Below are 71144 nucleotides of genomic sequence, written 5' to 3'. Positions count from 1 at the left end.
TCTGTATGTATGTCTTCAATTGCTGTTAAGTAACTTTCTTGCACTGAGGTCTGTTTGTTGCAAATATCTTTGACTTGTTTTTATCTCTTATAATGTTTATGTCTGTATGTATGTCTTCAATTGCTGTTAAGTAACTTTCTTGCACTGAGGTCTGTTTGTTGCAAATATCTTTGACCTGTTTTTATGTCTTATAATGTTTATGTCTGTATGTATGTCTTCAATTGCTGTTAAGTAACTTTCTTGCACTGAGGTCTGTTTGTTGCAAATATCTTTGACTTGTTTTTATGTCTTATAATGTTTATGTCTGTATGTATGTCTTCAATTGCTGTTAAGTAACTTTCTTGCACTGAGGTCTGTTTGTTGCAAATATCTTTGACCTGTTTTTATGTCTTATAATGTTTATATTTGTACTTATGTGTTGCATTGCTGGTAAGTAACTTTCTTGCACTTAGGTCTGTTTATTGCAAATATCTTTGACTTGTTTTTATGTCTTATAATGTTTATATTTGTACTTATGTGTTGTATTGCTGGTAAGTAACTTTCTTGCACTGAGGTCTGTTTGTTGCAAATATCTTTGACTTGTTTTTATGTCTTTTAATGTTTATGTGTGTATTTATGTCTTCAATTGCTCTTAAGTAACTTTCTTGCACTGAGGTCTGTTTGTTGCAAATATCTTTGACCTGTTTTTATGTCTTATAATGTTTATGTCTGTATGTATGTCTTCAATTGCTGTTAAGTAACTTTCTTGCACTGAGGTCTGTTTGTTGCAAATATCTTTGACTTGTTTTTATCTCTTATAATGTTTATGTCTGTATGTATGTCTTCAATTGCTGTTAAGTAACTTTCTTGCACTGAGGTCTGTTTGTTGCAAATATCTTTGACTTGTTTTTATCTCTTATAATGTTTATGTCTGTATGTATGTCTTCAATTGCTGTTAAGTAACTTTCTTGCACTGAGGTCTGTTTGTTGCAAATATCTTTGACCTGTTTTTATGTCTTATAATGTTTATATTTGTACTTATGTGTTGCATTGCTGGTAAGTAACTCTCTTGCACTGAGGTCTGTTTGTTGAAAATATCTTTGACCTGCTTTTATGTCTTATAATGTTTATGTGTGTATTTATGTCTGGTATTGCTGTTAAATGTGTATTTATGTCTTGTATTGCTGTTAAGTAACTTTCTTGCACTGAGGTCTGTTTGTTGCAAATATCTTTGACTTGCTTTTATGTCTTATAATGTTTATGTGTGTATTTATGTCTGGTATTGCTGTTAAATGTGTATTTATGTCTTGTATTGCTGGTAAGTAACTTTCTTGCACTGAGGTCTGTTTGTTGCAAATATCTTTGACCTGTTTTTATGTCTTATAATGTTTATGTCTGTATGTATGTCTTCAATTGCTGTTAAGTAACTTTCTTGCACTGAGGTCTGTTTGTTGCAAATATCTTTGACCTGTTTTTATGTCTTATAATGTTTATATTTGTACTTATGTGTTGCATTGCTGGTAAGTAACTTTCTTGCACTTAGGTCTGTTTATTGCAAATATCTTTGACCTGTTTTTATGTCTTATAATGTTTATATTTGTACTTATGTGTTGTATTGCTGGTAAGTAACTTTCTTGCACTGAGGTCTGTTTGTTGCAAATATCTTTGACTTGTTTTTATGTCTTATATTGTTTATGTCTGTATGTATGTCTTCAATTGCTGTTAAGTAACTTTCTTGCACTGAGGTCTGTTTGTTGCAAATATCTTTGACCTGTTTTTATGTCTTATAATGTTTATATTTGTACTTATGTGTTGCATTGCTGGTACGTAACTCTCTTACACTAAGGTCTGTTTGTTGCAAATATCTTTGACTTGTTTTTATGTCTTATAATGTTTATGTCTGTATGTATGTCTTCAATTGCTGTTAAGTAACTTTCTTGCACTGAGGTCTGTTTGTTGCAAATATCTTTGACCTGTTTTTATGTCTTATAATGTTTATATTTGTACTTATGTGTTGCATTGCTGGTAAGTAACTTTCTTGCACTTAGGTCTGTTTATTGCAAATATCTTTGACCTGTTTTTATGTCTTATAATGTTTATATTTGTACTTATGTGTTGTATTGCTGGTAAGTAACTTTCTTGCACTGAGGTCTGTTTGTTGCAAATATCTTTGACTTGTTTTTATGTCTTATAATGTTTATGTCTGTATGTATGTCTTCAATTGCTGTTAAGTAACTTTCTTGCACTGAGGTCTGTTTATTGCAAATATCTTTGCCTCTTTTTTATGTCTTATATTGTTTATGTCTGTATGTATGTCTTGTATTGCTGGTAAGTAACTTTCTTGCACTGAGGTCTGTTTATTGCAAATATCTTTGACCTGTTTTTATGTCTTATAATGTTTATATTTGTACGTATGTCTTGTATTGCTTCTAAGTAACTTTCTTGCACTTAGGTCTGTTTATTGCAAATATCTTTGACTTGTTTTTATGTCTTATAATGTTTATGTCTGTATGTATGTCTTCAATTGCTGTTAAGTAACTTTCTTGCACTGAGGTCTGTTTGTTGCAAATATCTTTGACCTGTTTTTATGTCTTATAATGTTTATATTTGTACGTATGTCTTGCATTGCTGGTAAGTAACTTTCTTGCACTGAGGACTGTTTGTTGCAAATATCTTTGACTTGCTTTTATGTTTTATAATGTTTATGTCTGTATGTATGTCTTCAATTGCTGTTAAGTATCTTTCTTGCACTGAGGTCTGTTTGTTGCAAATATCTTTGACTTGCTTTTATGTTTTATAATGTTTATGTGTGTATATATCTTTGACCTGTTTTTATGTCTTATAATGTTTATATTTGTACTTATGTGTTGCATTGCTGGTAAGTAACTTTCTTGCACTGAGGTCTGTTTATTGCAAATATCTTTGACCTGTTTTTATGTCTTATAATGTTTATATTTGTACTTATGTGTTGCATTGCTGGTAAGTAACTTTCTTGCACTGAGGTCTGTTTGTTGCAAATATCTTTGACCTGTTTTTATGTCTTATAATGTTTATATTTGTACTTATGTCTTGTATTGCTGGTAAGTAACTTTCTTGCACTTAGGTCTGTTTATTGCAAATATCTTTGACCTATTTTTATGTCTTATAATGTTTATATTTGTACTTATGTCTTCAATTGCTGTTAAGTAACTTTCTTGCACTGAGGTCTGTTTATTGCAAATATCTTTGACCTGTTTTTATGTCTTATAATGTTTATATTTGTACTTATGTGTTGCATTGCTGGTAAGTAACTTTCTTGCACTGAGGTCTGTTTGTTGCAAATATCTTTGACCTGCTTTTATGTCTTATAATGTTTATGTGTGTATTTATGTCTGGTATTGCTGTTAAATGTGTATTTATGTCTTCAATTGCTCTTAAGTAACTTTCTTGCACTGAGGTCTGTTTGTTGCAAATATCTTTGACCTGTTTTTATGTCTTATAATGTTTATGTCTGTATGTATGTCTTCAATTGCTGTTAAGTAACTTTCTTGCACTGAGGTCTGTTTGTTGCAAATATCTTTGACCTGTTTTTATGTCTTATAATGTTTATATTTGTACTTATGTGTTGCATTGCTGGTAAGTAACTTTCTTGCACTTAGGTCTGTTTATTGCAAATATCTTTGACCTGTTTTTATGTCTTATAATGTTTATATTTGTACTTATGTGTTGTATTGCTGGTAAGTAACTTTCTTGCACTGAGGTCTGTTTGTTGCAAATATCTTTGACTTGTTTTTATGTCTTTTAATGTTTATGTGTGTATTTATGTCTTCAATTGCTCTTAAGTAACTTTCTTGCACTGAGGTCTGTTTGTTGCAAATATCTTTGACCTGTTTTTATGTCTTATAATGTTTATGTGTGTATTTATGTCTTGTATTGCTGGTAAGTAACTTTCTTGCACTGAGGTCTGTTTATTGCAAATATCTTTGACTTGTTTTTATCTCTTATAATGTTTATGTCTGTATGTATGTCTTCAATTGCTGTTAAGTAACTTTCTTGCACTGAGGTCTGTTTGTTGCAAATATCTTTGACCTGATTTTATGTCTTATAATGTTTATGTGTGTATTTATGTCTTGTATTGCTGGTAAGTAACTTTCTTGCACTGAGGTCTGTTTGTTGCAAATATCTTTGACCTGTTTTTATGTCTTATAATGTTTATATTTGTACTTATGTGTTGCATTGCTGGTAAGTAACTCTCTTGCACTGAGGTCTGTTTGTTGAAAATATCTTTGACTTGCTTTTATGTCTTATAATGTTTATGTGTGTATTTATGTCTGGTATTGCTGTTAAATGTGTATTTATGTCTTGTATTGCTGGTAAGTAACTTTCTTGCACTGAGGTCTGTTTGTTGCAAATATCTTTGACCTGTTTTTATGTCTTATAATGTTTATATTTGTACTTATGTGTTGTATTGCTGGTAAGTAACTTTCTTGCACTGAGGTCTGTTTGTTGCAAATATCTTTGACCTGTTTTTATGTCTTATAATGTTTATATTTGTACGTATGTCTTGCATTGCTGGTAAGTAACTTTCTTGCACTGAGGACTGTTTGTTGCAAATATCTTTGACTTGCTTTTATGTTTTATAATGTTTATGTGTGTATTTATGTCTTCAATTGCTGTTAAGTATCTTTCTTGCACTGAGGTCTGTTTGTTGCAAATATCTTTGACTTGCTTTTATGTTTTATAATGTTTATGTGTGTATATATCTTTGACCTGTTTTTATGTCTTATAATGTTTATATTTGTACTTATGTGTTGCATTGCTGGTAAGTAACTTTCTTGCACTGAGGTCTGTTTATTGCAAATATCTTTGACCTGTTTTTATGTCTTATAATGTTTATATTTGTACTTATGTGTTGCATTGCTGGTAAGTAACTTTCTTGCACTGAGGTCTGTTTGTTGCAAATATCTTTGACCTGTTTTTATGTCTTATAATGTTTATATTTGTACTTATGTCTTGTATTGCTGGTAAGTAACTTTCTTGCACTTAGGTCTGTTTATTGCAAATATCTTTGACCTATTTTTATGTCTTATAATGTTTATATTTGTACTTATGTCTTCAATTGCTGTTAAGTAACTTTCTTGCACTGAGGTCTGTTTATTGCAAATATCTTTGACCTGTTTTTATGTCTTATAATGTTTATATTTGTACTTATGTGTTGCATTGCTGGTAAGGAACTTTCTTGCACTGAGGTCTGTTTGTTGCAAATATCTTTGACCTGCTTTTATGTCTTATAATGTTTATGTGTGTATTTATGTCTGGTATTGCTGTTAAATGTGTATTTATGTCTTCAATTGCTCTTAAGTAACTTTCTTGCACTGAGGTCTGTTTGTTGCAAATATCTTTGACCTGTTTTTATGTCTTATAATGTTTATGTCTGTATGTATGTCTTCAATTGCTGTTAAGTAACTTTCTTGCACTGAGGTCTGTTTGTTGCAAATATCTTTGACCTGTTTTTATGTCTTATAATGTTTATATTTGTACTTATGTGTTGCATTGCTGGTAAGTAACTTTCTTGCACTTAGGTCTGTTTATTGCAAATATCTTTGACCTGTTTTTATGTCTTATAATGTTTATATTTGTACTTATGTGTTGTATTGCTGGTAAGTAACTTTCTTGCACTGAGGTCTGTTTGTTGCAAATATCTTTGACTTGTTTTTATGTCTTTTAATGTTTATGTGTGTATTTATGTCTTCAATTGCTCTTAAGTAACTTTCTTGCACTGAGGTCTGTTTGTTGCAAATATCTTTGACCTGTTTTTATGTCTTATAATGTTTATGTGTGTATTTATGTCTTGTATTGCTGGTAAGTAACTTTCTTGCACTGAGGTCTGTTTATTGCAAATATCTTTGACTTGTTTTTATCTCTTATAATGTTTATGTCTGTATGTATGTCTTCAATTGCTGTTAAGTAACTTTCTTGCACTGAGGTCTGTTTGTTGCAAATATCTTTGACCTGATTTTATGTCTTATAATGTTTATGTGTGTATTTATGTCTTGTATTGCTGGTAAGTAACTTTCTTGCACTGAGGTCTGTTTGTTGAAAATATCTTTGACTTGCTTTTATGTCTTATAATGTTTATGTGTGTATTTATGTCTGGTATTGCTGTTAAATGTGTATTTATGTCTTGTATTGCTGGTAAGTAACTTTCTTGCACTGAGGTCTGTTTGTTGCAAATATCTTTGACCTGTTTTTATCTCTTATAATGTTTATGTCTGTATGTATGTCTTCAATTGCTGTTAAGTAACTTTCTTGCACTGAGGTCTGTTTGTTGCAAATATCTTTGACCTGTTTTTATGTCTTATAATGTTTATGTCTGTATGTATGTCTTCAATTGCTGTTAAGTAACTTTCTTGCACTGAGGTCTGTTTGTTGCAAATATCTTTGACCTGTTTTTATGTCTTATAATGTTTATATTTGTACTTATGTGTTGCATTGCTGGTAAGTAACTTTCTTGCACTTAGGTCTGTTTATTGCAAATATCTTTGACCTGTTTTTATGTCTTATAATGTTTATATTTGTACTTATGTGTTGTATTGCTGGTAAGTAACTTTCTTGCACTGAGGTCTGTTTGTTGCAAATATCTTTGACTTGTTTTTATGTCTTATATTGTTTATGTCTGTATGTATGTCTTGTATTGCTGGTAAGTAACTCTCTTGCACTGAGGTCTGTTTGTTGCAAATATCTTTGACTTGTTTTTATGTCTTATAATGTTTATGTGTGTATGTATGTCTTCAATTGCTGTTAAGTAACTTTCTTGCACTGAGGTCTGTTTGTTGCAAATATCTTTGACCTGTTTTTATGTCTTATAATGTTTATATTTGTACTTATGTGTTGCATTGCTGGTACGTAACTCTCTTGCACTAAGGTCTGTTTGTTGCAAATATCTTTGACTTGTTTTTATGTCTTATAATGTTTATGTCTGTATGTATGTCTTCAATTGCTGTTAAGTAACTTTCTTGCACTGAGGTCTGTTTGTTGCAAATATCTTTGACCTGTTTTTATGTCTTATAATGTTTATGTCTGTATGTATGTCTTCAATTGCTGTTAAGTAACTTTCTTGCACTGAGGTCTGTTTGTTGCAAATATCTTTGACCTGTTTTTATGTCTTATAATGTTTATATTTGTACTTATGTGTTGCATTGCTGGTAAGTAACTTTCTTGCACTTAGGTCTGTTTATTGCAAATATCTTTGACCTGTTTTTATGTCTTATAATGTTTATATTTGTACTTATGTGTTGTATTGCTGGTAAGTAACTTTCTTGCACTGAGGTCTGTTTGTTGCAAATATCTTTGACTTGTTTTTATGTCTTATATTGTTTATGTCTGTATGTATGTCTTGTATTGCTGGTAAGTAACTCTCTTGCACTGAGGTCTGTTTGTTGCAAATATCTTTGACTTGTTTTTATGTCTTATAATGTTTATGTCTGTATGTATGTCTTCAATTGCTGTTAAGTAACTTTCTTGCACTGAGGTCTGTTTGTTGCAAATATCTTTGACCTGTTTTTATGTCTTATAATGTTTATATTTGTACTTATGTGTTGCATTGCTGGTACGTAACTCTCTTGCACTGAGGTCTGTTTGTTGCAAATATCTTTGACTTGTTTTTATGTCTTATAATGTTTATGTCTGTATGTATGTCTTCAATTGCTGTTAAGTAACTTTCTTGCACTGAGGTCTGTTTGTTGCAAATATCTTTGACCTGTTTTTATGTCTTATAATGTTTATATTTGTACTTATGTGTTGCATTGCTGGTAAGTAACTCTCTTGCACTGAGGTCTGTTTGTTGAAAATATCTTTGACTTGCTTTTATGTCTTATAATGTTTATGTGTGTATTTATGTCTGGTATTGCTGTTAAATGTGTATTTATGTCTTGTATTGCTGGTAAGTAACTTTCTTGCACTGAGGTCTGTTTGTTGCAAATATCTTTGACCTGTTTTTATCTCTTATAATGTTTATGTCTGTATGTATGTCTTCAATTGCTGTTAAGTAACTTTCTTGCACTGAGGTCTGTTTGTTGCAAATATCTTTGACCTGTTTTTATGTCTTATAATGTTTATGTCTGTATGTATGTCTTCAATTGCTGTTAAGTAACTTTCTTGCACTGAGGTCTGTTTGTTGCAAATATCTTTGACCTGTTTTTATGTCTTATAATGTTTATATTTGTACTTATGTGTTGCATTGCTGGTAAGTAACTTTCTTGCACTTAGGTCTGTTTATTGCAAATATCTTTGACCTGTTTTTATGTCTTATAATGTTTATATTTGTACTTATGTGTTGTATTGCTGGTAAGTAACTTTCTTGCACTGAGGTCTGTTTGTTGCAAATATCTTTGACTTGTTTTTATGTCTTATATTGTTTATGTCTGTATGTATGTCTTGTATTGCTGGTAAGTAACTCTCTTGCACTGAGGTCTGTTTGTTGCAAATATCTTTGACTTGTTTTTATGTCTTATAATGTTTATGTCTGTATGTATGTCTTCAATTGCTGTTAAGTAACTTTCTTGCACTGAGGTCTGTTTGTTGCAAATATCTTTGACCTGTTTTTATGTCTTATAATGTTTATATTTGTACTTATGTGTTGCATTGCTGGTACGTAACTCTCTTGCACTAAGGTCTGTTTGTTGCAAATATCTTTGACTTGTTTTTATGTCTTATAATGTTTATGTCTGTATGTATGTCTTCAATTGCTGTTAAGTAACTTTCTTGCACTGAGGTCTGTTTGTTGCAAATATCTTTGACCTGTTTTTATGTCTTATAATGTTTATATTTGTACTTATGTGTTGCATTGCTGGTAAGTAACTTTCTTGCACTTAGGTCTGTTTATTGCAAATATCTTTGACCTGTTTTTATGTCTTATAATGTTTATATTTGTACTTATGTGTTGCATTGCTGGTACGTAACTCTCTTGCACTAAGGTCTGTTTGTTGCAAATATCTTTGACTTGTTTTTATGTCTTATAATGTTTATGTCTGTATGTATGTCTTCAATTGCTGTTAAGTAACTTTCTTGCACTGAGGTCTGTTTGTTGCAAATATCTTTGACCTGTTTTTATGTCTTATAATGTTTATATTTGTACTTATGTGTTGCATTGCTGTTAAGTAACTTTCTTGCACTGAGGTCTGTTTGTTGCAAATATCTTTGACTTGTTTTTATGTCTTATAATGTTTATGTCTGTATGTATGTCTTCAATTGCTGTTAAGTAACTTTCTTGCACTGAGGTCTGTTTATTGCAAATATCTTTGCCTCTTTTTTATGTCTTATATTGTTTATGTCTGTATGTATGTCTTGTATTGCTGGTAAGTAACTTTCTTGCACTGAGGTCTGTTTATTGCAAATATCTTTGACTTGTTTTTATGTCTTATAATGTTTATGTCTGTATGTATGTCTTCAATTGCTGTTAAGTAACTTTCTTGCACTGAGGTCTGTTTGTTGCAAATATCTTTGACCTGTTTTTATGTCTTATAATGTTTATATTTGTACGTATGTCTTGCATTGCTGGTAAGTAACTTTCTTGCACTGAGGACTGTTTGTTGCAAATATCTTTGACTTGCTTTTATGTTTTATAATGTTTATGTGTGTATTTATGTCTTCAATTGCTGTTAAGTATCTTTCTTGCACTGAGGTCTGTTTGTTGCAAATATCTTTGACTTGCTTTTATGTTTTATAATGTTTATGTGTGTATATATCTTTGACCTGTTTTTATGTCTTATAATGTTTATATTTGTACTTATGTGTTGCATTGCTGGTAAGTAACTTTCTTGCACTGAGGTCTGTTTGTTGCAAATATCTTTGACCTGTTTTTATGTCTTATAATGTTTATATTTGTACTTATGTCTTGTATTGCTGGTAAGTAACTTTCTTGCACTTAGGTCTGTTTATTGCAAATATCTTTGACCTATTTTTATGTCTTATAATGTTTATATTTGTACTTATGTCTTCAATTGCTGTTAAGTAACTTTCTTGCACTGAGGTCTGTTTATTGCAAATATCTTTGACCTGTTTTTATGTCTTATAATGTTTATATTTGTACTTATGTCTTCAATTGCTGGTAAGTAACTTTCTTGCACTGAGGTCTGTTTATTGCAAATATCTTTGACTTGCTTTTATGTCTTATAATGTTTATGTGTGTATTTATGTCTGGTATTGCTGTTAAATGTGTATTTATGTCTTCAATTGCTCTTAAGTAACTTTCTTGCACTAAGGTCTGTTTGTTGCAAATATCTTTGACCTGTTTTTATGTCTTATAATGTTTATATTTGTACTTATGTTTTGCATTGGTGGTAAGTAACTCTCTTGCACTGAGGTCTGTTTGTTGCAAATATCTTTGACTTGCTTTTATGTCTTATAATGTTTATGTGTGTATTTATGTCTGGTATTGCTGGTAAATGTGTATTTATGTCTTGTATTGCTGGTAAGTAACTTTCTTGCACTGAGGTCTGTTTGTTGCAAATATCTTTGACTTGCTTTTATGTCTTATAATGTTTATGTGTGTATTTATGTCTGGTATTGCTGTTAAATGTGTATTTATGTCTTGTATTGCTGGTAAGTAACTTTCTTGCACTGAGGTCTGTTTATTGCAAATATCTTTGACCTGTTTTTATGTCTTATAATGTTTATATTTGTACTTATGTCTTGCATTGCTGGTAAGTAACTTTCTTGCACTGAGGACTGTTTGTTGCAAATATCTTTGACTTGCTTTCATGTCTTATAATGTTTATGTGTGTATTTATGTCTTCAATTGCTGTTAAGTATCTTTCTTGCACTGAGGTCTGTTTGTTGCAAATATCTTTGACTTGCTTTTATGTTTTATAATGTTTATGTGTGTATATATCTTTGACCTGTTTTTATGTCTTATAATGTTTATATTTGTACTCATGTCTTGTATTGCTGGTAAGTAACTTTCTTGTACTGAGGTCTGTTTGTTGCAAATATCTTTGACCTGTTTTTATGTCTTATAATGTTTATATTTGTACTCATGTCTTGTATTGCTGGTAAGTAACTTTCTTGCACTGAGGTCTGTTTGTTGCAAATATCTTTGACCTGTTTTTATGTCTTATAATGTTTATATTTGTACGTATGTCTTGTATTGCTGGTAAGTAACTTTCTTGCACTGAGGTCTGTTTATTGCAAATATCTTTGACCTCTTTTTTATGTCTTATAATGTTTATGTGTGTATTTATGTCTTGTATTGCTGGTAAGTAACTTTCTTGCACTGAGGTCTGTTTATTGCAAATATCTTTGACTTGCTTTTATGTTTTATAATGTTTATGTGTGTATTTATGTCTTGTATTGCTGGTAAGTAACTTTCTTGCACTGAGGTCTGTTTGTTGCAAATATCTTTGACCTGTTTTTATGTCTTATAATGTTTATATTTGTACGTATGTCTTGTATTGCTGGTAAGTAACTTTCTTGCACTGAGGTCTGTTTGTTGCAAATATCTTTGACTTGCTTTTATGTTTTATAATGTTTATGTGTGTATATATCTTTGACCTGTTTTTATGTCTTATAATGTTTATATTTGTACGTATGTCTTGTATTGCTGGTAAGTAACTTTCTTGCACTGAGGTCTGTTTGTTGCAAATATCTTTGACCTGTTTTTATGTCTTATAATGTTTATATTTGTACTTATGTCTTGTATTGCTGGTAAGTAACTTTCTTGCACTGAGGTCTGTTTATTGCAAATATCTTTGACCTGTTTTTATGTCTTATAATGTTTATATTTGTACTTATGTGTTGCATTGCTGGTAAGTAACTTTCTTGCACTGAGGACTGTTTGTTGCAAATATCTTTGACTTGCTTTCATGTCTTATAATGTTTATGTGTGTATTTATGTCTTCAATTGCTGTTAAGTATCTTTATTGCACTGAGGTCTGTTTGTTGCAAATATCTTTGACCTGTTTTTATGTCTTATAATGTTTATGTCTGTATGTATGTCTTGGATTGCTGCTAAGTAACTTTCTTGCACTGAGGTCTGTTTGTTGCAAATATCTTTGACTTGCTTTTATGTTTTATAATGTTTATGTGTGCATGTATGTCTTCAATTGCTGTTAAGTAACTTTCTTGCACTGAGGTCTGTTTGTTGCAAATATCTTTGACCTGTTTTTATGTCTTATAATGTTTATATTTGTACTTATGTGTTGCATTGCTGTTAAGTAACTTTCTTGCACTGAGGTCTGTTTGTTGCAAATATCTTTGACCTGTTTTTATGTCTTATAATATTTATGTGTGTATTTATGTTTTGTATTGCTGGTAAGTAACTTTCTTGTACTGAGGTCTGTTTGTTGCAAATATCTTTGACCTGTTTTTATGTCTTATAATATTTATGTGTGTATTTATGTCTTGTATTGCTGGTAAGTAACTTTCTTGCACTGAGGTCTGTTTATTGCGAATATCTTTGACCTCTTTTTTATGTCTTATATTGTTTATGTCTGTATGTATGTCTTCAATTGCTGTTAAGTAACTTTCTTGCACTGAGGTCTGTTTATTGCAAATATCTTTGACTTGCTTTTGTGTTTTATAATGTTTATGTGTGTATTTATGTCTTGTATTGCTGGTAAGTAACTTTCTTGCACTGAGGTCTGTTTGTTGCAAATATCTTTGACCTGTTTTTATGTCTTATAATGTTTATATTTGTACGTATGTCTTGTATTGCTGTTAAGTATCTTTCTTGCACTGAGGACTGTTTATTGCAAATATCTTTGACTTGTTTTTATGTCTTATAATGTTTATATTTGTACGTATGTCTTGTATTGCTGTTAAGTATCTTTCTTGCACTGAGGTCTGTTTGTTGCAAATATCTTTGACTTGTTTTTATGTCTTATAATGTTTATGTCTGTATGTATGTCTTCAATTGCTGTTAAGTAACTTTCTTGCACTGAGGTCTGTTTGTTGCAAATATCTTTGACCTGTTTTTATGTCTTATAATGTTTATATTTGTACTTATGTCTTGTATTGCTGTTAAGTATCTTTCTTGCACTGAGGTCTGTTTGTTGCAAATATCTTTGACTTGCTTTTATGTTTTATAATGTTTATGTGTGTATTTATGTCTTCAATTGCTGTTAAGTAACTTTCTTGCACTGAGGTCTGTTTGTTGCAAATATCTTTGACCTGTTTTTATGTCTTATAATGTTTATATTTGTACTTATGTCTTGTATTGCTGTTAAGTAACTTTCTTGCACTGAGGTCTGTTTGTTGCAAATATCTTTGACTTGCTTTTATGTCTTATAATGTTTATGTGTGTATTTATGTCTGGTATTGCTGGTAAGTAACTTTCTTACACTGAGGTCTGTTTGTTGCAAATATCTTTGACCTGTTTTTATGTCTTATAATGTTTATATTTGTACTTATGTCTTGTATTGCTGTTAAGTATCTTTCTTGCACTGAGGTCTGTTTGTTGCAAATATCTTTGACTTGCTTTTATGTTTTATAATGTTTATGTGTGTATATATCTTTGACCTGTTTTTATGTCTTATAATGTTTATATTTGTACTTATGTGTTGCATTGCTGGTAAGTAACTTTCTTGCACTGAGGTCTGTTTATTGCAAATATCTTTGCCTCTTTTTTATGTCTTATATTGTTTATGTCTGTATGTATGTCTTCAATTGCTGTTAAGTAACTTTCTTGCACTGAGGTCTGTTTATTGCAAATATCTTTGCCTCTTTTTTATGTCTTATATTGTTTATGTCTGTATGTATGTCTTCAATTGCTGTTAAGTAACTTTCTTGCACTGAGGTCTGTTTGTTGCAAATATCTTTGACTTGCTTTTATGTTTTATAATATTTATGTGTGTATTTATGTCTTGTATTGCTGGTAAGTAACTTTCTTGCACTGAGGTCTGTTTGTTGCAAATATCTTTGACCTGTTTTTATGTCTTGTAATGATTATGTGTGTATGTATGTCTTGGATTGCTGCTAAGTAACTTTCTTGCACTGAGGTCTGTTTGTTGCAAATATCTTTGACTTGCTTTTATGTTTTATAATGTTTATGTGTGTATTTATGTCTTCAATTGCTGTTAAGTAACTTTCTTGCACTGAGGTCTGTTTGTTGCAAATATCTTTGACCTGTTTTTATGTCTTATAATGTTTATATTTGTACTTATGTCTTGTATTGCTGTTAAGTAACTTTCTTGCACTGAGGTCTGTTTGTTGCAAATATCTTTGACTTGCTTTTATGTCTTATAATGTTTATGTCTGTATGTATGTCTTGTATTGCTGGTAAGTAACTTTCTTGCACTGAGGTCTGTTTGTTGCAAATATCTTTGACTTGCTTTTATGTTTTATAATGTTTATGTGTGTATGTATGTCTTGTATTGCTGGTAAGTAACTTTCTTGCACTGAGGTCTGTTTGTTGCAAATATCTTTGACCTGTTTTTATGTCTTATAATGTTTATATTTGTACTTATGTGTTGCATTGCTGTTAAGTAACTTTCTTGCACTGAGGTCTGTTTGTTGCAAATATCTTTGACCTGTTTTTATGTCTTATAATATTTATGTGTGTATTTATGTTTTGTATTGCTGGTAAGTAACTTTCTTGTACTGAGGTCTGTTTGTTGCAAATATCTTTGACCTGTTTTTATGTCTTATAATGTTTATATTTGTACTCATGTCTTGTATTGCTGGTAAGTAACTTTCTTGTACTGAGGTCTGTTTGTTGCAAATATCTTTGACTTGCTTTTATGTTTTATAATGTTTATGTGTGTATGTATGTCTTCAATTGCTGTTAAGTAACTTTCTTGCACTGAGGTCTGTTTATTGCAAATATCTTTGACTTGCTTTTATGTTTTATAATGTTTATGTGTGTATGTATGTCTTCAATTGCTGTTAAGTAACTTTCTTGCACTGAGGTCTGTTTGTTGCAAATATCTTTGACTTGCTTTTATGTTTTATAATGTTTATGTGTGTATGTATGTCTTCAATTGCTGTTAAGTAACTTTCTTGCACTGAGGTCTGTTTGTTGCAAATATCTTTGACTTGCTTTTATGTTTTATAATGTTTATGTGTGTATTTATGTCTTGTATTGCTGGTAAGTAACTTTCTTGTACTGAGGTCTGTTTGTTGCAAATATCTTTGACCTGTTTTTATGTCTTATAATGTTTATATTTGTACGTATGTCTTGTATTGCTGGTAAGTAACTTTCTTGTACTGAGGTCTGTTTGTTGCAAATATCTTTGACCTGTTTTTATGTCTTATAATGTTTATATTTGTACGTATGTCTTCAATTGCTGTTAAGTAACTTTCTTGCACTGAGGTCTGTTTATTGCAAATATCTTTGACTTGCTTTTATGTTTTATAATGTTTATGTGTGTATGTATGTCTTCAATTGCTGTTAAGTAACTTTCTTGCACTGAGGTCTGTTTGTTGCAAATATCTTTGACTTGCTTTTATGTTTTATAATGTTTATGTGTGTATGTATGTCTTGTATTGCTGGTAAGTAACTTTCTTGCACTGAGGTCTGTTTGTTGCAAATATCTTTGACTTGCTTTTATGTTTTATAATGTTTATGTGTGCATGTATGTCTTCAATTGCTGTTAAGTAACTTTCTTGCACTGAGGTCTGTTTGTTGCAAATATCTTTGACCTGTTTTTATGTCTTATAATGTTTATATTTGTACTTATGTGTTGCATTGCTGTTAAGTAACTTTCTTGCACTGAGGTCTGTTTGTTGCAAATATCTTTGACCTGTTTTTATGTCTTATAATATTTATGTGTGTATTTATGTTTTGTATTGCTGGTAAGTAACTTTCTTGTACTGAGGTCTGTTTGTTGCAAATATCTTTGACCTGTTTTTATGTCTTATAATGTTTATATTTGTACTCATGTCTTGTATTGCTGGTAAGTAACTTTCTTGTACTGAGGTCTGTTTGTTGCAAATATCTTTGACCTGTTTTTATGTCTTATAATGTTTATATTTGTACGTATGTCTTCAATTGCTGTTAAGTAACTTTCTTGCACTGAGGTCTGTTTATTGCAAATATCTTTGACTTGCTTTTATGTTTTATAATGTTTATGTGTGTATGTATGTCTTCAATTGCTGTTAAGTAACTTTCTTGCACTGAGGTCTGTTTATTGCAAATATCTTTGACTTGTTTTTATGTCTTATAATGTTTATATTTGTACTTATGTCTTGTATTGCTGTTAAGTATCTTTCTTGCACTGAGGTCTGTTTGTTGCAAATATCTTTGACTTGTTTTTATGTTTTATAATGTTTATGTGTGTATTTATGTCTTGTATTGCTGGTAAGTAACTTTCTTGCACTGAGGTCTGTTTATTGCAAATATCTTTGACTTGTTTTTATGTCTTATAATGTTTATGTCTGTATGTATGTCTTCAATTGCTGTTAAGTAACTTTCTTGCACTGAGGTCTGTTTGTTGCAAATATCTTTGACTTGCTTTTATGTTTTATAATGTTTATTTGTGTACTTATGTCTGGTATTGCTGTTAAATGTGTATTTATGTCTTGTATTGCTGGTAAGTAACTTTCTTGCACTGAGGTCTGTTTGTTGCAAATATCTTTGACTTGTTTTTTTGTCTTGTAATGTTTATGTGTGTATTTATGTCTTGTATTGCTAATTGTTAGGAACCCTAACTTTATTTATTTTTTTAATAGTAAGATGTATGTATGTATATGTCTGTCTGTGTGTGTGTGTGTGTGTGTGTGTGTGTGTGTGTGTGTGTGTGTATATATGTGTGTCTGTCTGTGTGTGTGTGTGTGTGTGTGTGTGTGTGTGTGTGTGTGTGTGTGTGTGTGTGTGTGTGTTTGTGTGTGTGTGTGTGTGTGTGTGTCTGTTTATTGTCCACAGATCAGGTTTGAAGTGTCTGTGTGGTGCAGCTGGTCTGGTCTGTCTCTGTACAGTCGAGGCTGCACCCACCCATAAAACGGTGGAGGCTCACCAGGACATGCACACCTCACAAGTTCCCGGCTCTCTCGGCTCGGTTGAAGACGGGTTTCTTGGAGAAGGGGAGGGCAGTGAGGCACAGTCCCCCGTCCCCCGACGCCCCTCGCGATGCCCCTCCTTCTTCGACTAACCCTCTGCAGAGGAGCCGTGAGAGCCAGGAACTTGTGAGTTTTGTATGTCCACTCAGGCATCCTTCATACCTGGTCTGTAGGAAGTTCCTGTCAGAAGGAGGATGGACAGTGAACATTTTAAGCCCACTCGGCAGCGACAGATGGCCACCCCTTCCTGAGCCTGGTTCTGTCGGAGGTTTCTCCCTGTTAAAAGGGAGTTTTTCCTCCCCACCGTCGCCAAGTGCTTGCTCATAGGGGATTTTTTGGGCTTTTTTTCTTAAAACCAACCGCTGATAAGTTCACTGGCATCAAGTTTAGGACTCTGCAAATATTTAAATGGATAATTCGTCATCAAGTGAGGAATGATCCATTTAAATCATATTTGAGAGTCACATATATTTGTATATAAATATGATTTGTTGGACAATAAGGCAAATCACAGACTAATTTGGACAATTGGGAAAAATTAAATAAATAAAAAAAATTGGATAAAATGCATGTGTCATTGTTTCATATTGATTTCAAATAACATACCATTTGATTTCAACATATTTTTGTTACACTTGCAGTGGTGTTATTTTGTTATGATCCTGTTCCTTTTAAATATAAATATAAATCATCTGAATAGAAATGGAAAACTAGAAAGATTAAAAATATAGCTTTACTAATCTGAAAGTTATTTGTCATTGGATCCATCATTCCCACAGTGGAAACACATTATTTCATATTATGTTCAATTCAGTAGTTAAAAGTATAAAATTTAATAATGTCTATTTTTAGTTTACTTTGTTAATAAACACATTTTTTAGTATTTTAGAAACACTAACATCATACATATCCAAATATGAAGCAATGTTTTAACTCCCATTTACATACAGACCTGTGGCCAACTTTACAAACCATTTTGAATTTTTCCAGCTGAGGCGTTCAAAATAGATATACTTTTGATTGTCACAGTGTTATTTGGGCAGCTGCCTGCCTAATATAACATAACATCACCACAATATTTTACATTAAATGAGGAAATGTATCTTTGTTTCCTCAGCTAAGACTGCTTGGCTGCTGTAGCTTGTGTTTATGTTGAGAGTGACATCTGATTTAAAAGCAAGAAGCAAAAGCCACTGAGCACCATCAGTCAGCACAGAGGCAATGCTACAAATTTAAGGAACGAAGGTCAATTCTTTGTGTGTGTACATGCACAGAGCACATGTGCACACGGTTGTGCAGATTAACTCACAGATGTATATGACAACTCACGTTTGTGGCATTAACATTGTTTTCCAATCTTAAATGTAATACATACATTTCCGTCATTGGCCATAATTCTTGCAAGGAAGGGACTCAAAGGTCACAAGTTATTAAATAAAATTAATTAAACACACCATTAAAAGAAGTTCACTATTCACTCCTTAAACGTCATAGCTAGCAGCAGTTATTTATATCTATGAAAGAGAGAGCTTAATTGTTTGATTAAGCTTGATTGGAATGTCAGCTCCACACTGTGGCTGGTTGATTAAATAAGTTGGGGGAGCAAAAGTAAAATGAGCTACTTGTGGGATACTATTTAACTTGGCTTGGGTAAGCTGCTCATTTTATGCTCATTTTACTTTTCAGATGGTGTCAAGCCTGGCAGTTTGGTGTAATTGTTAGCCTAGTAATTCATAGTAATATATTTCTCACACACAACCTCAACCTCTGCCTCTCCATGTGAGCAGAGACGCAGCAGCATCTTGTTTCTACAGGAAGCCTGATTAAAATGTTAGGCATTTATACGGTGTACAAGATTAAAGAATATAAAACTGATATTACTAAACCTGATTTCCTTCCATCTATTTTCTGCTGCTTATCTGAGTCCGGTCATGATGCCCAGACGTCCCCCTCCCCAGCCACCTACTCCTGCTCTTCCTGGAGAACAGTGAGCCGCCACTCTGGTGCCTTTCGGTGTAAACGAGTAGCTTTCCAAATAACTCAGCTCTTCATCGTGTTTCTAAGGCAGAGGTCAGACATCCTTCAGAAGATGCTCATTTGTGTCAGATTTTAGTCATAGGTAAAGGTATGACTGTAGACTGACGGGTAAATCAACAGGGATCAATACCCTGCTCCTCTTTTTTCCAATACAAGTTCCTCTATCAAATCATTTTTTGACACTTGAGTCAGCAGTCCAAGCAGAGATGTCCAGAAGTTCCTTTTCCCACTTAAGTGGTATTTATGGTCACACAAATGCGTCTGACAACAGACAGGCAGCGAATACTGGGATACCACGGCGAGCCGGCCGAGATACATAATGTGTCCAGTGTGTGTTTGGTCTGCCCTTACCAGCTCGTCTAGGAGACATTCTGGAGGCCTCCTATTTCAGATGCCAGTCAAACCACCTACACTGGCTCCTTTCCTTTCTGTGAATGATCGCAGTTGAGGAGGAGAAGCTATGCTGTCCCCTGGTATGGTCTCCCCAAGGCAACTGGTTCTTGATGAGGGGCCAAACTTAAGTACAATTCAAAAGACCAAAGTTACTAGCCTGGGACCAGTACTGGGGAGGTTTCTTTGTTTTCCAGAACAGCTAATAGCTGTGCCCCATGAGTTCAGCTTAAAATATCCACACAGGTACTTCGTCCTCCCTCGGGTGGGCAGAGAGCTTTGTGGTCCAGGTTGTGGTCCAGTCCCCGGCTGCTTTAGCTGGCTTTAGAAAAAACCTGAAATTAGAATTAAAACTGTTTGTACCTTCACCTGTGTTACTTACAGTGATATGTTATGTAATTTGTTAACTGTCTCTTTAAGCTTTCAGCAGCTGGAGAGTTAAAAATAGTCTGTGTGAAAATAGGCAGGCGGTGAACTCGAGCCTGTGATACGTTTTTAATGTCAGGCTGTGACCACAAACACCAGCGTGGTCATCAGCATTCAGATCAGCTGATAGTAACCAGAAACGGCTTTATGGTCATTCTCTTAATTGTTATTGGCGTTTTCTTTTATTTGACTTGTTTAAAATAATAAAAAGCTGATTTGGGTTCATTTTATAAGCAAATCACATAACTTAATACAACAGAAATAAACTGACAGAGTAATGGAAAATAAAAAATTATAAATGTGGCCCAAAGCTACACGGATCACTGGCCACAATTCATTCAGCTGGAGGTCTTTTTTTTTTTCAAAGTTAATTTTAAATAGAAATAAATGTGGGCAAGAAATTTAAACTAAATAGGGAGCAAGCCTGAACCCTAAAGGCTTTACTAAGTGTTAATTATGCAGGTTTAGACATGGGCTGATTTGTAAGCTTGTGATAAACCTTAAATAAGTATATATGTATATTTTTGTCTGTTCCCTTGAAACGCATGCAGGTTCTGCAGGAGTTTCAACAGCAGCTGTTTGTGCAGAAGAACATGGCGTTCCAGCAAGCACCAGACTTCATGTTCCAGCCTGTCGACTCAGATACGGTAAATACTGATGTTTTTCTCTTTTTATTCATTATTAAATGCATAAAATATCACATGCGATTGCTTTTAGTGATTATTGGGGAAAATAAACTCGTATTTATTATGCATGGAATGAAATCCCCAACCTTAAAAATTTAGAACTTAACATGATTTCTCTAAAATGTTCAAGTAAAACTTGAAGAATAATTTTTGAAACTATTAAAATCCAAATCTCAAAGTGTTTGGGTTGCTTTTAATACAAATTTTGTAGCATAAAATAAGGTTCGTGTTTGACTAATTTAGTTGGCAGGAGGTGTTAATCAGTTTACCGGAAAATCAATTTCTACAGAAAAGTGAAGTGAAATGTGGATCCTTCAGGTTTGAACTGCACAGGTTGGAAACCACAGGTAAAATGCTGTAATGAACACAGATCAGAGGAGATTGTTGAGAAGTGGAACAAAGCTCAACAGATGACAGATTAATTTGTTTAGACAACAATCAATACAAAATCAGACGAGTGGAACAAGCAGCTCACGGGCATCCTGAAAGCTGAGCTGGCCGTGGCCACAAAAGCCCGGACTGGACTCGGCTCAGGACCTTGATGCTCAAAGCGGCTTTAGGCAGAGCAGATCCACCTTTTTGGTCCAGAGTTAAACATCTCAACAATACCAGATGCAGAAAAGATTTTTTTTTTTTTTTAGACATTCATGATCACTGGAGTATGAAGCTTGAGAAGCTGGGTGATGACCTTTCCTCTAAATTGATACACAAGCAGGAAAAAATGTTCTAATTTTCTAAAAAATTGTAAGTAACAGACAAAGTAGCTCCATTGTTTGAGTGTCAATAATCTGTCTGCACTGAAATAAACAACTAATTTAAATAGATTTTAATCACAAAAGTGCTGCACACACATTATGGAACAGTCTGGGTAAGAAGTCAAAGCAGGAAACATAATAAGTCCTGCGTGATTGGTCTTTATCTTTGTTAGTCTGAACTATGAGCCTGAAGGCAGAACAGTGAACTTTGTACTGTACTCCTTGCCCTGCACAGGAACTTAGATTATTTCCCATTTTTAGTTTTTATTTACAGATGTGTCGTCTCATTTCCTCACCGTGGGACTATTTCCAGCTCGTGTTTGTTCCGACTTTATCAGACTGTTTATCTTCCTAAATAAATGCACAACCTCCACTTTTAATTAAATATTTGGATTGGACGTGGATCTTTAACATGTCACCAGGTGAAGGACTGGTGACATCCTTCAGAAGATGCTCATTTGTGTCAGATTTTAGTCATAGGTAAAGTTATGACTGTAGACTGACGGGTAAATCAACAGGGATCAATACCCTGCTCCTCTTTTTTCCAATACAAGTTCCTCTATCAAATCATTTTTTGACACTTGAGTCAGCAGTCCAAGCAGAGATGACCAGAAGTTCCTTTTCCCACTTAAGTGGTATTTATGGTCACATAAATGCGTCTGACAACAGACAGGCAGCGAATACTGGGATACCAATTATAATTCTGACTTTGAAGTGAAGCCACTTTTTGTTTTGGCTGTTTTTAATCAGTTCCAGTCGTGTTTAACCCCCATTTAGATTTACTTTCCCAAACTTTGTGGCACTAATGATTCTGTGTCCAGGTTTAAAACACCTGCTCTTTGAATTTGTACAGAAATTCTAGTTTAAGTCTGAGTTTTGTGCTGCTTTGGAGTATTAGTTGTTTTATATTACCTGAGTCCTGAGTAAAGTGTGGTATAAATGCAGGCATGGTCTCAGTGTTTTCTTCAGTGTTCTGGCTGATGTTATTGAAGCCACAGTGAGCATTTTTGTCCGTTCACCAGTGTGGCGGTATTTGAAAAATATACATCACGGGTGAAATGAAGATGGTTAAACTGTTACATCGCAGCTTTAATTTGAATGAACGTGTTTGTCTGTCTGCAGGCTTCTCAGCCAGACGAGCTGACCATCGAGGAGCAGGAAATCTTGGAGGTCATCGATGATGGCGACATGGAGGACTGGGTCAAGGTACAAAAATAACACAAACACAGTTATGTAGCAGATGCACTCTCATGTTTGAGGGTTGGTTGTTTTGTGTATTAGTTCACTCTCTGGCTCTTAGACTGTTTGACAAACATTTAGTTTCAGTTTTTATAAGATCTCGCACCGGTACAGACTATCTACTGGACGTTTTAGTGTTTCTCTGGGATCAGTTGAACTGATGTGGCTTCAGGAATTAGAATAATTCAACTAAAATGCGTGCGGTGCATTGAGGCAGGTCAGGTTGGCCTGGGTGGTAGAAGCTCTGCTGAACATAAAGACAAATCAAAAAATGTACAAATACACAGTTCTCTGCTTCGTTTTTTTGGCCCCGCAGCCGTAAAGGGCTGATGGGAGATTCTCGTCACGCAGCCGGGCAGGCAGGTGGGCGGGCATGGCACCCAAGTTTGTGAATGCAATAATTCATGAATGAGGCAGTTTTTAAATTCATACCTTAAGTGCAGCTACTGAAAATCTGGACCAAATCCTGATTGATGGTGATCCAATCCTGCCTCAGCAGCGCTCCGGTTTGATCACAGTTTGTCAGCTTCTGCTTTTTAACAGCGGTTCGTGGACTCTTGATCAGTTTGAGATCTGCGGAGTGACCTGGTCATGGATATAAAATGTTAATTTGATGATCTCCCAGCTACTTAGTTATCATTTTCACTTTGTTTGTCACAGACTGTTACAAAGTTGCTCCTGGACCTTTGGGAGAAAATTTGAGAAGTCTTTGAGGACATTTTTCGGGTGGTCAGTGGTGTCTACTTAAATGTACTTTGTGTGTGGTTGTTTTCAGATCATTTCCCTGAAGGAACATTGTGCATTGTTGCTGTTTTACTTTTGTTTATTGTGTAAGTCTGGCTTTCCTGTGAGCCATTGTGCAAATGTTCCACGTGTTGAGCCAATATTTTATGTGTATTTACTTAGGTGATTATCTTTTCATATACAGATATAGTGTTTTAATGGGGTATTTATTTTAATGAATATAATCATACATAAAAATGTGAGCAATATCATTTATATAGATCTGTTTTAGTGCTGTGATTCCCCACAGCATGCCCCAACAGAGATCCCAATACCTCTGAGTGTTTTCAATCTGAATGAAAATAAGTAAGCAGCGGAAGGGGAGGCCACCGGTGTTCATGAAATCAAGCTTCATGAATTCAGCAGAGGCTTGTTTAGGATTTTAGATTTCTCGTTAATTCAGGAAGAGCGAACAAAAGCTCTCCTATTATTCTCTTTGTGGCTGTTATTAAATTCTGGCGACGATGCAGTGATATTGTTACAGCCCTACTCTTTACATCTGACTTTATTTTTTCTCATTAGGAGTTTTCCTGTTGAAACATTTTTGGCTGTTGTCATCGTCTGTGTGCATTGTCTGTGTTTCCAGGCCAGAAACCGTAGCGGACAGGTGGGCTACGTCCCGGAGAAATACCTGCAGCTGCCCTCCTTCAATAGCCTGCTGAGCATGCTGCAGTCGCTGGCCGCGCTGGACGCCCGATCCCAGTCCTCCAGCAACTCCACCGAACCTGAAACCGAACTCCCAACCGGCTCCGTCAACGGAGACTCGAGGAGTGAGATCCGCCTCCACCAGATAATATCGGAGTTTTGATTTCCTGCTTTGTTTAATACCCTCGTTGCCACTGTCTGTGTTGCAGTTTCATTCGCAAAGGCTTTGTACGACTACGCGGGACAAACGGAAGATGAGCTGTCGTTCCCAGAAGGCGCCATCATCCCCATCCTGAGCAGAGAGACCCACGAGGACGATGGCTTCTGGGAGGGCGAGTTTAACGGCGTTGTTGGTGTAAGAGTTCAAATAATAGTTTGCAAAAGCTTGTGACTGCAAAATTGTGTCTGCCTAAGGGACAGTTTGTTCCAGGAGATAAGCGAGAGTTAGAAGATTAATAGGAAGCACCTGGCCTCCAGACGGAGAAGATGTCCTTTTAAATGTGTCCAAAGTCGTCAACAGAACATTTGTGGTTTTGAAACTTATGCCTGTGTTGTATCTGCTTGACGCATGAGGGGGCGTCATAAAAGTAAACCCTGATGGTATAAAACAACTGCTTGTGTATCATTGGGCGGAGATCGATGCTGTCTGTGGGCAGTGTTCATCTCCCCACGCACGTGTTCATTAAAATCATTGTTTGACCGAAGCTCTTCTGGACCATTATTGTTTTGTGCTCACCCTCAATATTTGAACTCGTAACAAACAGCAATAACGGCAAAACATGTAATGGACGTGCTGGTCCACTAGACAACATCATGTTGATGTAAAGCTTTGGGTCTCTTATGCAAAGTAAAGAGGCTGAAATAAGGTGTCCATGAGTATCAGTTTTCAACATTCAGTATTAAGAGACAAAGACTGTACGGGTTGGGCCAGTCGTCAAGTCCCGGAGCAAAGTGAGCCTGCAAATCAATAAGATGCAAATCAGTTTATACCTTTCATATAATGTTTGAATTTGTTTATTCTGAGTTTTATTGTTCAGTTAGTTTCCACAGTTCATATATCATGTGTAATTTTTCATTAGTTTCAGTGTTTGTTTGTATTTTATTCTATTCATGATGGTTGTGTTGACAGATTTGTCCAAATTTAAAGCTATAGATGTGAACTTTTGGTTCCTTTATTATTACCTGTATAATTAGTTTCAGTCTTTGTGAAGTGGGGAAGGAGGACCCAAAAGCAGGACTCGTGCGATGGACAGTGCTCTTTATTTACAGTGGAGTAAATAAGACAACACAATAATCTCTTGAGCTCCCTCGACTCCTGTGTCATGTCTTCACCCAAAACTCCGTGCTCTCTGCTCCGTGGCTGCTGTCCACCTGTGCTCCACTCTCCTCCTCCTGGGAAAAAAAACAACAGAGGCAGCCGTCAGGACACCATGCCGCCTAATCAACAAAAACAGTCCCAGTCTAAATAATCTAAAAGACCAACCACGGCTCCAGTGATGGCAACACACAGTTCTAGTGACCAACCCAGTGGGCGGCACTCGAGACAAAGCAGTTCAGGTGGCCTGCATACATTTAGTATCAGGCTTTACAAAAAAAAGTATCAACTATGTTAGGATCCATGTTCATCATGTGTGATGTGTGTTTACATTTGAAGGTGTTTGTGGATTTGTCACCTCTCTTCAAGTTGTGGTTTGTGTTTGATGCTGAAACAGATAAAGACTGCTGATTGGCTGAAGTAGGGTTCAATAAAAATTGTTTGGTTGTTGGTTTGGGCACTGCTCAGGTCCACATTAAATAAACTGCTGCTCATGTGTGTTTGTAGGTTCTCAGTCATCCAGGTCATGGTTGTCTAAGGAGCCTGGAAAGAAAGCGACTTTACTTCTTTAAGGTTCTGGATGATGTTTAACTTCTGATCCAAGAAGCTTCTTCAGTTGATGTGCTTCCTTTGCTCATTTTCCACCTCTGCACAGTTTCGTTTGATGACAGTGCAGTGCAGTTCTCCCAAACATACAACAGAGGGCGCTATGCACATTCACTGAAGTGCAGAAAAATACAAGTGGAGGAGGAAACAAACAGCAGCATCAAGAGAGAAAACTGAAGTGTTCAAAGCGAGTTACTTTAGTCTCTTATTGTAATATTAATCGACATCTAAACATCACGTTGATGCTTCATGTTTGACTTCCGTGTCCTTTTACTGCTCAGTTGGAAAATATTGATGCAATTTAAAAGAAGAGGAGAAGAGTAATTTCTCTGTACTACTTCAAAAGTAATTTGAAAGCACTGCCTCATATGGAAAATGAATCATGATGAAATCCTGAAACAAATAGTGTTTGTGAATATGAAGAGTTTAGTTTTCATTTTGGTCTTAGAAGTATAAAAATGCAGGACTGAAGACAAGATGGAAATGATGTGTTATGAGAAATAAAACACATATGTCACTATGTACTATCATTTTATTTTGTTTATTTTTTGTTCTTGTAGGTTTTTTGCTTTAGTGTAAATTTTGAAAGCACTGCTTTTAGTTTGAAAATTGGATTCAGTGTTCAGAGTTCGGACAAAACAATGGACGGTTTCAAGAAATGTATTTTATCAACAAAACTTATTTTCATGGTTACTGTATTTATTTTAATGCCCTCAGTGCAGTGATTGAAAAAAAGTTCATCTGACACCAATGAGCCAACAGCCTCCACGTAAACATTTCTTTTTTTCTTTCTTTTTTTTAAAACAGGGTTTAATCAGCGCTGACATACAGACATTTATGCGCTGGGTATAACAGACATGCTTACCGTGTGAAAGGACCGCGGATGTCTTGGAGCAGAGAAACATGCTGTATTGTTGTTTTTCTTTATTGCATAAGCAGCGCCCGACTGTCAGAAACGCTCTGTGCGGGTAGCAAAGTCGGCTCCAACGCACCTGCAGGCATCCATTTGAAAGAAAGGTGTCGCTGCGGCTAGGCTCTCGGGATAGTCAGACTTTTATTTATATTTGCGGCATTCTGGTGCGTTAAAACTAGCAGCCTCTGTGTCCCGCTTGGATCACCATTCTGAAAATTCAGATATTTAAATAAAATGATGAATCGGCGAGTGATGAGGAGCCACGTAGATCCTGAAATGAGGTTTGATTAAATTAAACTCTTATGAACAGTGATGACGCGTTCCAAACAAACGATGCTTTCTACATGGCCAAATTGTGTGCTAACTACCTCACAGCGCTGTGTCCGGGGTCCGAAAAAAAAAGTTAAAACGATATACCTTGCGAAAGTTGTGAAGTGCTGAGGAAAATACTGTGTGTCTGATGGGGTGTTTTTATATAGGTGGACTTGGTTTCAGTTGACCTCTGACATGGAGAGATGAAAAGAGCAGTTTGTAAAGAAAAAAGGTGGAAACTATGGAACTACAGTTGGGATGTGTGTGCTGGGATGCTCTTGATAAGTATGCAGCTTTTATTGTTTTATGACTTGTTTTGCTGACTGTTGGGGCCCTACCTGTAACCCCCTCTGTCTAATCATCAAGTCTTACTGTTGCAGTGCGTTTGTGTGGCTACTAGACAATTATAGGTTGTATTAAAGCAGGGGTGTCAAACTCAAATACACAGTGGGCCAAAATTCAAAACTGGAACAAAGTCGTGGGCTAACATTAATATTTATTGAAAAAAAAATCTTCCTCCAGATATAAGAATGAATATTTTCTTATGGACTCAAATAAGTTTTGCTGGAAACCTGAATATGGAACAAGCAAAGCTTAATACTAAACAATATATATATTAGCTGTATAATACCAGTAGGCCAGCTCTAATAGTAATTTGGTATGGCTTCGCGGGCCAAATGTAATTAGGCTGCGGGCCAGAGTTTGACACCTGTGTATTAAAGGAACATTGGGGAGTCGATACAGTGCTATTGTGGCTAGTTAAGAATGTGGTTTTTAGAAGTATCACAAGAAAAGTTTATTTCTAAAGGGATACATGTTGTTTGTGGTACTCTGTTTTAAAAACTATTAGCCTCTGTGTCTTTCAGAGCACAAAAGAAAAGTGAAATGCTCCTAAACTAGTTATATTACTACTGAGGTTGAGGCAGTAACAAAGTTCTTTAAATCATCAGGCAAGAAAATCCAGAAACCTTGGGTTAGCCGTGGCTATCCGGGTCATCTGAGCCCGAATAGCCTCCTTCTCCTCCTCCTGCACAGGAAATAATCCAAAGTCCGTTAAATTCAAAAGAGTCACTGAAATAAATGTCTGCTGGGTAAAACACGGTCAGGTTAAAAGCGAGCCGTTTAATGTGGCTGATAAACGAGTACAAAAACAAAAGGCAGATGCACACAAGAAAGAACCTAACTAGAAGTAAACTGGGAAAACTAAATGCAAAGAACAAAACCTTGAACGTTGCAAAAACATAAACATGGACACTCCTGGAGACATGGAACAACAGACAACCTGACAAAGAATGAACAGAAACACACAGAATAAATACACACAAGGGTGATTAGGGGGAAGTGGAAACACATGGGGAAACAGCTGACACTACTCTGACATAAGGAGACAAAGGAAGCAAAGCTGACTACACTGAAATAGGACACAGACCTTCAAAATAAAACAGGAAACATGAGACGCAGACAAGACAATATAAACTTGATAACATAAGAGGGCAAAGGGAGACTAAAACACAGGGGTAGAAGACACAAGAGGAATCTAAATAAACAAATGAGCTTAGATAACCTGATGAACTTAAAAATAAACCATAAACATCAAAAATAAACTAAAACTTAAAACGCTGGGTCAAAAGACCCAGGATCGTGACAGTGGGAGGTTGAAGCTGCCACAGGGCAAAAGCAGGACAGGCTGCCAGTTTATCACAGGGCTAACACAATATATGTGATAGAAAATCAACTGAAATGTTTGATATTTATTTATAATAATAAGAGAATAACTACTATTTATAATAATATTATAGTTGTTATTATAAATATGTGTATATTTTTTATAACACCCAACATAAAAGGCTTCTTTCCAAACCTGAGCTGTTTCAGACGCTTCTTGAAATTCTGACTTCTCTGAACTCAAATTCAAATACAAATACAAATTCAAAATACAAATACAAATTCAAATTTTATTTGTCACGTACACAGTCATACACAGTACGATATGTAGTGAAATGCTTGGACAACTGCTCGTGACCTAAAGAAAACAAAAAAAGGAAAAGGCTATGAATAAGATAGGAAATAAATATGAAAAATTAAAAAGGGTAAATTTAACTAGGAAGGAATAGAATATAAATTAAGGTTAAAAATGAAATAACTGTACAACACAAATTAGAATGAAGGGTAAATTTAACTGGGAAGAATAAGATAAAGATAAATATATACATTAAAGTTGAAAATAAAATAACTGTACAACAAAATACACAATATAGAACTATATAAGAATGTATGAAGAAATCTAAATATAAATAAATATATACACAATAACAGCAGCTGTACAAGTATTAACCGGAAATGAAGAATATAGTGACCAGTGTTGTGCAAAACCAAAGTCCAGAAAGTCCAGTGTGTGTGTAAGAACTGTATGTGTGGGTCAGTACTGTGTGGTGGTGTGATTGAGAGACCGTATCGCCTGCGGGAAGAAGCTCCTCCTCAGTCTCTCTGTGTTGGTCTTCAGGGAGCGGAATCGCTTTCCTGACCTCAGCAGAGAGAACAGTCTGTTGTTGGGATGGCTGAGGTCCTTCACGATCTTCCTGGCCTTGGTCCAGCACCGAACTCAGTGTAAGGTGTCTGCTCCCTCACTGTGGCTGTGCCTGGAAGTACTTCTGCTTCTTGTCTTCCCCTAATGCAGCTTTAAAGTATTAAGTATGAAGCAACAGTGCTTCTCTTTGCGCCTCTGAAATCTGTGTTCTCTCTACTGATAAACAAAAGAAACAATGTAAAATGTATTAATAAATCAGTAACAAAAATATAGCGTAGAAGGTAAGTAGAGATTTTCATACCATCTTCAAGCCTAATGCTTTTAAGTCCCACACTCAATGCAGCCTGACTCAAAACCTGATTCTAAATGGTTCAGCACAGACACAGACTCGCTGACTTTTTATAGTCACTCTATAAATGCTGTCCATTTAAATCATCTCACTTGTAAACACTGCCGTATCCACCGGAGATCAGTGAGAATGGATTCTGGAGTCTTCCCATCCTCCTGTTAGTGATCCTCCATCTGAATGGATGATAACAACCTTCTGAACTGACTAGCAGGTGTAGAAAGCCCGACTAGCCCATATCTATGGGACTGATCACTGCTGATAAACCCACTAAATGGATGGATAAGAGCTCTGGTCACATTTGGAGTTGGGCCACAGCTCTGCACAGTGGCTGCCAAATGGTCGTCTTCTATTGTGAAATTCAGCACAGCAGAGAAGAAATAGCACATTATGACACAGTATGATGGAAAGGCAAATAAGAAAAGTGTGTAAATTAATAGATTCAACTCATGTTTTACTTTACATTTTGACAGCATGACTGCTCTTCCCTTCCATCAAGTACATTTTTCCACTTCTAGAATCCCTAGAAGCCAGAAACACAAAACAAGGCTACGTCCACACGTACACGGGTGTTTTTGAAAACGGAGATTTTCCGTTTTCGTTTTTTTTTTAATCCCGTCCACACGTAAAAGCCAAAGACGAAGGAAAACGCTGCTAGGAACATGCCAAAGCAGCAGATGGCGCTATATTCCTATCCATGTAGAAATGTTGGCCAATCAGAAGTCAGCCTGGGTGGGAAAGAGTAAACAAAGATGGCGCATAGAAGCAGAACTGAGTCCTATGTGTGGAGGGACAGTAACTGTGTAAGCATTTAAACACTGCAGAGAGTAAAATGAACAGTAATGGTATTTTGTGTAAGTCCGCCATTGTAGAAATTCATTTCACCGAAACAATAACCTGGCGCACAGTGTGACGTCAAAAAATGCGCACACCTTTGACGCTGCGTTTTCTCCATTTTTCTCGTCCACACGTAAACGCAAAAACTGAGTTTTCAAAAATATCCACCCTGGCCGGAGTTTTTAAAAATCTCCGTTTTCAGTGACCGAAAACGCCGTTTACGTGTGGACGAAAGGTGCAAACGCATAGAAAAATCTGCGTTTTCAAAAATACCCGGGTACGTGTGGACGTAGCCCAAGATACTGCTGTTATTATTAAATAGTTTCAATTTGTTTCTTAGTTTATTTGTGATTTAAATTTTCACCTTTCATCTTTATGCTTAGTTTGTTCTGGTTACTTTGAATTTTGTAGCCTCGAGCTTATTTCTCAGACTATCTCCTTTTGTAATTTGTAAAAGTAGTTCAGTGAGTTTATTTTCCTCCATTGTCCTGCGTTCTGTGTCACGTCTGTGTTTCTGTTCTTGCACACCAAGTTACTTATTGTGTTAGTCTGTTGTCTCTTGTGGTTTTTATTTAGTTTTACGTCGCTTGTCTCGTTTTCTTATTTAGGTTCAGCTGCCCTCCCAGGTGTCTCCTGTTTGTCCTGAGCTCCTTGTGTATTTACTCCCTCAGTTTGTCTTAATTGGTTGCTGTGTCCTCCCTCTCTGTATTGTTTCCTTCCTCAGTGTTTCCCTGGTTTTGCTAGTATCCAGTTTCCCTGCTGCTGCCCTGCCACTGTGTTTTTGTATTTTGTGCTACTGCATTGAAGCTGATCTTTGAGTTCATCCTTTGTCTCCTGAGTTCTGCATTTGGGTCCATATTTGAAATATATTCGAAAAACTAACTCTGTAGGTGCTCACACGCCACTGCACGCTCATGCATGTGTGGGAAAGAAAGAGAAAGAGAGAAATACTGCTACAAGCTAGTTCAGAAATCAGAAATCAGAAAGGGTTTTATTGCCAAATGTTGAGCAGGTTTACAACATTAGGAAATTGCTGCGGTGCTTCAGTGCAAACATACTGTTATAAATTACGTTTAAATAGACATGAAAATAAAAATAAGAGTAAGAATTAAAAGTGCTAAGTAGATAGATATATACATGATATATACATGAGTGCAGGTGGTGATCAGTGCCAAACATGGAATGATGCAGTGAACACAGCGTAGGGTCATGTGTTAGTGGTGGGAACAGTCATACGGTTATTGTTCATGTGTCCGACAGCAGAGGGGAAGAAACTGTTCTTATGGCGAGAGGTTTTGGTGCGAATGGACCGGAGCCTCCTGCCTGAGGGGAGCAGGTCAAACAGACTGTGTCCAGGGTGAGAAGGGTCAGCTGTGATCCGAGCTGCACGCCCCAGTGTCCTGGAGGTGTACAGGTCCTGCAGAGATGGGAGTCTGCAGCCAATCACCTTCTCAGCAGAGCGCACAACACGCTGCAGTCTCTGTTTGTCCCTGATAGTGGCTCCAGCGTACCACACGGTGATGGAGGAGGTGAGGATGGACTCGATGATTGCAGTGTAGAATTGCGTCATCGTCCGTGTTGGCAGGTTGAATTTCTTCAGCTGCCTCAGGAAGTACATCCTCTGCTGGGCTTTCTTAATGACGGAGGTGATGGTGGGCTCCCACTTCAGGTCCTGGGTGATGGTGGTGGTAGTTGTGATAAATGGTAGTTTAAATTGTGTCCAGGTAATGAACCATTAAATCTCCTCTTACACCATCTGAATCTCTCTGCAATCACATCACATAGTATGCATATTTTAATTTATACAGCCAAATATCACAAATCTGACCTTAAGGTCTTTGCCACCTGGACACACACACACCAACCGCTCTGAAGAAGCTTAGAGTGGATTTGGAAATAGACACCTGAGGTGAAAGAATTCAATTGATTAAAGTTGTGCTATTATTAAAAAGGTAACAATATCAAGATATGATTCAGGAGGAAGTGAAACAACTTCTTAGGTTATGTACTTATTGATTATCAATAATTAACAATGAATATGTTTATTTTACAACCATGCAAACATGACTGATTAACCTGCATGGGGAAAAACTGAATATTGAGTATTAACAACTAAGAGTGCAATAAGTGACCACTGAAAGAGGCCCACACAAAAAGTTTTAAGGCTGTAAGACAGCTGTATGTCACAGAACAATGAACTTCATTTTGAGCTTACTCATAATCAAATAGCATTTCATATCTTTGTTCACTAAGGCAGGAAAACAGCCTCAAGGTTTTGTACTGAGTGAATGAGACATTGTGGATTCGTTTCTGTCAAACATCGGTGTTCAATGTTGTCACTTATGGAAGTGCAATAACGATATGTACAAGACAAATAAAAGAAAAGAAATTGTTATATCAAGTGAGCCAATATCACATTAACTGAACAACTGATGTTTCATGCTTTTTTTATACTGCTTTTATAAAAAGTTTGAGACAGACCCTAATGAGCTACTGAAGCAAATAAATAACTGTCACTGAGCTTTGCATCTATATCACTGAAAAAGGCAAAGAGTTTGTGAAACAGAACAATTGGGACTGCGAGTATAGTTGCTGCACAATATGTTGTTCAGGTGGTAAGCCAACCATCTGTAAGTATATTACTCTTCTCTCAGGTTTCACGGTGTGCACAGAGGTGGATTTGCACAAGAGAATCTTTCACGACCATAGCTGTGAGAAAAATGATCGTCTGTATCACGTGCACATAACTCTGACCCATGGAACACATTAATATCATCTATGTGGCGGCTCTCTGATCCACAGCCAGTGGGTTCTAACTGCAGCTCACTGCTGGAAAGATCAACCTGGATGGTGAGAAATGACTGTTTCACATATTTTAAAAAAAACCAGTCCAGAGACAAAAATCATTACTGGTATTTTGTTCTTTTACCATTTCCATTGTTTAGGACTATGTCTGCATATGTAGGAATTCATCCAGGTCCAGGAAGAATGGTGACAATTATTGATCACAAAATCTTTGAGGACCAAACAGGAAAACATGACATCATGCTTCTGAAAATCGACCCACCAGAGAATAAGATTAAGCCTGTTGTCTTCCCTAAATGTACACGTCGCAAAAAGTGAGTTTTGAGTAACCTTTTAAGTGTAAAGTTTGAATTCTGGAATATGTTGACATAATATGTATTTTTCTTGTTTAGTTGGTTGGTTTTTTAAACTTCCAGGAAGAGCAAAAAAATGTAGCAACATCTGTAGTCTATGAACAAAATGACATCATGCTTTTGAAGTTACAAACCCCCATTAGTGACTGCAGAGCTTCTTTATTAACAATAATGTAACTGAGACTTGAATATTGAGCAGAGGGTTCTGGTTTTGATTTTAGGTACCTGCTTAGGAGCTACATCCATGATCTATAATAACTGACAATAAAACACGAGCATGAGGAAATGGAAGGAAATGTAATGTTTTAATAAAATGTTTGAATCTGAAAAGATTAGCTGACTTAGAGTGAACTGGAAATACTCAGCCTGCAGACATGGAGATGGAATTTTATTTATTTTTTAATTTGTAGGATGGATGTCATTCAGATTGCAGGCCATGGTGGCTATACGGTTGATGTAAACTACAACAAACGTAAGACCAGTATTGTTTTGATTATTTCACAATTTTTTAGTTTATATTATACTTTGATTTTGTCTTGTGTGCCTGTTATAGTTACTTTTTCATTTTATTTGAAAACTGTGATGACATAAAGTATTTATTTCATTTTTTTGTGGATATACTGTCAATTTCCCTCCTTTTTAAATGCTGCTCAGCTTCTTTTAAAGAACACATTTTGTTCCAGAAATGAGGCAAAGCATGTTTCTTTCAATATCTGATTTCCTTGCATGAAACATGCAGTAGCATTTGTTATTTTCCTTTTTTCTCTAGTCCCTGATGAACCGCCTCATCTCCAGTGTGCAAAGATGCATGTTGTTGAGTGTGAGCTTAACCTCCATCCATGTAATTCAGCATTCTTATGGCCAAATGGAAACACGATGTGTTACAAAGAACCTCGAGTGGACATATGTAAGGTGAGTTACCATGCTGCCAACATTTTATCTGTATCATTATCAGATGTTTTGGTACAAAATATTTATGTTTTCTCTCTCAGGGTGATTCTGGTGGTGGAGTGATGGCCAAAAACAACAAGATTCATGGTGTGCATGTTGGTGGTTGTGAACCTGCCTGTACCGGACCAACTATTTCTCTGAAGGTCTGCTCTTACATTGGTTGGATAAATCAAGTCATTACACGGAGTAATGGAAAATAATAAAATTAAAATAACATTCAAAATAAACAGTCCGCTCTGCAAGAAGCTGCTTCGGTGTGAATTGTTTCTACATGTGAACTTTCGATTGTTAAAATATAAATATGTCATGTGTGTTTTCAATGTAGTTTCAGGCATCAAGTAGATCATTCAGTTGTTCAGAAACTGTGAAGTTTGCATGAAGGTTGTTGGGTCCTTTTTGCCAGATGATATTAAGTACAATTACTACAGTAAAGTACAAATGTAAGGAATTTGTACTTTATTTTATTTTATTTGGTCTTTCCATCACATTTGTGGCTTCTTCTCCGCTGCTTCTAAGTGGAAATTGGTACATTTAACTTCACTACAATTATCTGACATCTTTAGTTGTTATTTTACAGATGAAGATTTGTGCTCATGAAACACATGAAGTACAATTTTGTTTCTGTAGTTGATCAATCAGTTATTTGACTTGCATGAATTTAGCAACTATTATTATATGTTTAATCTTTAAAAGTACTTACTGTTGATATTATTTACTGTAAATTGTTCAAAATCATAAATGTGTGAGAAGCACTCAATCAGGGGCGACTCCAGCATCAAACCTTTAGGAGGGCTCAGCTCAGTCTTAATGTCATGCTTTTAGTGTTGCCTTCAAAAGAAATGTAATTTTTGGATGGCCTACAGCAGTGTCTAAGAATAACAGATTTTAATATAATACATCAGCTTTACGGTGGTCACTTTAGTTTAAAACCCGATGCAATGGCACAGTCATGTTGACCAGTAAATTTCAAAAACAGTTTAAGAAAAAGCAGATCAGAGGAGAAACCTGCACGGCATTGTTTCAGTCTCTTAACCACATAGAGGCCAGTCCACCAAATCATCAAGTATTTAAAGTACCATTATACAATACAGACAGTTCAAAATCCCCCTGCGACTCCACCTGCACAAGAAGCAAACTGGTAATAGAGCTGGTTTTAAATGACAGCTTTTGAATTCATGCAAACCCAAACACTTTGTTGAGCAGACTCAGCACAGAGACTCGTGTACACCAATTCAGAGAGTGGAGAACAGATTTGTAGTCTGTCACATCAGTATAGTAGCATTCATCCTGTTCAAGTTTACAGTGATGTGAATGCTGCTAAATGCTATTATTCACATTAATAGCAGAGTGCTACTGAAAAGCACACAACGCATCCATTTAATGCATGTAGATTTTGTGAAAAATCCACCTGATCTCTGTTAGTTCCAGTCTCTCTGTCCGCGCTTCCTCTTTGTACTGACAATCACACACAAACATTTTATATTCAACTAAAACAATAACGAAAAATATATTCTTGTAATAATTATTTTAAAGGCGTCGTTTGATAAGAGCATAGCACCCTGCTTAGTTATGAGCGATCACCATAGATGAATGTGGGCAAAGCAGAAGTGACATATATGTAGCCAGGTGGAAGGTCTTTATTATCGGACATGTCCCTGACTTTGACTTCATGTCCACTCTTACCTGTTTCTTATATGTGCTGAGTTCCTCCATCTGTCTCCCTCTCTGTCATCCCCTCTCAGTCTTTGTGTAGTCACCCAAAGGTTAATTATAAAAGTATATCAGAGTTTACAACCAAATAAAAGGCATAAACTGGTCCATATCAGTTTGCTGCTGCTGGCGAGGGTGTTGCTAGGATCTTGAAGCATACAGGGCTTACAACAGCCCTGAAGTCTTTTGAGTTTTCACTCAATAACAGCACCTTTTAAAGTTATTTGTTTTTATTTATTTAAACATATAGTAAAATTAATATAAAGTGGTAAATGTTTGCACTACCTAAAGTGTGAAGTCACAGAATGATACTATTTAGTGCAGTTTTTAATCATTACCAGTCTTCATCTTAGAGCTTGTGCTCTTATTGTGCCATGATGTCTCCTTTTAAACTGTGTGGATGTTCACCTCTTCTTCATCCTTCCTGTTCCTTTCACCAAACTGCTCACTCTTGTTCTCCTCTGATCTCACTTCCTGTTCTGGTTATAAGAAGAATGCAGTCAGCATGTGTCAAAGACACTCCCTCCAAATATATGATTTTTGATATGATGATTAGATATTTAACATTTTATTTATCAACTATTTTATGCACTAAATCAATTATTAAACAAATATCATATTGTAGAAAAGCAAATAATAATGCACTAAGCAGTTTCATGCCACAAGAGCTAAATGGTCACTTCACTGTATTTATTTCCCACAAACTACTATACCTAGGATCTTCAGGTTTCCACTATATTTCATTAATCTGCAGCGACTGTAGAACATAAAGTATATTGACCTCTATTGTTTTCTTTATGACTTGGCCTGAATACACACACATACACATCTTTGAATAGCACAACAAATGAGGTAATTTTCCATGTGTTTTAATAGGTTTAAGTGATTTATGGGTTTTATGTATGTGTGTGTATTTTGGTCTTCGGTGTAAATTTATACAAACTGTAATTTTTTCAGATGAAAGATCCGTTATTTAATGTTGCTTTATGTTGACTCTATGGAGAATAAAGCCTTACATGAGTGTTGCTATTTTTAATTGCGGAGTGGAAGACCTACTGTACTTGTTGTTTAGTCTGTGATCTGAATGATGAATTTAACCAAACTGAAAGCAAAGGTTACAGCTGGGATATTCCACACATTTGAAAGACTCATTGTGTAACTCAGGTGTTTATGAGCTTTGATCACTCCAGCATAATAATTATCATGTAACTGCAAGAAGACTTAATGAAACTGAAACAATGCACCCTAACACAGGCATTTGAACTGTAGACGAATGAGTACATGAAGTGTACCTCTACAGCTGAAAAGAGTTTGCCTCTATAATTTCTGGATCTACTGATTTGTTTCTGATGTATCTCTTCTTTTATTTAGCCTGTATTTGTATAGCGCTTTACTAGTCCCTAAGGTCCCCAAAGCGCTTTACACAACCAGTCATCCACCCATTCACACACTGGTGATGGCAAGCTACATTGTAGCCACAGCCATCCAGGGGCGCACTGACAGAGGCGAGGCTGCCGGACACTGGCGCCACCAGTAGGCAACGGGGGAAGTGTCTTGCCCAAGGACACAACGACCGAGACTGTACAAGCCGGGGCTCAAACCAGCAACTTTCCAGTTACAAGGCGAACTCCCAACTCTTGAGCCACAATCGCCCCATTATGTACAGAAAGATGATGAAATCCTCTTTATTTGAGAAAGTGTCCTTAAACTATTTTTCCTCCTTCTTACTGAGTTTCCGAGCTACCTCTTTGTTAAGTGAATAAACTATTTGAACAAGAAAGATATCATGGCATTTATGATGATACTGTGTGTGTGTGTGTGTGTGTGTGTGCGCACTGTAAACCCGAACAAGTTGACTGAACTTAAAACTTTTGTGGAAACTGATTACCTCAAAAGATTTAAGTACAAAAACTCATATCTTCTAAGTATGGGGTACTCAAAATTTGTATTTATTGTTAACCTAAAAATTTTAAATTATATTTTATATTTTATTAATTGAGCTTTACTCAAAGACTGTATACTTTAATTTCAATATTTTTGTGTTTCTTGTAGTTTATTATTTTGATGCAACACAATGCAATTATATTACAACCTAAACTCAAATTATCTGATTATTAATTAAAAGATATGTTGTGAGTGTAGACTACTAAAAAAAAAAAAAGTACGGAAATTCAGTTACTTTACATTTTGTTTATTTAACATTTTTTCATGAAAATTTAAAAACATCACAAATGTTTTTATAAAACAACTAACATGGACATCGGCACCATAAAGTGAGCATTATAAATTCTGTGTAGAACATTTATCTTTTTATAAACTCACAAAGGACGACATCAGTCCTAATTGCATCTTTCTCAAAATACACAAAAATGCAAAACAAAAAGTCAAATACTAATCACTTTTTTTTAAATAGAAATGAAAAACAATTTTTTAAAATGGGTACAAAGATGATCAGCTTCCAAATAACCAGATAAGGCAGTCAAGTATAGGAAAATTAGGTAAACTGATGGAGTTAAATCCACCCAAAGCCTGTAGTAAACTTAAAGTGCTTAAAGTGCTTCAAACAAAGTGCTCAGTAACAGAGTGCGTGTCCTAACAAACATTGCCTTATATTCCTTAAGAGCATGTAGACAGGGGTTTCAGGGGTTTGCCGTCATCAAGCCCCATGAAGATATTTTGGACTAAGGCAAATGTGTGAACCAGCTTCCTGGGGTAGTCTAAATGCAGAGCATAGATCAAGCCAAACAATAAAGCAAATGCATTTGCAAATCTGGGAATATCACGCATCACCTAGTCGCCTTTCACCAAAACAGCCATGCTTGAGGAAGTAAAATGGACTGGACTGGGAAGCGCCGTCGGTAACCACTGTGAGAAGGGCAACTGGAGTGTCAATGAGGGTCGACTCATCCAATGCGTCCGCCTGGAATAGACACAGTATCAATGGTAAATGGCCTGTATTTGTATAGCGCTTTACACATTCAGTCATCCAGACATTCACACCCATTCACACACTGGTGATGGCAGCTACATTGTAGCCACAGCCACCCTGGGGCGCACTGACAGAGGCGAGGCTGCCGGACACTGGCACCAGCGGGCCCTCTGACCACCACCAGTAGGCAACGGGTGAAGTGTCTTGCCCAAGGACACAACGACCGAGACTGTCGGAGCCAGGGCTCGAACCGGCAACCTTCTGATTACAAGGCGAACTCCCAACTCTTGAGCCACGATCGCCCCAATTAAATAAGTAAGGTTGGTTTGAGAGAATGTGACAAGCATGACCTGTAATCTAGCAAAACATTCAGCAGTGTAGTGGGTTACTTTGTAACGAGTTAGGGTACTCTACTTTTTTTGAAAAATGTACATTAACGTGTTAGCTTCTTGCATTACATAATTTGTATTTTTATTATTTTTCTAAAAAAAAAAGTAATTTTTTATTTCATGACTTTATCTCAAAAAGAAACTAAATCTTGACTTCAGCCTGGTTTTTGGGCCACCTGCAGCATAGCCATAGTGCTGTGATACGCCTGTGCCCTGCTCCTGACCTGTGTGTGTGTGGGTTTTCTACAGAGAGGGTATTTTGTTTGTACAATTTGGTAGCTGCTAGGGTATTAAATTGTATTTAAAAAAATCCATAGCATTTTATCTTACTGGCAGAATTTAAGTAATGCAAAAATACACTTACATTACATGTCTAAAAGAATTCTGGGTCCTCCTCCCGCAGGTATACAGGAAGGGCACGAAGTACTGCAGTGCGTTTCACGTTGATATCAGGCGCCTCCTAAAAAGGGAAAAGTTCATTTAACGCAAAGTTTTCAGGTGTCATTCTTTGGGGAGAATACATGTTTATGAAACTGCATGACATCAGACTCTACTAAATTTTGGAGACTTTTCTTTTAAGATACAACCTTTCTGTCTCTTGTGACAGAGAGTATGTTTCTTAATCATTTGACAAAAACCCTACACAGTATTTTAAAATAGTGTTCTCCAGATCAGAGCTGTGATCTATATAGAACATGGGGTTCAAAGCAAGGAAAAATTGTGTTTATCAGTGAAACTTTTAATTTGTGTTAATTTTATCATTATCAATATATGAAATCTTCACCTTAAGGGACTTAATGAATGGTTTCTTCAATAGATCTTTCAACTCACCTGTGTTTACTGTCTCCACCTGAAATTAATTGCAGTCTGAATTTTTTTTTCTTCTGTCTTTTTGTCTTTGGCCTTCAGCCTTGGAAGAAAAAATAAAAATATTGAAAACCTTATCAGCACACTAAATATACAACACCTTGCTATATTTCAATTGTTTTAGATAGAAGTTGCCACTGCTAGCTAAGTCACTTTTGAATGATGCTAATGAGAAGAAAAAAAAAAACCTGCCGAACAATGAGGCTGCTGTTGTAAAAACGCCAACTTTCTTGCGTTGGCAAGGGGTCGTTAAAATATCACTAAGACCCTTTCTTTATGTGTGATTCTTCGTAAAACTGTGTTTTAATCGGTTAAAACTGTAAAACTGACGACATAATCTATGTTTGAAAAAGAGCGCGAACAACCGCGAACAACTATTCACCACCTGGGTCTGTGCTTTTTAACACAACAGCGCATTCGAAAACAAGTTATTGGCTGCAACATATTAATATACTTGCTTTTTTACGGAAAAAATAAACATAACGAAGGTTCAGTTTTACTTACAAGTTTCTCCAAATGTGTTCTCCAGTCGCTCGAGAAGGGCAGCCATATTGAACAGAATTTTCTGTCAACGTCGTTCAGGTTAGAGAGAAGACGTCATGACGTCATGACGTCCACATGCGGAGCTCGGAAAAAAACATTTACTCAAAAATCATAATTAAGAAAGCAGTATTTACTCTTAACTTCTAAGCCATGTACAATTATAACTGTTTGAATCGTTAACCGAACAGAAAAGTTTTAAGTTGTTTCAACTTTGTGAGGAATTTTAATTGTTATATCCACAAACTTTATAAGTCAGGTAGACTGTTGGGGTTTACAGTGTGTGTGTGCGTGTGTGTGTGTGTACGCTCGGCAGAGGGGAGGTCAAGACAGGAGCTCGCTGAGTTGACCTGGTACATCAAGTTTGGATTTGCCCAGTTGTTGGTAAACAAAAAAGATTTAAACTTAAAAGATTTTGAGTTCATGCACACTGGAAAAAAAAATTCTCTTCATCACAATCATTTGTTTAAAAATATGGCTATTTTACTGATCTATGGTTATTATTAAAGAGGAAGGAAAGAAGAAGAGGAAGCCTGAGCCCAGGTTCTGTCCATTTTCATAACAAGTGACAGCACAGACATCTGAGCTTTTTCGTCATAAAGATTGTGATGTGAAGCATCAGCAGGTAAAGTGTCGTTAAAGTGTCACTTCAATAATGCTGCTGGCAGAAAGAAGTGTTGACACATACTAGCTTTGAATAAAAGGCTTAAAACACAAACAGTCTAATCCTGGGTGTTGCTTTTAAGCTTAAAGAATATAATAAGTTCTAAGACAATTCAGTTTACTTCTTACTGTCCATGTTGTGTTGTGGTATTTACTTTATCATGAATGTACGCTACTTTGTTCGAGCGACTGTAAAAAATAATTGTATTCATGAAATAAACTAGACTTTCACAGTCTGCATCTTCCACAGTTTTTATGCTTTTGTTCACTCCAAGTTTGACACAAACCCACAGACAACCAGAGTTAACTATGTGAAGCAATCACAGACACTGTAATGGCTGATTTTTCTAATAAACACAATCAGGTTAACATTAAGGTTTAACATTGAAGGAGATTTGTTCCATAGTCACAGTTATACTTGTATTTCCTTTACTTACATCCAACACTACTATGTTCTGTTTCAGTCCAGGTGCTGGCAGTTTATCCTTTGTTGTTTGGACAAATAAGCTTAAAGCTAAACCTTCATGTTTTTGATGGGAAAGTTTGTTAAACCATTGCTCAACTTATGTCTGCACAGAGCAGATAATTATGATGTACTTGTAAAAAGACTTGATAAGCAGGTCACAGCTGAATCAAGGGGTAATAAAAGTAAGACCACGCGGTCTCAGCACGACTACACATGCAGTGGGTTATCGCACACATTTGAAAGACTCATTGTGTAACTCAGGATGTGACCCCTTATAAAGGAGACAGAGAAGTTCTGTTGTTCAGTCAAGTAAAACCTGGTGAAAGTGCAATTCTAAGACTCTGGTCGTTGCTTAAGTGTATAGATAAAAAATCTTTTTTTCATGCATTATTTTCTTACTATATTAGTATAATCACCAAATCGATTATTTCGTATTTATCTCCTGAAACGATCTACATTAACTTTTCTATCCCTAGAAATGTGTTTCCAGAGTCCCAGGTTTAGTGACTTCCTGTCCACCATCACATTAGCTGAGTAGTTGTCAAATTTGAGGGGAGCAGAGAAGATCAGACACCAGTCAGCAGGTCAGAGGCCATCTCTCATTTTACAAATCAATCGCTTGATTTATAAATGGAACAAACACCCCATCAGACCAGGTAATGACCCATTATGAGACAACAGCCGTCTGAGAGGAGATGTTCTGTATCACAAAACATGGGAAACAAACAAACTCTAGGCATTCTGAAATATATAAAGCTCAACAAAAAAACAAAACCATATCAGATCCTGATGTAATTCATTTTGTTGTCTTTATTAGTCATTTAAAAAGGTCTAGAAAAAGTGTCCAGGAAGAGATTCTACTATTTATGCAGCACTGCCCCCGTGTGGCCACAAAGACACACAACAGCTTCATTTCTCAGCCTGTTGCCTTGTTTTCCCTTCATGATGTAAACAGTGAATGAACTGAAAGAAGTCAACCCATAAACTGTTAAACTGATACAACAGTCATGATGATTATGTAACAAGTTGTAGTTGACTTTCTGGTGGTGGTTTTGGTATACAATTTAAAAGCCATTTTCTTTTATAAATACACCATACACTTTGTTCTTGACCATTTCTTTTCCTCATATCCTTAATGGACAGTGGAGGAACACTACATCTAGCTTCTGTTTAACATTTATCCAGGCGCCCCCACACTGTACCTCTACAGAAACCAAGGGAGAGAGACAGACACACAAAGATTTCCACTTGAATCTTGATCTCAAAATAGAAAAAGTTTTATCACAAAATAATTACAAGAGCTCAGCCAGGTGAGATATAGCAGAACCATCAATTCAGAGTCTGACAGTAAGGGTGAAGACGAGCCTGACTGTTGGTCTGCTCCAAAACAAGCCCATAAGCAAGCTTTGAAATAATATGTTACAAAAGTGTGAAACTGCGACATGAAATTTGATTTGAAAATGAAATTCATCCTGATCAGGAGCTGTTATGATCTAAATGGTGTTCTAGATCCAGTAAGCATTCATTCAACTTGTCTGCAGCAAAATTAAAAATAAGTTACCACAAGTTGTTTTTTAATTTGGTAAATAATTGATAAAATGTTAAAAGTACTGGTTGTGTTTGACCTCATCACCAGGATGAGTTGGAAATACTTCAAATTCCCTCAGGTGGCCTTTTGCTGGTTGGATTGCCACTACAGTCTGTAAACTGTAGAGATAATTTTGTGAGCTCATTGGATGAGCAGTTTCTGAAATACTCAGACCAGCCCATCTGGCACCAACAACCACGCAATCTCTTTCCCCCATTCTGATACTTGCTTTGACCTTCAGCAGGTCATCATGAACATGTCTGTATGCTTAAATACTTTAATTTGCTGACGTCTGATTGGTTCACTAGACATTTGTGTTTAACGAGCAGGTGAACAGGTGTACCTGGCAAAGTGTGTGTAACCCTCAGTGTTACTGACATGTTCCACACTGATGCACAACAATACTCTGGGCCCCACACTGTTTTATTAAGTATGTCTAATCACTGTAGACATTACATGTACCTTCTTAGAGGAGAGGTCAAAGGTCAGTTACCTTTATAGGTTCCTGCTATATGTTGTGACATATACACAGCACAGTTGTAGGAATGATAGTTTCTAAGTTCTAAAACTTTTTGTCAATTTTCAACCAATAAATCTTAAAGTTGACCTCGAAGACCACAAGTTTGAATGGATTGTTAACATGACCCCACTCTACAGCACTGCAACATTTTAACATGAGTTATTTAAGACTTTCCAGGTATCCTGGTTACAGAAAAAGATTGATGAGCAGAAAAAAAGAAACAAACTTTAATTGTTTCTGATTAGAAGCTGTACAATCCGGACTGACTTTAACAAATGTGCTATAGGCTCAGCTGGAAAATAGTGAGCTTTACAAGACTGATTTTGTTCCAAAGGCTTTCACAGACCTCAACCAATCCTAAGGCTAATTAGCACGGCTAGAATTTTAAAAACATTTGTTAAATGTTGTCATTACTAACATATACCTGTTTTAGAGCATGGTGAGTAGCGAGAATGCAAAGTTATTGTTACCTCTAAAAAAAAAGTGAAGATGTGATATTAGCATGTACGGAGCCCCTCTGATGACATGGTCCAAAAAATAAATAAATTGTGGCCACAAAATACTACTTCGTGGCCACGAAATGGGTATAACGTGCGCACGAAATGCTTATTTGTGAGCACGAAACACTTGACCAATAACCGTGATCCTTCCCAGGCCCTTGCAGTTGGTTGACAATAGAATCTATCCCAACGTCCGGGTCGTACTTACGTCTGCAATGCAACTGGGCTCTTAATATCCTGTTTAACTGTCTCTCCATAATAATGGTTCCTTTCAGTGCCAGGCTTTTCAAAATGCATGTGTAGCTCATTCCCAGCCTAAAATTGTCAGGGATCTGGGTCTGAGGGACCTAGACCTATTATTGTGTATTTTTTACTCCACTGTAAATAAACGCATTTTGGGTCCTCCTTCCCCACACACCCAAGGTCTGCCACGCAGACCATGACAAAAATAAAACTCAATCATACTGTCTCTGGCCATGTTGTACAGGTTTAGCCTACTCTTATGCTTATGTCTCTACACAGCTGTCCAATGTATCAATATGATGTGCGCACGTCATCTATTTGTTGCCACAAATGCGTAATTCGTTGCCACGTTATACCCAATTCGTGCCCACAAATTAGCATTTCGTGCGCACGTTATTTCGTGCCCTCGAAATAGTATTTTGTGGCCACAAATAAGTATTTCGTGGGCACTTATACTATTTCGAGGGCAGGAAGTAGTATTTTGTCACCACAATCTATTTATTTTTTGGAGGATGTCATCAGAGGGGCTCCGTAAGCATGAGCTATATAGTATCTCCAAGAGAAAAGCGATCAGCTGATCATTGATCAGTTTCATGATTTAAGTAGCAACAGGAGAGAGAGGGAGAGAGAATGGGAGAAGAAGAGGCAGCTGGCCACGTAAAGACACAGAAGAACTCCAGCTTTGTGTATTTTTTTTCCATTCAAGCTGAAGTCCGGGACAAATCGGGTTCCTTTTCAATACGAGACGCGGCCGGTCCGCGGGTCTCTCCTCCTCCTTCCTCCCCTTTCCCTCATCCACCTGCTGTACTCAAAATTTGTACTCAAGTACAAGTACTGTTACACTGGTTAAATTGTACTCAATTACAAGTAAAAGTACTGGTGTTAAAAAAATACTTGAGTAAAAGTACAAAGTACTCTTCTCAAAAACTACTCAGAGTATTAATTACTTTTTAACAGACTGATGTTTTATTCTGTCGTCAATAGCAGGCATTCAACTCGATTCACCAGTATAAATATTTATGTTCAAAGCACATTTCTCAGATGAACAAGGTATAGAAAGGTAACTTGTTTTGTAAATAAATGTAGATATAAAAGAAGGAATTTTGTTTGTTAAAACAATGACAAATATGTTTCTGAACATGCGTAGAACCGTTTAAACTTTTCCCCATACACTGAACAACAGGCAGGTGAGTGTCTTAAACTCTTAGCATTTCTGTCACACTTGAACCTTTTGTTCAGTTTCAGCAAGAGCTGGTTTTCTAAATTAACAGAGGCAATCCGACTTGGTTTGGCTGTGAAGAGTAGACCAGCACAGCTAAAAAGTCGTTCACACGCAGCAGAAGCAGGCAGAGCTGTGTTCAGTTTAAGAGAGAGGTTTTTGATACCTGAGAAGGAGTGCAGCAGCTCCATGGTGTCTGTGGCACAAGCAAGGTAACCATCAAGCTCAACTGCACTTTGCAGCCTTCTGGAGATTGGTCTGGAGAAGAATTCATCTTCATCAGATGACTCTCTTTGCTGATCCTCACTCTCATGCTCTGTCGTTTCAAGATGTTGTTTGATGTATGTCAAGGCTGTAATTGCAAGTAGATAACACAATTTTGTTATTTACATTTCAGTGATTATTCCTGAACACAAATTTAAAAACGGCAAATTCTCAAAAAGGATTGTTTAGTATTCAGGACAGACCATCAATAGCTTACAATGTATTAGGTGAAATACTCACTTAAGCATGTGTTCAAATGTAAAAATACACAAAAATGGGATCACATGAATCCTTACCAGCCTCTGTTACATCTGCTCTGTCAGTCCAGGAAGTCTTGAACTTGGGTAAGAGGACTGCAGCTGCAGCCAACTCTGGATCCTCCATCATCGCTCCAAAACGCTTTTGAAGGCCATTTTGCAGGGCTCTGATAAGATAAGATAAGATAAGATAAGATAACCTTTATTAGTCCCACATGTGGGAAATTTGTTTTGTCACAGCAGGAAGTGGACAGTGCAAAAGTTATGACGCAAAAATTAGAATACAATAAGAATAAATACAGTACACAGCTGTACAGAATAGAATAAAATAATATACTATATACAGTAGAATAAAATAGAATAAAAATATACAATAAGATAAAAATAGAATACGAATGCTATATACAACTGAGTAAAATACAACGATGCCAGAAAAGATTATTGCACTTAGTGTTATTGCACATGTGTGGATGTGTGTGTTTGTTCAGTTAAAGTCTTTGTTGTGGAGTCTGACAGCAGTGGGGAGGAAAGACCTGCGAAATCTCTCCGTCCCACACCGTGGGTGCCGCAGTCTCCCACTGAAGGAGCTGCTCAGTGCTGTCACAGTCTGCTGCATGGGGTGGGAGACGTTGTCCAACAGGGATGACAGCTTAGCCGCCATTCTCCTGTCACTCACCACCTCCACTGGGTCCAGAGGGCATCCTAGAACAGAGCTGGCCCTTCGGATCACCCTGATGAGTGGCACACATGTCTTGCTTGATGTCTCCAGCCTGCTAAGTTTGGACAGTAGTTGTTGGATTACTGGCAGGAGCCATCCCATAAAGGAAGTGGACTCAGACTGAAGAATGTTTGAAGCTTTCACCAGTGGCTTCATGGTGGTACAGTACTCCCTAAGGAATGCAACTTCTGCAGGACTCAACCTGTAAGACACAACAACAAAACCCACCATGACTAGAATAGGGATCTTCTGATTTAATATTAAGAGTCTGCTCACGTTTTTAACCATCCATTAAGGAAAATTCACAAAATTTGCAACCATATTGGTAGGTGTCCAATTTTACTCACATTTTCACCTTGAACTCCTCACAAATGCTCCTGATGGCATTTTCCCCCTTCTCATCAATGATGCGTATTATCCTTTCAATGGCAAGGTAGGTTGAATTCCATTGTGTTGCATTGGGACGAATGATCTGTAGTTCACACTTGTCCTCTACCACTTCATTAGCCAAATGAGTTTTGTTCCAAATGGCCTGGCATTTTGCAAAGCTTGCACGGGAGAGCCTCTTGTAGGTTTCATTCATGCTCTCTGCTAGGGCAGCATCAGATGTTGCCACAAGGTTTAGCAGGTGACATGCACATCGCTGATGAGGCGGGAGTTGATACTCCAAACCAGAGTCTTCATCAAGAATTGCACTTGCCTCATGGTAGTCAATATGGTCAGTCAGGTCAATAGTTTCTGGGTCTGCTTCATCTGCATCATTTTGTGCCCCAAACATGTGGAAGGCCTTGACAAAGTTGGATCCACTATCAGTTGTGGTTCTTACAACTTTGCCTCTAATCTTGTATTGGCAATGGATATCATCAAGCGCACCAGCAAGCATGTCAAATGTGTGAGACCCTCTCAATCTTTTGCATGCTGGTGCTGCAGATCTTCTTTCCAGGGACTCTTCCTCCAATGGCATGTGACTCCAAGGTAATTTTTCTGATGAGCTGACCAACAATCAGTAGTGGTAGCAACCAATTTGACTTTATCCAATGCTGCAACCAAAGTCATCTTCATGTGATCAGCAGCTTCACAGATTCTGGCACGGACAGTGGGTCTGGAGATGACTTTGGCTTGAGGTTGTAATGTGGTAACCAATTCTTTGAAAGATGGCTGTTCTAGCACTGCAAATGGCTGTAGACCCTCACATGTGAAATTGATGACAAGCATGTCAACAGTTGCTTGTGGAACATGTTTGTTTGCAGCTCTCAACATCAGGTCTGGTAACTTGGCTTGTGTATTTGCTGAGAGCTTGTTTGGTGTGGCTGTGGTCTTTCGCTGACGAGATGTTGATGCCACAGTGATATTGTACTGCTCAATCTTCGATGGATGTTTCCTCTGTAGAGATAAATATTATCATACGTCAGGTTCATACATTACTTCATAACATCACTGTGATTAACACTACAGGAAAACACATTTTTAAAACATCATTCAACTAGACATGAGCTAATCTTTGATTGTTTAGCATAGTATAAAAGAGTGGTGAATTTGGTCAAATCTTGCAGATATATTGCTGTATTTATTTACAAATGTAAACCAATTTTGAACGATCATTGCAAAAAACATGAATTTCTGTATACATTCTAAGTTCTGTAATCTGTATACTATCTGTAAAAAGAGTATCGACCAATGTATCAGTATCTAAATTTTTAACTCCTTTTTATCAGTATCACCCTAAAGTTTTCAGTATTAGTCGGGTTCTAAAAATACTAAGAGAGCAAAATATGTGTATATAGCAAATGTAATTTAAGAAAAGGGATCACATACACAAAAATGCTGCCCATACAGCTAACAAATAAAAACAATCCACATTATGTTCTTTAAAAAAAAAAAATCATATTGGGAAACATATAACCCTACTGATTAAGAGCCACGTCACTATGATAGACCTATATCAGGCCAATGATCCTGATCAACTGATCCATCAATCGGGCTCTGATACATGTCAGCTGAGAGCTGGAAGATTAATTTGAGATGCAGCTCAGCACTGTGTTCAAATTTTGTTTTTGTTTTTTTATATAGGCCATCTGATTGTAGGCCTGTGAGTTTTAAATGACTACAAATTTAATTTATTGTAATGACGGTGGTTATCCAAATAATAAGCTAAAACATTCCTACGAATTTAGCTCAATTATGCACACACACACATTAGCTAGCTCCGTCTTATTTTAATATCAGGCTAACCAATGGCGGTGACAATATCTTAGCCAAACTAATAACCTTAACACACATGAAAAATAAGAAGGCAATATTGTACACGTATAGTTGTAAAACCTCTTACCTCAATGTGTTTTTTTAAGATTAGACGCTGAAGTCTTGTAAGCTGAAATGACTGTAGAGGTCAAACAAAGTTTGCACTGCATCTGGACGCTGTCTCCTTTTCTCCCTCTGCACATGAAAAATTCCTCCAGGTATGGCCACGGGCACGCGTCCTCCGTCTTTTCTACGTCGTTTTCATGGTTGACAGTGTTGTCCTCTGTCTCCATTTTGGCTTCTTTGTCTCCAAATCTTCCGTCTATAAAGTAGTTTGTACTCCACCATGTAGCACCTCCAGACACCTGTGCCTGCTGCTGCAGCAGAGTTTATCTTTGCTTATGTCTTAAATTGGCCGGTCGGGATTGCACGGCCTTATTGGCTGCAAAAATGCAGACGAAAGGTTTGAATATTAATTCAAATTGTGGGCGTACTCAGTAGTACTCAGTAGATTACATGGTGTAAGTTGTACTCAAGTATGAGTAAAATTACACACTTGAAAAATTACTCATAAAAGTACAAGTACCCAAAAAAATCTACTTAATTACAGTAACGTGAGTATTTGTAATTCATTACTTCCACCCTGACAGTAAATGACCATAAATTAACTGTAATTACACTGTGGTGAGCTCCATTCCTATAGTTCTATCACGTGCACCTGTACACGTTGACAACCGTAACCATGGCCGCCGAGGGTATATAAATGCTTCACAAGGTTCCAAACGTCCGTTTACACTTGCTCGTGGACTTGTTTCGACCTGCTCCAACCTCAGCCTGTGGAAAGCTAAGTTTTGCAAACCATTTTACTAAAAGCGGATATAACTTGAACGCATAACAAGTACTTCATCTGTGGATCGTTTGTACTTGTTTTTGTTTTTCAAGTTTGAAGATGGCTCGCCGTGGACCCGGACTCTCCGACTGTCACCTGGACTTCGCTGCAGGTACGTTTGAAAATTTCTTTAAATGTAAATTACTGTAATAATTTAACAAGTTCCAGTGTGAATATCAAGTTTTAACGTGATCAAATATGTGTATTCAAGATTGTTTCCCGTAAATTGTTTGTATGTTTTAAATTTTCCGGGAGAGGTGTAGAAATTATTAACGACTGGTGTATGAATATGAAAAAAAGGTGTTACTTTGATTTGAAGGCTTCAAATTTGACACTTTTCTTTAAAATGAAATGGTTAAAAATAGCTTACTGGACTAAAATTTGTAAAATGCCCAAAAATCAGTTTCTGTGGTAACGGCATCTTCAAGATGTCATGGCCTCAGAACACGCAGGCGTAAACACACAGATCCAGGTCCCCTCCTGACATCCTTTTCTTCTCCGGATCAAAGGCTTTATTGACATAAACTATATTTTTTCTCTGCTGCAAAACACAAAGATAAAAAAATACAAATAAAATAATATCAAAAGAATATGAAAACAGTAGTAATAATGGCATTAAGACCTATCTTCTGTTACGGTAATACTTTTAACCTTATTAGATAGCAGAGAGAGATATTGTACACAGGGATATTTACACAGGGATAGCATGTTTACCACAGATTAGATGTATCTGTCCTTATGGCAGATACAGTCCTTGTGCACATTTCTAAAAATGTGGATTCTGAGTTAAGAGTTTCTGTTTGTTTGTTTGTTTGTTTGTTTGCTTGTTTGTTTGTTTGTTTTTCACTTGACCATCATTTTCAGACATACCTGCAGAGCTTTGTGTGTGCAATTCTTGCCAACTCTTGCCAAGAAGGTTGTGTTTTTATTTAAAAAAAAAAAAAAATATATATATATATATATATATATATATATATATATATATATATATATATATATATATATATATATATATATATATATATATAGGACATGCAATTGGTACATGTGGTCTAAATGTTACATTATGGTTTGCATCCACATATTTAACCTATGAGCTTTTTTCAAAATGTGTGACATCGTGAATTGTAAATAAAACAGGAGAATGAGCTGCATGGTTAGTTATAAATGTACTGTAGTATATTTATATAATAAGTTACTCATGTCCGGCTATTTACAAATCAATACCTATTATCCATTACCTATTCCAACATAGTGTTTGCATAAAGGCTTACAAAGAACAAATAAAACAAATTGAATGTACACAAAATACAGTGACATATATAGTGTCAATATAGTGTCACCTTAAAAGTACACAGAGTGAGCTGCCTTGGTGGAGGTTTGGTGGTCTTCTATTAAAAAACTTGACTTAAAGATTGAACAAGTAGAAGTGTCATTCAGTCTGACATAAAATGCTTTTCTCTCATCCTCTGCTCAAACTAACAGATGTAGGTCTGTTGCTTTAACACTGGGTGTCTATTACATTCCTAATGTTATTTTAAAAATTGTTTCCTCACAGGGCGTCTTGACTATGTGGTTGAACGCCCTGCAGAAGAAGGCCTTCCTGAAGTCATCAGGATCCTGGATGACAGTCTCCAGAGCTCCACCTCTTCTGGTGAAGCTCAGGACGCTGATACCCAGCGTATCAGCGAAGGTGAGTATGGTGAGTATTTTATCCCTCTCTCACCCTCACCCTCTTCTGATGAAGCACCAGATGCTGATGACGGTGAACAGCAAGGTGAGTATGGTAGGTATTTTATCCCTCTCTCACCCTCACCCTCTTCTGATGAAGCACCAGATGCTGATGTCGGTGAACAGCAAGGTGAGTATGGTGAGTACCCCCCCTACCTACCTGTAGACGATGAAGAGTTTAGTGAACAGACTGACAATTCATCTGACTGGAACGACTCAGAAGAGTGGGGGGATTGGCTTAGCGATGACTCTGGGTATGACACCATGGATGAGAGAGATGATTCCCCTCTCATCCGGGAGCACCCTCCAGAGCCGTTTTGGCACGATTGGCAACGTCCTATCGCTCCAGGTGCTGCCCCCATCGCCATGCCGCCTTTCGGCCAGGCCAATGCCCCACTCTTCCCTCGAGTTGTTGCCCCAGTTGGTGATCCGCCAGCTGCTCCTCCCTCAGCTGCTCCCTCAGCTGCTCCCTCTGCTGCTCCCTCTGCTGCTCCCTCTGCTGCTCCTCCCTCAGCTGCTCCCTCTGCTGCTCCTTCCTCAGCTGCTCCCTCTGCTGCTTCTTCCTCAGCTGCTCCTTCCTCAGTTGCTCTCTCTGCTGCTCCCTCTGCTGCTCCTTCCTCAGCTGCTCCCTCTGCTGCTCCTTCTTCAGCTGCTCCCTCTGCTGCTCCTTCCTCAGCTGCTCCCTCTGCTGCTCCTTCTTCAGCTGCTCCCTCTGCTGCTTCTTCCTCAGCTGCTCCCTCTGCTGCTCCTTCCTCAGCTGCTCTCTCTGCTGCTTCTTCCTCAGCTGCTCCTCCCTCAGCTGCTCCCTCTGCTGCTTCTTCCTCAGCTGATCTCTCTGCTGCTCCTTCCTCAGAAAAGAGAAGCAGAGAAGACATCTGCACCGAAGAGGTAAGTGCAAAGAGGTGCAAGGTGAGTGACCAGTTTGATGCCCCTTCAACATCCTCAGGTAGTTTTGGAGTCAGACGTTTCTGGGAGAGGCCTTTTAGCCTTTCCATGGATGACAGTGACTCTGATTAGTTTATGTTAGAATGTGTTTTTAAACTTTGTTTTTACAGATATAAGAACATGTGACTCGCACATGTGAAATGTATTGCTTTTTTTGTTGATATGTGACATTAATATTAATATTACATTGTGAATTAAAGGTCGTTTTTTAGTTGTTATTACTTCCAGTTACGTCCAAGATGGAGCAAACACCCCACCCAGAAGACAGCCTTACCCCAACCAACCCGATGAGAAGGATGGATGACCAAGTGAAAAACGGGAGAGTGGTGCTGTGTTCCAACTATGTAAGTTATCACCTCACATTGACAACAAACTGTATTGAAGACAAAATTCTTCCAATAGTTGGTATAAATCATCATCCTATGTCAGCAGCACTGTAGGTTTAGCTTTATTTATATTTTTCATGTGTATACGTTGGGTTTAAAATTGCTTTTTAACAACATACTGCAGCTACCAACAATGAAAATGCTGTTTTGTGTTAAAATGACGTCTTTCTTGTGTTATTACTTTGCAGGGCAGCTGAGAGTGGACAGAGCTGCACAGAGGACCAAAGATCCACTCTCAGCACTTCATACCTGACTGGCCACAGCACCAACCCTCCTCACCCTAGGTGAGGAGGGTCCTGACCCCGCCTGCACAGAGGGAGTTGTGAACATGCACTTCTGTGTTGGTGGGTTTAGGATCCTCCTCACACTCACACTGATGAAGACTGTCACTGGAAGATGTCTCCATTGCATCAGCAGGACGTAAGCATTTGTAAAATATTACAGTTTGTGATGTTTTGTACATATTTTTATTGCATCATTTAAAACTATGAGATATAAAATAAACCAATTTTCATAAAATTTTCTGTGTATTTAGTTGTTTTCTTAATAAGTTCTTTGGAACATCATTGCAACCTGTCAGCTTTTTATTGAGGATTTAGAAAGTTGCTGGTGGCCCGAGTGTGTAGAGTGGGGTGTTGTTTTTGTCACATGGTGAAAGTGACCTCATGGGGAGCAAAGAGAACAACTGAACAATTTGGGGATTCACAGACTTTCGTAATCGCTAAAAACAATTAATAAAAATTGTTCTGTGTGAACTAAAAGCTCAAATATAAACCATCCTGACACTGACACAAATGATCTGCTGTTTATAAGCAGGACAGTGTTTTCATGAGCCTGGATGAAGCTAATTTGCATGAGTTTAACCTGCTGGTCAAAAACTTGCATGACTCTGATATCACTCCAACTTTCTTCTGTTTATTTATTCATTTTTGCTAATTGTAGTAGATTAATATGTTCACCAACTGATTGTTGGCCTGAATGTTTGAATGTTTGCAGTTTCAGGTCCTACTGATCAGTTTTAAGTATTGTAGAAAGTGAGCAGCAATTTAATCAAGTCCTGGGATGAAATGGGACAAAAGGGTAATGTGACAGCCACATTAGTTCCCTTCCCTCGTTTAACAATGTGTAAGCAGACTGCTTTAACCTGCAATTTACTGCATGTTGTTAGGCTGCATGGTACAACCACAGTCTGCTAACCACCCGTGGTGATCGAAGGTTTTGAGGTCTTGCTTGAGCTACTGATGAAGTTTTATCAAAGCTTGTTAAGTTTCCCAACCACATTTTATCCTGATGGTCCAAGGCTTACATCTTTATGCTCACAGACGTACTTCTGTAATTAATCAGTGACCGATTTATTACTTTAAGTTACAGTGTGAGGGGCATTAATGAACATAAATCAGATTTAACTGGATTATGTGTTTAGGTCAAGAGACACAGACCTTCATCTTTAAGAGGCTCTTCTTGAATATCTAATCACGATGTTTGCCATGCAAGTACACTGGGCGGTTGTTTTTAACACAATCATTTGATGATTCTGATGAAATGAAGTATTGTTTCAATGAGCTGTGGCACCATTCTTGCTTTAGCAGTGAAAGGAGTCAGGTAGGGCTCCATCAGGAAGAGGGCCCCAGAGGTCCTATCCCCCCGCCCACTTCCCTGGGGCTTGAACATCAGTGGATTTCCACTTAAGCAAAGCCTCATCAAGTTCCTGCAAACAGCACCATACACACACTATCATGTACAGAGTGTGGATGCTGTGTCTAAGACCACGATCAATGTGTTTCCACCATCTGGTGCAAGCTTCATCTGTCTCACTGTGTTCTCCTAAAGGCCAAGACAGCAGGACAGTGAAATCAAGCTCACTTATAGGTGCCAGAAATCAGAGGATGTGAGATGGTGGTAATCAGGTTATGCATTTGTTGTCTTCTCAGCAGGTGGGAAACATCTCTCTTTATTTGTTTATGTACATGTGTATCAGAAATCTATTTTCCTGTACAGCTCAGGATTAAGGAACAATGTTGATCTAATCTAATGAAGATCAGTGCCTTTTTAGAGTCAGTGAAAATACTGACATTAGTGACGTTAACCCTTGACTAAGAGTTTCTTAGTCAATTGTTAATGGGAAACACATTTCCACACCACCATCTTCTAAGCTGTGATGCTACATGTGCAGCAGCAAACGTCCAATTAGTACCGATCAGAAGGTTGGAGGTTCGATCGCAGCCTGATCTGATCTGTATCTCAAAGTATCCTTGGACACGATACTGAACCCCAAACTGCTCTTTCATGTGTCCATCAGAGTATGAATGTTAGATAGAAAGAACTTAGGTACAGAAAAGTGCTTGTATGAATGGGTGAATGAGGTGTATAAAGTACTTTGAGTGCTTGAGTAGAAAAGTGCTATTTAAGAACAAGGATGTGCAAGAATTTGCTAGACACGCTCTTCTTTTTCCAAAACTAAAAATGTTATTTCAAATTTGGCAGCCTGTGTGTCAAAGAGACTGAAGAGTAACTAAAGGGCAAAGTCCAGGAATACAGCCAAACTCAGGAGATCAGTTAGGAGCACAACTGAGCAAAGGTGATTCAAAAAAATGGAGAGAAACTCTGCCATGCAGTGCCATGCTGAGCAGACTGGTTTACAGCCACAAGAGAGACTCAGCGTTCACAGATCATAAAATCTTCAGGGAGCAAAGCTCTCAGAGAAGCTATAATGCAATCCACAGATAGAATACAGTCAATAAGCTCCAAGTGAAATGTTAAACAGTGCATGGATAGCTTTTTGTTCAGCTTTTTCGTCGTATCCTTTTTCCCCCTTTCTAAAGTCTCTTCAGAGGCTTTGCAGTTTGTCAAACAGCAGCTGGTAAAAAGGCTTTTGCAGTGAGGCAGGGAGCCTGTTCAAACCAGATTATGCTTGATTTGATGACTGCAGAGAACTTGGGGCTGACAGCTCAGATTAGGATCGGTTCTCCCTTGAAAAGGCATTAGTGTGTTCTGTCATGGCAGGATTTCTGTTCAATGTGCAGGTAGATTGAAATCAAAGGGCACCAAAGACACCCAAACCTGAGGGATCATTACGTGACACCCAAAGCATCTGAGCAGTCTTATTCCTTCATCTGTACCAAATTACTCAGATTCACAGACGTCGTGCACAGCAGACCTGCAATACAACAATGAATAACAGGAGTTACGCCTGCGTTTGACAGGTCAAAATGTCACAGGGAGCAGTTCAGTTAAGTTTCATTCCCCTCCAGAAATCACTTCATGCATGATTATCAGGAACCTTTGAGTAATGACAGCACTTAAATGAGTGTTTCCTTACCATATTCCACTTTGTCACCAAGTTTTAGGATGAGAATGTTTTTTTTCTACTTTATTTTTTTTTATATCGTTGTTATTATTTCTGTTGTAATTTGTGTTTGTTTTTTGTTTGTTTGTTCAGTTTTTCAGCCCTGTTGCATTTTTTTCTATTTCCGTTGTGTTTTATTCAACTTCTGTTACATTTTGCAGGATTTTGCAGCTTTTTCTATTGACGGGTGTTTTCTTCAGGGACACCATATTATCATTATCTTTAAAACTGCATTTGAAACTTAATGCTGAGCTTTTACTTTCTGCAGTTGAAGTTATCTAAAGAAACTGTGTGTGGGTGCAGCTGAAAAAACGTCTTTTGGCAAATAACACAGAAATTCTGAAATCCTCTACTGCTTATATCAAAGAGAATAAAAGAAACCAAAGCTAAACTCTAAAAGATTATTTATTTCAGCTTGTTTACAGTTATCCACACCTCACAGCTTTTTATGGGTTGATAGTTTTCCTGATCCAATCTGCATACTCAGGATCACAGAGGTCCATGAAGGCAGCCGGTGCTCTGCATACAAAGTCTGGATCTCCCACAAAAGAAGAGACACCATAAATCCTGCCATTATGAACCACTCCTCCACCAGAGTCTCCCTGCAAGACAGAAATACAGTTTCCCAGTTTTATAAAATCTTTCTGTATTTTGAATGTTTAATAAATGCAGCTGTGAGCTGAGGGATCATGCAAACTCACTCGACATATATCTTTCCCAGGACTTTGTCCACAGAACCAGTGCTGATAGCTCCTGACTCGGTGGACCTCGGGGAATTATTTCTGTAAAATATCATTGAGCTCTGTACAGCTGACAACCTCAGTCTCTGCACAGTGAAGAGAGGGTGATTCACCAGGTTCTAGAAATAAAGGGACAATTAGTTCAGCTTAAAGCACTTTTTTAGAAAATGATGCAGATTTGTATTTTATGCAGAAATGCAGCAGAAAGAAATAAAATGGTCTGAGCTCACAGGAAAAGCTTGTTTTTGCTTTGAACACATTAGAAATGAAGAAAAATACAATTTCAGTACAAATATCTGCAACATCTCTTTACTAATAAAGTAACAGTTTGGATGGTTTGTTTTCTTTTTTCTTAATACAACAAATTTGTTAAAAATCATCTTCCTTCTTTTCTCATTAGCTAGTCCAGTGGTGGCACCATAACCTGCGACCTCAACTCTGGAATGACACAAGAAGTGTTTGGACGCTTTTCTCTCCTTTTTTTGTCAGTTACATACAAATACATATATTGATTGTTTTGCACGTTAACTTTGAAATGTTGCCCTGAGGCCTGTACTATGAAGCAGGATCTCATCTCTCCAGGTAACTTCAGAGTTCTATATGAAGGATTTTGACTTCTTACCAGAGAAAATTGTAAGAGTAACCCTGACCTGCTGTTATATTAGTTATGTCCTTTATAGAGTTTTAGTCACCACTTTATCATCACGCACCACACCTGGCTAGCATGCTTGCACTGTGCTTGCTCAGCGCATTGGGACACCATTCAAGCTCACTGCAGCACATGCTACTTCCTGTTTTAAAGGGCCTTGTAGCAGCCCTTGTTACATGCGTGGGCACGGAGCGTGAAGCAGAAAGCACAGCTTAAAAGAGAAGTTGATATACCCGGCGGCGTGACACTGACTGGTGTTTTACGTTTTCTCAAGCCAGCTAACGCAAAGTAAGCCAAGCCTTGTTGAATTTTCTTTGTACTATATCCCTCTGGTTAAGTTCAAGCTTAGAGATCATTTGTCCAGAAAAGCAGCATCACCATTCCTGGAAGATCCCTTGAAACTTTCAACTTTAGACCCTCCTACTGTACTACATGGACAGTGGGAGGGGCTAAAATTCTTCAATAGCATTTTTTCGTAGACATTTTTCAGTTTGCAGCCTATGTTTAAATTCTGTTGTTATATTAAGTTTTATTTTCTCTTAAACTAATAAACAGCAGAAAGTTTGCAGCTGACAGAATAAAAGCTGAAACTGTCTTTCAAACATTAATTAAATGAAATACTTGATTAATGATCCATCAGATTCTCCTGTGTAATGATAGGTCGTGATGTCAGTCAGGATTTTTGCTGTCTTTTTTTTTTTTTTTTTTTTTGCCTGTCCCATTTGGTTCTTTAACCATCAGAATTGTTGTCTGAAGACCAACAAGGATACCCAATGGATTTACTTTGCCAAATGGATCATCGTGGCATTGCCGTATTGGTCCATTTGGTCGATCTTTGTTTTTATTATTTATTATATTTTATTTTCAGATTTTACAGACGGGACAGACATGAGTGAGGGATAGGAAAGGAAGAAAGAAAGAGGAAGGAAAGGAGAAAAAGAAGGGGAGAGGGACAGTGAGAAAGGGGGGGGAGAAAAAAAGTCTCCTGGATCACCTGTTGAGAGAAAAATAGAAAACAAGCAAAAAAAACAAAGCAACATACTAAACACAACACCATCGCATTAATCTAGCTAAGTGTAAACAGCAGTAAATACTAAATATTCAATGTTGTTGTGCAGCACGCAGGACAGATGTGCTTCGAAGTAGCGGCCAAGAAAGGTGTAATTTGGGTCTACGAGCAGTGAACACCCGTGTACATACCTGTGTGGATCAGCGCGCTTGTATTCCAAAGGTTTCTCCATGTAACGATCTGCTAGGGAGTGTGTGGGGGGGCCACAGCCCCGTCCTCCAGGGTGTGAAGCGGGTATGGAGGAGGTCAAAACTCCAGACATCCAGAGGCCCCCAGAACACAAGAGACCATGGAAGACCAACAGAGGGGCAGCCGCGCCACTGTTCCAGTAAGAGCTGAGGAGAGTCCCAGATGAGGGTTCACTCAGCAGCCGCGGAGCAGAAGCCAGGGGGAGTTGCAGTGACGCGCCCATGAGCTCCGCCGGCCCCCAGCTGCGCCTGAGTGACCGAGCCCCAGGCCGAGAGGCCGGGGGCACCCCACCTCCGAAGGGGCCCGAGCGAGCCCCAGGCTCCAGGCCCCGATAAGCGGCCACCAAGGAGTGAGCCGGTGTGTACCTGGACACCCACCCCCAGACACAAAGAACCACCAACGCACCGACACCTGAGGGAGTCCGCCACCGGCAGGGGAAGTGGTGGTGGGTGGAGATAGGCCTCCAAATCTTGGAGGGCCTGAGGTGTCCCCAGAGAGGTGGCGTCTGATACCCAACCTGACATATAGACACAGACATACGGGCACACACAGACACAAACATCCATTCCCACCCTCATGCTCTCATGTGCACTTACTCCACACTCAACCAACGTGGAGACAGACATAAAGAGACGCTGTACACACGATCACACTCCCCAAGCGTACTCTACAAACCGGGTCTAGGTACCCTTGCCCCTGGAGGGGGGAATTGCACCCAGACCCAGGTGGTGTTACCCTTTTCCCTGCGGTGGGGAGAGGCAGACCACCCCGACTCCGTAGCAGCAGGGAGGCCCCACACCCCAGACCGCAGTCGGACGGCCAACTTCTCCTAGCCCTCCCGCTCCAGCAGGCCGCAGAGAACGGGGGTGGGAGAAGACTCCAAACCTCCCTCCACCCGCTCATTGTAGTGTTGATGCATGTGTGTTCTAAGGTGCAATTAAAACCCAGGAGGGCATAGAGCTACCTGCCAAGGAGCAGCAGGTAAGCGCATAGTCCCTCCTGATAGTCTTATTGAACAAAGCATCTGAAGTTCTTGCACATTCATATAGTGCTTTTACTACTAAGCAATTTTCCACTCACACACACACACACACACACACACACACACACACACACACACACACACACACACACACACACACACACACACACACACACACACACACACACACACAACACTGGTTTTTCTGCAGCAGCTGTTACTTTCAGTCTGTATTATGCATTTAAACCCTTCATATTTTTCTAATATTACAGTTTTATCTTCCTTTTTAAAACCTGCACTGCCAGTATAGTTTATCCACATCCATTAGGATTGAAAGCCCTGGTTAACTTGATAACCAGGGCTTTCAATTGATAAGCAGCTTCCTGTGAGTACTTATCCTGATTCCCACTGTTGGGATAAGATAAAGGAAATATATTCTACATATGCTGAACTCACTTCACAGCACAGAGCTCAGGTCAAGAAGAAACTTTAAGAAAATTAAACTTCAAAGCAAGAAACTTTGAGCCACAGGAACATCAAAGTATCATTTGAATCTAAAACTGAAGTTAGCACGACGTATCAGTATCTGTCAGAACACATGAACCTGAAGCAGAAACATCCACAACTCACAGTCAGGTAGTTTTATAGGATGGACATCAGAGCTGCTAGTAGCTGCAGCAGCATGATGTCATGAACTCTGCCTGTGCTGGTGTCTTTGTCTGTATAGATCTCAGCTTCTGCTGTTATCTGCACTTCTTGTTCGGACCCCCTTGATGCACACTTAGATTTGCAAACATGGTCCTGCATGTGCACAGCAAACATAAAACATGATTACTGATGGTCACCATATTTTATTTCTCATCTTGTCTGAATGTATTTTACTTTTTACTGAATAGCAAAAACACGGCTACTAGACATTCCTTGGGTTAACAAGTTTTAGTTGCTGCTCTGGTCTCCTCACCCTCCTGGCTTCAGACGGTGAGCTGCAGAATCCAGCGGTCGCTGATCAAAGAGCCTCCACACAAGCTGGAAGGTCCATGTGGATAAACTGCTCTGAGCTGTACACGATACTGTCGCTCACATTCATCACCTCCAATGACTCTCTTTTGCAGAGCGACCTCTGTGTTCGCCGTCACACCTGAAAGAGGAATCCCCCGCCCACCAGGTCACTGCCAGTTTTTCTTTGTACCTGTAAAATATCTGCTCTCAGAAGTAAGGCAGAAACACACAGTGAGGACCAGAGCCATTAAATATAGATACTGTAGCTGAACACTCGCTGATACACAGAGAAAAGAGAAGAGGCACCACACATAGTGTTGCTGCCATTCACTCTCTAATGACTGCATTTCAGTTTGAATATTGGACACTGCATAGTCACATAGTGTCATTATGAAGCTTTATGAACTGCAAAGCTGCAAAGCTCCACACATTTATGCAAAGTTACTTATCGTCTCTTTTTGCTTTTGGCTTTCATAAAGTTACAGAAGGGAAATGAAGGTAAAATATTTCTATAGAGAAAGTGCTTCACAATAATAATCAATAAAAATAAATACAAACATTAAAAGACAATAATAATATCCACTACCTAAAATTAAGCCTGTACAAATAAGTAGAGCTGCTCTTTCAAATGTTCAGACCGCAGAGATCAAATGTAATATTAGTGCATTCCATAGATTATCAGCCAACAGCCTTGAAGACACACTTAGTCTCTTTTGGTTTTCAGCCTAGAACGAGGAACCACCAGCAGGTTTCTGTCAGAAGACCTCAGTGACCTGCACCTTATAGATGGAAGCAAATGAAGTTTGATCTCAGCTTCATGCTCTTGTTCTGCTCGTGCTCTGATTTGAATTACATGTTCTACACGCTTCACTGTATCTCACTGTCAGTTTGTCAATTTGTGACATTAATTCAGAGGAATGTGGTGTAAACCAATGATTTATAAACCTAAAACAGGCCATGATCACTAACCAATGCTAACTTTGAGAAGCAATGCAGAACATATTGTGCCCTCTGTGTGGCTAATGGAGCTCTTAAGAGTAGAAGAGCAAAACAAAAGAAAAAAAAAACCTCGCTCACGAGTCTGCGACTGCGTGCTGACAGAGAGCGAGTGGGTTACCTCTGTGTGACTTCAAGCTGCAGAGGGTAAGGCTCTGACTGTGGTCTGCATATATGTGCCGAGCAGCAATTCAGAATACCCACCGTGCACAGTTTCTGTGAGGTTTGGCATAACTCGATGCATTGAATCATTTTCATATTATACAGACAGAATTATGCAGTAAGAACCTGCAGTTAAATATAGAAACTGTTGTTGAATACTCACTGATACACAGAGGCAAGAGAAGAGGCAGCAGACACAGTGTTCCTGCCATTCACCCTCTAACAACTGCCTTTCTGTTGAGCAAACACTTTGGCGACAGTGGGAAGGAAAAACTCCCTTTTAACAGGAAGAAACCTCCAGCAGAACCAGGCTCAGGGAGGGGCGGGGCCATCTGCTGGGACCGGTTGGGGTGAGAGAAGGAAGACAGGATAAAGACATGCTGTGGAAGAGAGACAGATTAATAACAAGTATGATTCAGTGCAGAGAGGTCTATTAACACATAGTGAGTGAGAAAGGTGACTGAAGAAGAAATACTCAGTGCATCATGGGAATCCCCCAGCAGCCCACCGCATTGCAGCATAACTAAGGAAGGATTCAGGGTCACCTGGTCCAGCCCTAATTATATATTTTGGAAAGTTTTAAGCCTAATCTTAAAAGTAGAGATAGTGTCTGTCCAAACAGGAAGCTGGTTCCACAGAAGAGGGGCCTGAAAATTGAAGGCTGTCCCTCGTATTCTACTTCTAAATACTCTAGGAACAACAAGTAAGCCTGCAGTGTGAGAGTGAAGTGCTCTAATAGGGTGATATGGTACTACAAGGCTTTTCAGGGAGTTTTTAGGACATCCTGATAATAATGAATTACAGTAGTCCAACCTGGAAGTAATAACTGCAGCTTCACTCTGAGACAGGATATTTCTAATTTTAGAGATGTTGCTCAAATCGAGGAAAGCAGTCTTACATAGTTGTTTAATATGTGCATTGAAGGACATGTCCTCGTCAAAAATCACTCCAAGGTTCCTCACAGTGTTACTGGAGGCCAAGGTAACGCCATCCAGAGTAAGAATCTGGTTAGATGCCATATTTCTAAGATTTTAAGGGCCGAGTACAATAACCTCAGTTTTATCTGAATTTAAAAGCAGAAATTAGAGGTCATCCAGGTCTTTATGGCTTTGAGACATTCATGTAGTTTAACTAATTGGTCTGTGTTATTTGGCTTAGCTAAGCTAAGGTAGCAAATTCCTAAAAATACAGGGAGTGAATACAAGAGAGTGTGCTTCGGATGAAGCAAGTGAAGATTAAACTATGAAATAAGAAGTTATCTATAAGTTTTTAGTTATTTCGGCTATCCAGATAAGCTACACAAAAACACAACCATGTGTTGGAACAGGAAGTGATAGGAGGTGAGAAAAATAACCTTAGGACAGGTGAGATTGGTCAATGGTAGAGCTATTTTTCTGAAATTACACACGTTAGTAACGTGTGTAATTTCAGAAAAATAAAATAAAAATAAAAATAAATAAAATAAAAATAAAAAATAAATAAAAATAGGAAGACACAGTGCTGGTTCAACAAGACAAAGTGGACAAGTTTACAACACCATTCAACGCAACACCACACAAAGTTGTAAGCAGAACTGGAAACCAAGTCATTATTGAATCACCAACAGGAGCTCGCTATCACCAGAATACCACACATGTGAAGAAATACGAGACAAATGAGACCAGAGAAGGACACTATGACACAATACCTGAAAGGGAGGAAGGTGAAACACCCACAAAGACTGACACCTTCACTCCAACACCACAAGAGGGCTCCCAGGGGCCAGAGAGACCAAGTAGATCACAGAGGGCTAAAAAGATACCCGAGAGGTTTCGTGATTTTGTGGTGAAATGAACTATAATATGTTAAGGTGAAGAGGTAACTTACATTTGGCAAGTTTCAAGTTCATATGTGTATTTCGACATGTATATATTGAAAAAAGAAAGGTACATGTGTGGTGAGACATTTAGATTATATAATTGTTAGAAAGTAAGACAAGAAGAATGTTCAATGTTGGGGGAAAAAAAGACATCAAAGTTATTACAACTAAAGTTTGAATCTAAGGAAAAGGGGGGTGTCATGTATTGATATGGCTATGTCTTAATGTGATGACCTTTGAACCGGATGTGGTTGTCCGAAGGAAGCCCCGTTAAGTGGCTAGTTGTAAGATGGACAGTGTTCAATAAAGCAACATAAAGACCATGCTTTATGTCCTGATTCAATTCAGAGTGCTCTGCCTAATTTAGTAATAAGGTGGGCACACAACAAGTGGGCTTGACTTTTGCGCCTATTGGCTGATCGTTTACTATCGACTAGTTTTCCTGGATACCTGCTCCGCGGACGGCTGCCACAGGTAGCAAAAACGTGCTAGGTCAAAGGTCAGGGAGGATGGCGGACTGGTGTGAACTTCAGTCAATTCTGCTCATTTTAGCAGATCAGATAGAGAGGGATCATTTACCTGTAGATACTGTTTTGAGTCGTTTAGATGATGTTTCTGAAATGCTTGGGATGATAATTGCTCTTCAAGATGTTAGCATCGATGACAGCATTGTCGAAAGTTTAAGATCAATTCAGCACCGTGTTCGTTTGGAATACGCCGAGGAAGAACAGTCTTCAAATGTTGGTCGTCCACGTCTTGAAATCCCGGCTGCAGCACTCAGGACTTTAGTGCTGTCCTGGATAACCATCGGGGTAATTGCCGATATGTTTTCTGTGTCTCCGAGCACAATTAGGAGGAGAATGACGGAGGAAGGTCTAAGGTAAGTTTATGCTGTAATTTAACACCTGTGTGAGTCTGTACACAGCATTATTTAGATGTTGACCTTAATTATGACGTTTGATATTGAAATATTATCGCTTACTTTTTTATTGTGAATGTCTAAAATAAGCGGGGCAGCTACGGCTAGTATAATAACTATACTAACTATATTATATATGTCAAAAAATACACTCTGTTAATATCACTAATGGCACAGGAGGATGAGTGTACTTAAGTAGTATTTGCACAGACCTAATGGAAAAGCAGAGTGTGCCATGGTTAGCAGGTGTTTCTACATTTTGGGAGAAAAACAGCAATCAGACTGCGTGAATGTTGTTCTTCCAGCAATCTGAACTCTTAACTCTATAAATATGTTTAAACAACAAACAGAATCACGTATATCCTCCCTAACCACCAGCAGGATCTCAGATAGTGTTGACTGTTTGTCATAGTTGTTCTATGTTTGACAGTTAACGTTATTTCAGTGACTTTTCTATTTCAGGAAATCCATCCATCTTTTTAACTACTGGGTCATTAAGGAGGCTGAAGCCCATCCCAGCTGTCATTAGGCAAAGGGCGGGGTAGACCTCGGACAGGCCATAAAACAGGATTAATCTGGTACACTAGTCTCTTTCTTTCTGTAAAAAAAACATCTGTGTCTGCAAACATTTGTGTTATCAGTTTCATTTGAGCCTGAATACATTTGAATATGAATATGAAATTTCTCAAGTTTTTAAAAATGAGAAATTAAACTGTTATTCTACTATGAGACCACACGGGGGCAGCCCTGCCTTATTATGTATTATTCTCTCTTACTAGACATGGTTAGGATGGCTTTTGTGTCAAACTAACCAAAGTAATGTTGTTGGTTAATGTTTTTGTGAACAGTGGTATTTCAAGTATGGTCCTGTTTTTTTCTCCATTACAGGAGTTTCACTGGTTAAACAATCAGTGAATTGAAAGATTGTTGAATGAATGAATAACCAATGAAATGAAAGGTTGCCTATGACTTGTTGGCTGATCGCTGACCTTCTCTACTCTCCCCACAGATTCGACAAATATTCAGCTAATGTGATGGTGGACAGCAAGCCGGTCAACCTGGGCCTCTGGGATACAGCTGGACAGGAAGATTATGACAGGCTCCGCCCACTGTCCTAGCCACAGACGGTACAGAATCACACAGGCACACACAGTAACTAATGGACATAAAGTTACAGAGACAGAACTTATATAACATGTCAGCTAATTAAAACTGCAGCAGCTATTCTAATTCTTTGTCTCCTTGTCTCTCCATCCAGGATGTTTTCCTAATCTGCTTCTCCCTGGTTAGCCCGGCATCCTATGAGAACGTCAGAGCTAAGGTGAGTTTTGGCTGTTTTTTATGAGGCCTGTCTCTCAGCTGCCGAGGAACAAAATGTAAAAAAGAACAAACGGAACAAAAGCAGGAATTTATTATAGAGAAAAAAAATAGGCACTTGGATTACAAAATGGAGAAAAAGCCTAAACAGGTCTAATAATTGATGTGAATGAATGATTGATGCTGTGGGTGAAAGTTGGATGATGTATTTCTCTCATCTTTAATAACTACAGCATATCATTTGTTTTTCATGCCTTCATCCACCTTTCTGTAACACCTGGCATCAGAGCTTCATCTCCCTCCACCTTTGATTCTGTTTTTTGCCTCTAACACGTTCCTTGATTTTGCGTGTTCCCCTTTCTTGCCTCTTATTTAGTTTTCCTTTACTCTGTATTCTGCCAGTGGTACCCTGAGGTCCGTCACCACTGCCCCTCCACGCCCATCATCCTGGTTGGCACTAAGCTGGATCTGAGGGATGAAAAGGATACCATTGAGAAACTGAAGGACAAGAAGCTGGCGCCTATCACCTATCCACAGGGCCTAGCTCTGGCTAAGGAGATAGGTCAGTCACTCTTACTTTATTTGCTTGAAAAGCACTTTAAGATTTGAAGCTCTCCTCACCAGTGAAGATATGAAACTAGCAGATGAAGATGCTAGAGAACTTTGTAGCCTGACTGCCTCTGCAAATTTTTGTTATTCCCCTCATTTCCTGGCATCACAGTAAAAGTATAGTAGCTGTAGTTGACTATAGTGTTCTTTGAAAGTTGAACTTATTCTTCTCCACTACCAGCAAACCTTTCTTCTCTTACTTTGTCTTTGTAGTTCTTTCTCTTCTTTTATTAACATATATGTGTCTTCGCATGTATAGATGCAGTCAAATACCTGGAGTGCTCAGCCTTGACCCAGCGTGGTCTGAAGACTGTGTTTGATGAGGCCATTCGTGCCGTCCTCTGCCCTCAGCCCGCCAAGGTCAAGAAGAAGCCCTGCTCGCTGCTGTAAACGGTACGACTGAATAAAACACAGAGGAAGAGGAGGAAGAGAGATTAGACGTTTGAGAGAAGAGAGAAACAAAGTGAACTCGCTCATTAAATCAACACATAAAGTAGAGTAGAGGTTTGAGGGCTTCTTTTCTTTTCTTTGAACATAAGTCTGAAGCTATTCAATCAAGCCTTTTATTTGTCACATGCAATGTTTACATCTGCAGTGAAATTGGACCCCCCGAACATACATACGTATCAGCTCCAGCCTTGAGACCACAGCTGACACCGATACGGTAGCTGCATGAAATGATGGTGGTTTTCCTTTAGTGCGAACAACTGCATGTCAATTTCACAGTTGGTCTAACTGGTCTCTCAGTCTCCCGTTGGAGAGCTTCTCTGAGATGTTATCAATCTTGTGCTCAGAGAGCAGAGACTGCCGTGAGCTTCTCCAAGATCGTATCCGTGCTGCGTTCAATGAGCCCATTTTGAGAAGTCACGACCCGTCCCATCATTTCCATCACAGCGGGCAGCCTTGTGGGGTTTTGGAAAGCCAATTCTGCTATCTTTGATAAGCCAGGGCCAAGCCAACTCCGAACAGCAAGAACCCTGTTATCATGGTTCCGAAAAGGTAGATGTCTACAATGTCCTCGATTGACAGTCCCGCCAGGCACACGACCCTCCAGTTCCTCCACCCGTCCATTGTGTATCCAGAGGGGAACGTCCCTCTAGGACACTCGGACTTACTCAAGCCCAGGCTTCTCGTTGAGAAGAGCGTGTCAATTGCATTCAGGGACCAGTTGTTCAAATCCATAATTCCTCTTTTAGGTTGTAACAGACCGTGAGAGTCATCCAGGGCAAAAGTAGAAAAGTAGACGAGACTAGACAAGGACATTGAGAAGCCAAGCAGGAAAGAGAAGGAAGAGGGAGAGGAGAAAAGTGCGACTGCCTTCATCCAGAGCCAAACGAGAAAGGAAACTGTAGACACTTATCACTAAGAGGTGATTCAGAAGTTTGTTCTTGCACATATAATGGACAGAAACATTAAAGAGAAAAGAAAAGACATAAATGAACACAACACAAGACAGAAAAGTTTCACATGCTTTGTACTCAATTTCATTTTTTTGCAGAGGAAAAATAAATTTGTCCTGAATATTGTTGGAGTAATTTTGTCCCACAGGCATCAATTTAACCCCATGATTTATGTGACCTTTGTTTTAGATTCTCACAGGAGCACAGAAGAAGAGAAAAGGACTGCAGACCCTGAAGAATATATGCAAATCTGCCATGTCTCTAATGTATATCTACAACTTTAAACAAAACAAAAAACCAAACAATGTATGGTGTGCAGGTTTGCTATTGTTTTAGAAATGCCAACGAGCTCTTCAGTCCAAATCCAGACGCTGCCCAGACAGGATTTCTTTGTAAAATATATCAGTTTAGAGATTATAGACCCTTTGAGTTTAAGTGTAAGTCTGAGAGCAGCATGCTGCCTTCATCTAAAGTACTGCCAACAATATATATGTGTTTCATGAAACCTAAAATAAAAATAACTTTTGTAACTGAAATAAACAGTGTTTCAGTATGATTTGTTCACTGTGCTGTTTTCAGGGTGATGAATGTAAGGAGCAGAAATGGTCGTTTGTGAGGAAGCAAGCAACAAGCAAACTTGTGTCTGAATAAGATTTATTAACAAATGTATTATTTGTTGTGCTATTAAAATAAAAATAAAACATTTGATTGCACAAAAGATTCACATTATTTCTCCACAACATGTGACCTTTTGGATTGAATGCCTATACTCAACTATGGGGGATATAAAATTCTCATTTTGATCCAGCTGCTGATATCGCCTATACTCTATCCTTATTTACATATTGTGGAGAACAGCATCTTTTTCTGGTGGTGAGTTGAAAATGTTCAGACTCAAACAGCACTTTCAGTTTTGCAGTTTAATGTTTGACCAGCTTTTTTTGCCAAAACACCTTCATGTCTGTGAAGGTTCTCAGTCATCCAGGTCATTGTAGTCAAAGGAGCTTGCAAAGAAAAGCGTCTGGACTTCTTTACAGTTTTTTACAGACGCTAGGACACATGTCTCAATACTTAGGTCACTTTTGCAAAACTCTTCACACAATTCTCCTAACTGACCCTCAGCGTGGCAAAGCAGTTCATTTCACATTCAAAATGCACTACAACTACCAAAACACTTCATTCAGGTCTCAAATAAACTCATTCTTCCAGAACACTAGCAAAGGTTGACAGCCGACAAACACACTTTGTCACCCACAAAACAATGACCTAAAAAACACTAACAACATGTAGCATTACACAGTGTTTTCCTGTGTAAAACAAGGAAACATCTCTGTTTATAATTTCAATATATGTTACTGGAATGAATCAGACATCATGCAGAATTCATTAATATTTGTTTATGTATTTTTATTTTTCTGCACTAAGTAATCCCAAAATACAAGAATTTGTATACACACCATCCACTGATACTCATACAATAGTAATGCTAATCTACTCGGTCTTCTCCATTTGGCCACAGGTTCTCATCCACATCACATCTTATGTCATCTAGGGCAATACACCTAGGAAAGAATCTTCTGGCTGCCAGAATTGAAGGAGTTGAAAAATTGAAGGAGTAACACCTGTGTAGATGTTCATCTACAATGAGAATAAGCTGTGGCTGGTTAAACTGCATTTTTAGATTTAAAATATGTGTCAATAAAATATTGCTGTTGGATTTTGCTGTCTTTTCAAGTTTTGCATTGTGTTATTGTTTTGGCCATAAGTTTAACAGTTTTGAAAACAGTATGTAAGCACATGCAAAATGTCCTGCACGTACAAAGGTTTTTGGCAGTTGTTGTGTCTGAGTGAGAAGATAATTCATGAAATTTGAGAGATGTAGTCATTGAATGCATTTTGTGCCAAAACAATGATAACTGGTCCTCAGTTTAGCCCACATAGACTTCTGTTGTGCTCACTGTGTGAGGA

At 37.7% G+C, this 71144-nt stretch overlaps 4 protein-coding genes, 2 long non-coding RNA genes and 1 pseudogene across 6 annotated transcripts; 4 read left to right on the top strand and 3 right to left on the bottom strand.

Moving 5' to 3' along the window:
• Positions 1 to 22370: 22370 nt before the first annotated feature.
• On the top strand, positions 22371 to 26288 carry LOC146667036 (F-BAR and double SH3 domains protein 2-like). The gene is made up of 4 exons (XM_085408411.1): positions 22371 to 22450; positions 23853 to 24036; positions 24121 to 24266; positions 25734 to 26288. The coding sequence occupies exons 1-4, from the start codon at positions 22433 to 22435 to the stop codon at positions 25815 to 25817; spliced, it is 432 nt and encodes a 143-aa protein (XP_085264537.1). The 5' UTR covers positions 22371 to 22432; the 3' UTR covers positions 25818 to 26288.
• Positions 25168 to 27235, bottom strand: LOC146667035 (uncharacterized). The gene is made up of 3 exons (XR_014911937.1): positions 27114 to 27235; positions 26698 to 26954; positions 25168 to 25303 (listed from the first exon to the last, which is right to left on the bottom strand). It is a non-coding gene; the product is annotated as an uncharacterized LOC146667035 (long non-coding RNA).
• Positions 27236 to 33716: 6481 nt separating this feature from the next.
• Positions 33717 to 35088, top strand: LOC146667034 (serine protease 1-like). The gene is made up of 4 exons (XM_085408410.1): positions 33717 to 33886; positions 34336 to 34397; positions 34695 to 34837; positions 34918 to 35088. Exons 1-4 carry the CDS (start codon positions 33717 to 33719, stop codon positions 35074 to 35076), a joined length of 534 nt encoding a protein of 177 aa, XP_085264536.1. The 3' UTR covers positions 35077 to 35088.
• Positions 35089 to 38761: 3673 nt separating this feature from the next.
• LOC146667033 (uncharacterized) lies at positions 38762 to 41390 on the bottom strand. Its single transcript, XR_014911936.1, has 4 exons — positions 41276 to 41390; positions 40736 to 40814; positions 40269 to 40364; positions 38762 to 39506 (listed from the first exon to the last, which is right to left on the bottom strand). It is a non-coding gene; the product is annotated as an uncharacterized LOC146667033 (long non-coding RNA).
• Positions 41391 to 50939: 9549 nt separating this feature from the next.
• Positions 50940 to 53627, top strand: LOC146667032 (uncharacterized). The gene is made up of 2 exons (XM_085408871.1): positions 50940 to 50991; positions 52438 to 53627. Exons 1-2 carry the CDS (start codon positions 50940 to 50942, stop codon positions 53625 to 53627), a joined length of 1242 nt encoding a protein of 413 aa, XP_085264997.1.
• Positions 53628 to 58042: 4415 nt separating this feature from the next.
• Positions 58043 to 63143, bottom strand: LOC146667031 (uncharacterized). The gene is made up of 4 exons (XM_085408363.1): positions 63116 to 63143; positions 61894 to 62054; positions 59877 to 60439; positions 58043 to 58146 (listed from the first exon to the last, which is right to left on the bottom strand). Exons 1-4 carry the CDS (start codon positions 63141 to 63143, stop codon positions 58137 to 58139), a joined length of 762 nt encoding a protein of 253 aa, XP_085264489.1. The 3' UTR covers positions 58043 to 58136.
• Positions 63144 to 66594: 3451 nt separating this feature from the next.
• Positions 66595 to 69705, top strand: LOC146667030 (ras-related C3 botulinum toxin substrate 2-like; annotated as a pseudogene).
• The last annotated feature ends 1439 nt before the right edge of the window (positions 69706 to 71144 follow it).

The sequence above is a fragment of the Rhamphochromis longiceps genome, linkage group LG6 (genome assembly GCF_057381845.1).
Source record: "Rhamphochromis longiceps isolate RC_006_pf linkage group LG6, R_longiceps_female_GT1.1, whole genome shotgun sequence".
NCBI lineage: Eukaryota > Metazoa > Chordata > Actinopteri > Cichliformes > Cichlidae > Rhamphochromis > Rhamphochromis longiceps.
This window is presented reverse-complemented; position numbering and strand designations above follow the sequence as displayed.

What these genes read in the sequence shown, in the direction of transcription:
- LOC146667036 (XM_085408411.1), top strand. An exon ending in CGTCAACGGAGACTCGAGGA is followed by an intron (nt 24,037 to 24,120) that starts GTGAGATCCGCC and finishes TCTGTGTTGCAG; the next exon opens with TTTCATTCGCAAAGGCTTTG. An exon ending in AGTTTAACGGCGTTGTTGGT is followed by an intron (nt 24,267 to 25,733) that starts GTAAGAGTTCAA and finishes GTGTGTTTGTAG; the next exon opens with GTTCTCAGTCATCCAGGTCA.
- LOC146667034 (XM_085408410.1), top strand. Translation starts at nt 33,717, where the DNA reads ATGTCTGCATATGTAGGAATTCATCCAGGTCCAGGAAGAATGGTGACA. An exon ending in AAATGTACACGTCGCAAAAA is followed by an intron (nt 33,887 to 34,335) that starts GTGAGTTTTGAG and finishes TTTAATTTGTAG; the next exon opens with GATGGATGTCATTCAGATTG. An exon ending in CTCGAGTGGACATATGTAAG is followed by an intron (nt 34,838 to 34,917) that starts GTGAGTTACCAT and finishes TTTCTCTCTCAG; the next exon opens with GGTGATTCTGGTGGTGGAGT.
- LOC146667032 (XM_085408871.1), top strand. Translation starts at nt 50,940, where the DNA reads ATGGCTCGCCGTGGACCCGGACTCTCCGACTGTCACCTGGACTTCGCT. An exon ending in TCACCTGGACTTCGCTGCAG is followed by an intron (nt 50,992 to 52,437) that starts GTACGTTTGAAA and finishes GTTTCCTCACAG; the next exon opens with GGCGTCTTGACTATGTGGTT.
- LOC146667031 (XM_085408363.1), bottom strand. Translation starts at nt 63,143, where the DNA reads ATGCCAAACCTCACAGAAACTGTGCACG. An exon ending in CCTCACAGAAACTGTGCACG is followed by an intron (nt 62,055 to 63,115) that starts GTGGGTATTCTG and finishes TTCCTCTTTCAG; the next exon opens with GTGTGACGGCGAACACAGAG. An exon ending in GCTGGATTCTGCAGCTCACC is followed by an intron (nt 60,440 to 61,893) that starts GTCTGAAGCCAG and finishes GTTGGGTATCAG; the next exon opens with ACGCCACCTCTCTGGGGACA.